Source organism: Salvelinus alpinus, chromosome 10, assembly GCF_045679555.1.
Source record: "Salvelinus alpinus chromosome 10, SLU_Salpinus.1, whole genome shotgun sequence".
Taxonomy (NCBI): Eukaryota; Metazoa; Chordata; class Actinopteri; order Salmoniformes; family Salmonidae; genus Salvelinus; species Salvelinus alpinus.
Window position 1 is genome coordinate 4,271,551 of NC_092095.1, and position 72,089 is coordinate 4,343,639.

Below are 72,089 nucleotides of genomic sequence, written 5' to 3' on the forward strand. Positions count from 1 at the left end.
AGACAGTAGAACCATTTATATTCAGCCTATGAGACCCCTCAGACAGTAGAACCATTTCTATTCAGCCTATGAGACCTCTCAGACAGTAGAACCATTTGTATTCAGCCTATGAGACCCCTCAGACAGTAGAACCATTTATATTCAGCCTATGAGACCCCTCAGACAGGAGAACCATTTTTATTCAGCCTATGAGACCCCTCAGACAGGAGAACCATTTATATTCAGCCTATGAGACCCCTCAGACAGGACAAACATTTATATTCAGCCTATGAGACCCCTCAGACAGGAGAACCATTTATATTCAGCCTATGAGACCTCTCAGACAGTAGAACCATTTATATTCAGCCTATGAGACCCCTCAGACAGTAGAAAGGGTGTAGAAGAGCATCAATGGGACTTTCATACTGTATCAAAGATCTCTTATTTGGTGTGAAGGCATCCCATTAACTAATTCCCTCAAATTCAAATTGGGACCTCAAAGCCAGTTCCACTTCTCAGGGACTGATTTAGACCTGGGACACCAGGTGGGTGATTCCCCTCTGAACAGGGACTGATTCAGACCTGGGACACCAGGTGGGTGATTCCCCTCTGAACAGGGACTGATTTAGACCTGGGACACCAGGTGGGTGATTCCCCTCTAATCAGGGACTGATTTAGACCTGGGACACCAGGTGGGTGATTCCCCTCTAATCAGGGACTGATTTAGACCTGGGACACCAGGTGGGTGATTCCCCTCTAATCAGGGACTGATTTAGACCTGGGACACCAGGTGGGTGATTCCCCTCTAATCAGGGACTGATTTAGACCTGGGACACCAGGTGGGTAGAACAAAAAACCAGCAGGCTCCATACCTCGAGTTGGATACACCTGGTCTAGTGGGTATTTATGTCTACATGATCCATAAAACAGTAAATATATACTGAGTGAGCCAGTCAATTCATATATCACATGTTAGAGAGCCTTATACATCCTTAATAAAAAGGGTTTAGCAGCAGAGATCAGAACAGCAGGAAAACGATCTAAAAGGCTTTAGAACCTAGAGGAGGACATGTTGCATCTGGACACATAAGAACATAGAAGAGAATAGAAGAGTCGGCAGCATCTGAGAGGATTAGGATGTTGGTGCAGTCTCGGTAATATTCGGTGGTCCTCGACTATAAAGAGCTCGTGATGGACCAGTGACTCATATCACGACCACGGTGTGATGGAGCCGCGGCCAGTAGAAGCACCGGGATAGGTTAGGGCTGAACCGGGAGAGGCGCGAGGTTAGGGCTGAACTGTTAACGACACGAGAGGCGTGACTGGAGGTTCGGGTCATTGTTTGTACAAAATTCTTACAGCCTGTATATGGAACCAAAGCCTGTGCCTGGGGCTATCGGACAAACCATACGATTCTAGTTATTGGACATGAATTACGCGCAAAATACGCATTTGGTTACCTAACGTTATTAGCCTACCACCCATTCTTTCGAATTCGTTATGTACACAAACCAAATGTAATTTATAACAACACTCACAATTACTTATTGATTTACAGCCCCGTTCTGTGTCCACAAATGCTCATAAAATCTTAGTACCCGAGTTATATTATATTACTCATCGTTACTGTTAAAATGAACGTCGTCGAGCCTACTATCAGAATGTTATTTACTCAACAAAATCAAGCCAAAGCATATCGTATTTGTCATACACGTACACATTTCTGATCATAAATTCACTAGAGTCAGTGCATTTAGACTAGAGTAGGATAGGTCAGGCTACTTACCGTGGAGATGGCGCAGCGGACCACCAATATAAATTTCAAATAAATTGAAGCATCCATCCTGTCATTTGAATGGTGACACGTTTGAATGTCGTTAATGTTTTACAAACTCCTGGACACAAACCAAACTCCTGGACGTTTCTAACTCGTTTCCAACAAACAATTTGAAATAAAAGTTTTCTTTATGCAGAGTTCGCCCCAGCGAAGCGGCTTGACAGACGGGCTGTGGAACACAACTTCTCCTGGGTGGTACACAACTACCGCTCGGTGGTGACGGTGCACCTTGCGCACTGAAGCGCTTCGTCCGGCACGTCGCAATAGGTGAATGTAATGGTTTATATCTATACACTAGATGACACATAGGGGGCGCTGTGTTGAAGCCGCCGCACTTCCATATTGGTACCAGAACTGTAAACATATTTAGAAAGCTATAGAAATACATGTATTAATGTCTACATTCGTTTTTGCCACGTTTATTATATTACAGACATCTTAATGCATACTTTGAAATTATATTTGTGAGCTAAACATAAATATTTCAACATATCAAAAGATTTTCCTTAAAGTATATATTTTTTTAGATTGCTAATATTACTGTCCCCACCACAACAAAACAGTACTCAAAAACATTAAAATTTGTCCTTGGAAAGATCAATTGAAATACTGTACACCATTCATGTAGGACTGTTCCTACTGGGGAGTGCCAATATGGCTTCATAGCCTTTCAATGGCCAATACATACAGTTGAAGTCGGAAGTTTACATACACTTAGGTTGGAGTCATTAAAACCCGTTTTTTAACCACTCCACACATTTCTTGTTAACAAACTATAGTTTTTGCAAGTCGGTTAGGATATCTACTTTGTACATGACACAAGTAATTTTTCCAACAATAGTTTACAGACAGATTATTTCACTTATCATTCAATGTATCACAATTCCAGTGGGTAAGAAGTTTACATACACTAAGTTGACTGTGCCTTTAAACAGCTTGGAAAATTCCAGAAAATGATGTCATGGCTTTAGAAGCTTCTGATAGGCTAATTTACATAATTTCAATCAATTGGAGGTGTACCTGTGGATGTATTTCAAGGCCTACCTTCAAAGTCAGTGCCTCTTTGCTTGACATCATGGGAAAATCAAAAGAAATCAGCCAAGACCTCAGAAAAAAATTGTAGACCTCCACAAGTCTGGTTCATTTTTGGGAGCAATTTCCAAACGCCTGAAGGTACCACGTTCATCTGTACAAACAATAGTACGCAAGTATAAACACCATGGGACCACGCAGCCGTCATACTGCTCAGGAAGGAGACGCTTCTGTCTCCTAGAGATGAACTTACTTTGGTTCGAAAAGTGCAAATCAATCCCAGAAAAACAGCAAAGGACCTTGTGAAGATGCTGGAGGAAACGGGTACAAAAGTATATATATCCACAGTAAAATGAGTCCTATATTGACATAACCTGAAAGGCCGCTCAGCAAGGAAGAAGCCACTGCTCCAAAACCGCCACAAAAAAGCCAGACTACGGTTTGCAACTGCACATGGGGACAAAGATCGTACTTTTTGGGGAAATGTCCTCTGGTCTGATGAAACAAAAATAGAACTGTTTGGCCATAATGACCATCATTATGTTTGGAGGAAAAAGGGGGAGGCTTGCAAGCCGAAGAACACCATCCCAACCGTGAAACTCGGGAGTGGCAGCATCATGTTGTGGGGGTGCATTGCTGCAGGAGGGACTGGTGCCCTTCACAAAATAGATGGCAACATGAGGTAGGAAAATTATGTGGATATATTGAAGCAACATCTTAAGACATCAGTCAGGAAGTTAAAGCTTGGTTGCAAATGGGTCTAACAAATGGACAATGAACCCAGGCATACTTCCAAAGTTGTGGCAAAATGGCTTTAGGACAACAAAGTCAAGGTATCGGAGTGGCCATCACAAAGCCCTGACCTCAATCCTATAGACAATTCTGGGGGAAAAAATGAAAAAGCATGTGTGAGCAAGGAGGCCTACAAACCTGACTCAGTTACACCAGCTCTGTCAGGAGAAATGTGCCAAAATGTACCCAACTTATTGTGGTAAGCTTGTGGAAGGCTACCAAAAACGTTTGACCCAAGTTAATCAATTTAAAGGCAATGCTACCAAATACTAATTGAGTGTATGTAAAAGTCAGACTTCAACTGTAGCAATCCAGCGTTTATATACACTATTGATTTAACGCCCCATACACACTGTGAGGTATTTCCTTATGGTTCCCTGACAGGTTTTATTTGTCCCGCAAAGTTTTCTAAGCAAAAAAAATTTAATAGTTCATTGAATATCATTAGATATAAAAACTGTAAACACACCAGGAAATCCGATTTTTAATTTACAAATGTAAGCAAGGTCAAACATTAAATCTGTTTGGGCCTCTTGTGGTCAATTTGCAGTCTACAAATTATTTGAAATGTTCCAGCCCCCCGACCATCCGTTCAAGAAGAACGGGGGGGGGGGGGGGGTCTCTCGTCCATGGGGGAGGGTTGTCTATCTGTTAGTATGTCAGTAGTGTATCTGCCAGTAGTGTTAGTATTTCAGTAGTGTTATTATGTCAGTAGTGTTATTATGTCAGTAGTGCCAGTATGTCAGTAGTATGTCAGTAGTGTTATTATGTCAGTAGTGTATATGTCAGTATGTCAGTAGCGTATCTGTCAGTAGTGTTATTATGTCAGCAGTGTATCTGTCAGTAGTGGTATTATGTCAGTAGTGTTAGTATGTCAGTTGTGTTAGTGTGTCAGTAGTGTATCTGTCAGTAGTGTTATTATGTCAGCAGTGTATCTGTCAGTATGTCAGTAGTGTTAGTATGTCAGTAGTATGTCAGTAGTGTTATTATGTCAGTAGTGTTATTATGTCAGTATGTCAGTAGCGTATCTGTCAGTAGTGTTATTATGTCGGCAGTGTATCTGTCAGTAGTGTTAGTCTGTCAGTAGTGTTAGTCTGTCAGTAGTGCCAGTATGTCAGTAGCGTCAGTATGTTAGTATGTCAGTGGTGTATCTGTCAGTAGTGTTAATATGTCAGTTGAGTCAGTATGTCAGTAGTGTATCTGTTAGTAGTGTTAGTCCATCAGTAGTGTCAGTATGTCAGTAGTGTATCTGTCAGTAGTGTTAGTATGTCAGTAGTGTATCTGTCAGTATGTCAGTAGTGTATCTGTCAGTATGTCAGTAGTGTATCAGTCAGTAGTGTCAGTATGTCAACAGAGTGTCTGTCAGTAGTGTTAGTATGTCAGTAGTGTTATTGTGTCAGTATGTCAGTAGTGTATCTGTCAGTATGTCAGTAGTGTATCAGTCAGTATGTCAGTAGTGTATCAGTCAGTATGTCAGTAGTGTAATCAGTCAGTAGTGTTAGTATGTCAGTAGTGTTAGTATGTCAGTAGTGTTAGTATGTCAGTAGTGTTATTTTGTCAGCAGTGTATCTGTCAGTAGTGTTATTATGTCAGTAGAGTTAGTATGTCAGTAGTGTTAGTATGTCAGTAGTGTTAGTCTGTCAGTAGTGTCAGTAGTGTTAATCTGTCAGTTGTGTCAGTATGTCAGCAGTGTATCTGTCAGTAGTGTCAGTATGTCAGCAGTGTATCTGTCAGTATGTCAGTAGTGTCAGTATGTCAGTAGTGTATCTGTCAGTAGTGTCAGTATGTCAGCAGTGTATCTGTCAGAATGTCAGCAGTGTATCAGTCCGTAGTGTCAGTATGTCAGTAGTGTATCTGTCAGTATGTCAGTAGTGTATCAGTCAGTAGTGTCAGTATGTCAGCAGAGTGTCTGTCAGTAGTGTTAGTATGTCAGTAGTGTTAGTATGTCAGTAGTGTTATTTTGTCAGCAGTGTATCTGTCAGTAGTGTATCTGTCAGTAGTGGTATTATGTCAGCAATGTATCTGCCAGTAGTGTTAGTCTGTCAGTAGTGTATCTGTCAGTAGTGTTATTATGTCAGTAGAGTATATGTCAGTAGTGTTAGTATGTCAGTAGTGTTAGTCTGTCAGTAGTGTATCTGTCAGTAGTGGTATTATGTCAGTATTGTATCTGCCAGTAGTGTTAGTATGTCAGTATTGTATCAGTCAGTATGTCAGTAGTGTTAGTATGTCAGTAGTGTTAGTATGTCAGTAGTGTTAGTATGTCAGCAGTGTATATGTCAGTAGTGTTAGCATGTCAGTAGTGTTAGCATGTCAGTAGTGTCAGTATGTCAGTAGTGTATCTGCCAGTAGTGTTAGCATGTCAGTAGTGTATCTGTCAGTAGTGTCAGTATGTCAGTAGTGTATCTGTACGTATGCCAGTAGTGTATCTGTCAGTAGTGTTATTATGTCAGTCGTGTTATTATGTCAGTAGTGGCATTATGTCAGTAGTGTTATTATGTCAGTAGTGTTAGCATGTCAGTCGTGTATCTGTCAGTAGTGTATCTGTCAGTCGTGTATCTGTCAGTAGTGTTAGTATGTCAGTAGTGTATCTGTCAGTAGTGTCAGTATGTCAGTAGTGTCAGTATGTCAGTAGTGTATCAGTCAGTATGTCAGTAGTGTAATCAGTCAGTAGTGTTAGTATGTCAGTAGTGTTAGTATGTCAGTAGTGTTAGTATGTCAGTAGTGTTATTTTGTCAGCAGTGTATCTGTCAGTAGTGTTATTATGTCAGTAGAGTTAGTATGTCAGTAGTGTTAGTATGTCAGTAGTGTTAGTCTGTCAGTAGTGTCAGTAGTGTTAATCTGTCAGTTGTGTCAGTATGTCAGCAGTGTATCTGTCAGTAGTGTCAGTATGTCAGCAGTGTATCTGTCAGTATGTCAGTAGTGTCAGTATGTCAGTAGTGTATCTGTCAGTAGTGTCAGTATGTCAGCAGTGTATCTGTCAGAATGTCAGCAGTGTATCAGTCCGTAGTGTCAGTATGTCAGTAGTGTATCTGTCAGTATGTCAGTAGTGTATCAGTCAGTAGTGTCAGTATGTCAGCAGAGTGTCTGTCAGTAGTGTTAGTATGTCAGTAGTGTTAGTATGTCAGTAGTGTTATTTTGTCAGCAGTGTATCTGTCAGTAGTGTATCTGTCAGTAGTGGTATTATGTCAGCAATGTATCTGCCAGTAGTGTTAGTCTGTCAGTAGTGTATCTGTCAGTAGTGTTATTATGTCAGTAGAGTATATGTCAGTAGTGTTAGTATGTCAGTAGTGTTAGTCTGTCAGTAGTGTATCTGTCAGTAGTGGTATTATGTCAGTATTGTATCTGCCAGTAGTGTTAGTATGTCAGTATTGTATCAGTCAGTATGTCAGTAGTGTTAGTATGTCAGTAGTGTTAGTATGTCAGTAGTGTTAGTATGTCAGCAGTGTATATGTCAGTAGTGTTAGCATGTCAGTAGTGTTAGCATGTCAGTAGTGTCAGTATGTCAGTAGTGTATCTGCCAGTAGTGTTAGCATGTCAGTAGTGTATCTGTCAGTAGTGTCAGTATGTCAGTAGTGTATCTGTACGTATGCCAGTAGTGTATCTGTCAGTAGTGTTATTATGTCAGTCGTGTTATTATGTCAGTAGTGGCATTATGTCAGTAGTGTTATTATGTCAGTAGTGTTAGCATGTCAGTCTGTCAGTAGTGTTAGTATGTCAGTATGTCAGTAGTGTATCTGTCAGTAGTGTTATTATGTCAGTCGTGTTATTATGTCAGTAGCGTTATTATGTCAGTAGTGTTATGTCAGTAGTGTCAGAATGTCAGTCGTGTATCTGTCAGTAGTGTATCTGTCAGTCGTGTATCTGTCAGTAGTGTTAGTATGTCAGTAGTGTATCTGTCAGTAGTGTCAGTATGTCAGTAGTGTCAGTATGTCAGTAGTGTCAGTATGTCAGTAGTGTCAGTATGTCAGTAGTGTTATTATGTCAGTAGTGTTAGTATGTCAGTAGTGTCAGTATGTCAGTAGTGTATCTGTCAGTAGTGTTATGTCAGTAGTGTTATTATGTCAGTAGTGTCAGTATGTCAGTAGTCTGTATCGGGATGTACTCCTTGGGAAACAAGATGATTAATATCTAGTCAGATATTAACCATGGGGTCATTACATTAATATTACAACATTGCATAACTAAGGGGATATTCAACTAAGACATTAGTGTTACAGTACCTTGCAGAAGTATTCAGACTCCTTGGATATCTTCAAATTGTATTGCCCTGCAAAGTGGGATTAAAATGTTTACCATCTACACAAAATACTCAAATACTCAAATTGGAAGGAAAAAAACATTTACATACAGAACCAGTCAAGAGTTTGGACACACCTACTCATTCAAGGGTTTTTCTTTATTTTTACTATTTTCTAGATCGTAAAATAATTGTGAAGACATCAAAATTGTTAAATAACACATTGGCATCATATAGTAACCAAAAATGTGTTAAAACAAATCCCAAAATATTTTATATTTGAGATTCTTCCAAGTAGGCACCCTTTGCCTTGATGACATTCTCTCAACCAGTTTCATGAGGTAGTCAACTGGAAAGCATTTCAATTAACAGGTGTGCCTTGTTAAAAGTTCATTTTGGGACTTTCCTTCTTAATGTGTTTGAGCCAATCAGTTGTGTTGTGACAAGGTAGGGGGAGTATACAGAAGATAGGGCTTGATGGTCTTTTACCAAATAGGGCTTTGATGGAAACCATCTGCCAGTAGTGTATCTATGATGAACCTGGCTCTCATGAGGACCGCCACAGGAAAAGGAAGACCCAGAGTTACCTCTGCTGCAGAGGACAAGTTCATTAGAGTTACCAGCCTCAGAAATTGAAGCCCAAATAAATGCTTCACAGAGTTCAAGTAACAGACACATCTCAACATCAACTGTTCAGAGGAGAATGCGTAAATCAGGCCTTCATGGTTGAATTTCTGCAAATAAACCACTGCTAAAGGACACCAATTGTCACACCCTGATCTGTTTCACCTGTCCTTGTGCTTGTCTCCACCCTCCTCCAGGTGTTGTCCATCTTCCTCATTATCCCCAGTGTATTTATACCTGTGTTCTCTGTTTGTCTGTTGCCAGTTCACCTTGTCATGTCTTTCGAGCGTGTTTTCCCGTCTCCCTGCTTTCTCAAGGTATGTTTCCTAGTTTTCCCGGTTCTGACCATTCTTCCTGCCCTGACTCTGAGCCTGCCTGCCGTTCTGTACCTGCCTGACTCTGACCCGTTTACGGACCTCTGCCTGCCTTTGACCTGTCTTTTGCCTGCCCCCTGTTTGGGTCAATACACATCTGTGACTCTAGCTGTCTGCATCTGGGTCTTATCCTGAGTTCTGATACCAATAAGAAGAGACTTGCTTGGGCCAAGAAACACAAGCAATGGGCATTAGACCGGTGGAAATCTGTCCAAATTTGAGATTTTTGGTTACAACCGCCGTGTCTTTGTGAGACGCTGAGTAGGTGAATGTATTATCTCTGCATGTGTATTTTCCACCGTGAAGCATGGAGAAGGAGGTGAGATGCTGTGTGGGTGCTTTGCTGGTGACATTGTGATTTATTTAGAATTCAAGGCACACTTAACCAGCATGGCTACCACAGCATTCTGCAGCGATATGCCCTCCCATCTGGTTTGCGCTCAGTGGAACTATCATTTGTTTTTCAACAGGACAATGACCCAACACACCTCCAGGCTTTGTAAGGGCTATTTGACCAAGAAGGAGAGTGACGGAGTGCTGCATCAGATGACCTGGTCTCCACAATCACCCAACCTCAACCAAATTGAGATGGTTTGGGATGAGTTGGAACGCAGAGTGAAGGAAAAGCAGCCAACAAGTGCTCAGCCTATGTGGGAACTCCTTCAAGACTGTTGGCAAAGCATTCCAGGTGAAGCTGGTTGAGAGAATGCCAAGAGTGTGCAAAGCTGTCAAAGGCAAAGGGTGGCTACGTTGAAGAATCTAAAATATAAAACATTGATTTAAGACTTTTTTTTGGTTACTACATGATTCCATGTGTAATTTCACAATTTTGACGTCTTCACCATTTTTCTACAATGTAGAAAATAGTCATAAAAAGAAACCCTTGAATGAGTAGGTGTGTCCAAACTTTTGACTGGTTCTGTATATAATTTAAATATAGTTGTTGCATAAGTAGTCAGCCTCTTTGTATAGGCAAGCCTAAATTAGTTCAACAGTAAAATGTGGCTTAACAAATCACATGAGTTACACGGACTCTCTTTGTGAAATAATAGGGGTTGACATTTTTTTAATGACCTACCCTTCCTCTGTCCCCCATACATTCAACATCTGTAAGGTCCCTCAGTATAGTAGTTAATGGTGTACCCTTCCTCTGTCCCTCATACATTCAACATCTGTAAGGTCCCTCAGTCAGGTATTGAATTTTAAGCACAGAGCTTTTTGAAAACCTCAAAGAAGGGTTGTTATTGGTAGATGGGTAACAATAACAAATCAGAGATGAAATCTATTTAAGCATGCTCAACTTATTAATAATATATTATACTGTAATGTATTAAAATACCCAAACACATCAAAGATAGTCTTCCTAAATGAAACTGCTCAGGGATGTTACCATGAGGCCATTGGTGATTTTTGAAACAACTACAGAGTTCAAAGGTTGTGATAGGAGAAAACTGAGGATGGATCAACAACATAGTAGTGACTCCACAATAATCACCTAAACAAGAGTGAAAAGAAGAATACAAATATACAGAATAAACATATTGTATGCAACAAGGCATTAAAGTAAATACTGCAAAATAAACTTTGCAAAGGAGTCCACTTTTTGGCCTAAATGCAAAGCCTTTACAAGGCCATATATACAATGAAGTTGCTTACCAGTGAATATTCCTGAGTGGCCAAATTACAGTTTTGACTTAAATCTGCTTGAAAATCTATGGCAAGACTTGGAAATTGCTGTCTAGCCACGATCCCCAACATCTTGACAGAGCTTGAAGTATTTTAAAAAGAATAAATGGGCAAATATTGTACATTCCAGGTGTGGAAAGCTCATGGAGATTTACCCAGAAAGACTCAACTGTAATCGATGCCAAAGGTGTTTCTAACGTATTGACTCAGGGAGATGAATAATTATATTTGAGTTATTTCGTTTTTAATAAATCTTTAAACAATGTTTGAATTTTTCTTCCACTGACACAGTATTTTGTGTAGATTGCTGCCAATTTTAATCCCACTTTGTAACACAATAAAGTGTGAAGAAATCCAAGGCTAAGGGCTCTCAACACTTTTGCAAGACACTGTATCTCTGTACATGTGACATTAATGAGACAACACACCCAGGCCTGCCGCCTCAACATGGACATGAGCCATTGGACTCCAGTGTAATGGAGAATAACCATGGTCTGATCTCAGTGGTGTTAGGCTGCCCCCTGCTGGTACAATACAAACACTACAGCCTGCCAATGCCAAGACAACAAATAGACAGTTGTAAACTGTATTTAAAGATGCACTGATCAGAGTACAGACACATTGATCAGATATAATATTGATCAGAGTACAGACACATTGATCAGATATAATATTGATCAGAGTACAGACACATTGATCAGATATATTATTGATCAGAGTACAGACACATTGATCAGATATATTATTTATCAGAGTTAGGGCTGTGGAGGTCATGACATTTTGTCAAGCAAATAACGGCTGGTCTCATGGTAATTGACCGTAAATGAACATAAACACATTAAGCATCTACTGGCGTCCACACATTCACCTGATGCAGACCGTTGGAGTGTCTAGTGGCGTCCCCACATTCACCTGATGCAGACCGTTGGAGCGTGTAGTGGCGTCCCCACATTCACCTGATGCAGACCGTTGGAGTGTCTAGTGGCGTCCCCACATTCACCTGATGCAGACCGTTGGAGCGTGTAGTGGCGTCCCCACATTCACCTGATGCAGACCGTTGGAGTGTCTAGTGGCGTCCCCACATTCACCTGATGCAGACCGTTGGAGCGTGTAGTGGCGTCCCCACATTCACCTGATGCAGACCGTTGGAGTGTCTAGTGGCGTCCCCACATTCACCTGATGCAGACCGTTGGAGCGTGTAGTGGCGTCCACACATTCACCTGATGCAGACCGTTGGAACATCTAGTGGCGTCCCCACATTCACCTGATGCAGACCGTTGGAGCGTGTAGTGGCGTCCACACATTCACCTGATGCAGACCGTTGGAACATCTAGTGGCGTCCCCACATTCACCTGATGCAGACCGTTGGAGCGTGTAGTGGCGTCCACACATTCACCTGATGCAGACCGTTGGAGCGTGTAGTGGCGTCCACACATTCACCTGATGCAGACCGTTGGAACATCTAGTGGCGTCCACACATTCACCTGATGCAGACCGTTGGAGTGTCTAGTGGCGTCCACACATTCACCTGATGCAGACCGTTGGAACGTCTAGTGGCGTCCACACATTCACCTGATGCAGACCGTTGGAACATCTAGTGGCGTCCACACATTCACCTGATGCAGACCGTTGGAACATCTAGTGGCGTCCCCACATTCACCTGATGCAGACCGTTGGAGCATCTAGTGGCGTCCCCACATTCACCTGATGCAGACCGTTGGAACATCTAGTGGCGTCCACACATTCACCTGATGCAGACCGTTGGAACATCTAGTGGCGTCCACACATTCACCTGATGCAGACCGTTGGCGCGTCTAGTGGCGTCCACACATTCACCTGATGCAGACCGTTGGAGCGTCTAGTGGCGTCCACACATTCACCTGATGCAGACCGTTGGAACGCCTAGTGGCGTCCACACATTCACCTGATGCAGACCGTTGGAACATCTAGTGGCGTCCACACATTCACCTGATGCAGACCGTTGGAGCGTGTAGTGGCGTCCACACATTCACCTGATGCAGACCGTTGGAGCATCTAGTGGCGTCCACACATTCACCTGATGCAGACCGTTGGAGCGTCTAGTGGCGTCCACACATTCACCTGATGCAGACCGTTGGAGCGTCTAGTGGCGTCCACACATTCACCTGATGCAGACCGTTGGAACGTCTAGTGGCGTCCACACATTCACCTGATGCAGACCGTTGGAGCGTCTAGTGGCGTCCACACATTCACCTGATGCAGACCGTTGGAGCGTCTAGTGGCGTCCACACATTCACCTGATGCAGACCGTTGGAGCGTCTAGTGGCGTCCACACATTCACCTGATGCAGACCGTTGGAACGTCTAGTGGCGTCCACACATTCACCTGATGCAGACCGTTGGAGCGTCTAGTGGCGTCCACACATTCACCTGATGCAGACCGTTGGAGTGTCTAGTGGCGTCCACACATTCACCTGATGCAGACCGTTGGAGTGTCTAGTGGCGTCCACACATTCACCTGATGCAGACCGTTGGAACATCTAGTGGCGTCCCCACATTCACCTGATGCAGACCGTTGGAACATCTAGTGGCGTCCACACATTCACCTGATGCAGACCGTTGGAACGTCTAGTGGCGTCCACACATTCACCTGATGCAGACCGTTGGAACATCTAGTGGCGTCCACACATTCACCTGATGCAGACCGTTGGAACGTCTAGTGGCGTCCACACATTCACCTGATGCAGACCGTTGGAACATCTAGTGGCGTCCACACATTCACCTGATGCAGACCGTTGGAACGTCTAGTGGCGTCCACACATTCACCTGATGCAGACCGTTGGAACATCTAGTGGCGTCCCGACATTCACCTGATGCAGACCGTTGGAGTGTCTAGTGGCGTCCACACATTCACCTGATGCAGACCGTTGGAACGTCTAGTGGCGTCCACACATTCACCTGATGCAGACCGTTGGAACATCTAGTGGCGTCCACACATTCACCTGATGCAGACCGTTGGAGTGTCTAGTGGCGTCCACACATTCACCTGATGCAGACCGTTGGAGCGTGTAGTGGCGTCCACACATTCACCTGATGCAGACCGTTGGAACATCTAGTGGCGTCCACACATTCACCTGATGCAGACCGTTGGAGCATCTAGTGGCGTCCACACATTCACCTGATGCAGACCGTTGGAGTGTCTAGTGGCGTCCACACATTCACCTGATGCAGACCGTTGGAACATCTAGTGGCGTCCACACATTCACCTGATGCAGACCGTTGGAGCATCTAGTGGCGTCCACACATTCACCTGATGCAGACCGTTGGAGCGTCTAGTGGCGTCCACACATTCACCTGATGCAGACCGTTGGAACATCTAGTGGCGTCCACACATTCACCTGATGCAGACCGTTGGAGCATCTAGTGGCGTCCACACATTCACCTGATGCAGACCGTTGGAACATCTAGTGGCGTCCACACATTCACCTGATGCAGACCGTTGGAGCGTCTAGTGGCGTCCACACATTCACCTGATGCAGACCGTTGGAGTGTCTAGTGGCGTCCACACATTCACCTGATGCAGACCGTTGGAACCTCTAGTGGCGTCCCCACATTCACCTGATGCAGACCGTTGGAGTGTCTAGTGGCGTCCACACATTCACCTGATGCAGACCGTTGGAACATCTAGTGGCGTCCACACATTCACCTGATGCAGACCGTTGGAGCATCTAGTGGCGTCCACACATTCACCTGATGCAGACTGTTGGAGTGTCTAGTGGCGTCCACACATTCACCTGATGCAGACCGTTGGAGCATCTAGTGGCGTCCACACATTCACCTGATGCAGACCGTTGGAGCGTCTAGTGGCGTCCACACATTCACCTGATGCAGACCGTTGGAGTGTCTAGTGGCGTCCACACATTCACCTGATGCAGACCGTTGGAACATCTAGTGGCGTCCCCACATTCACCTGATGCAGACCGTTGGAGTGTCTAGTGGCGTCCACACATTCACCTGATGCAGACCGTTGGAACATCTAGTGGCGTCCACACATTCACCTGATGCAGACCGTTGGAGCATCTAGTGGCGTCCACACATTCACCTGATGCAGACTGTTGGAGTGTCTAGTGGCGTCCACACATTCACCTGATGCAGACCGTTGGAACGTCTAGTGGCGTCCCCACATTCACCTGATGCAGACCGTTGGAACATCTAGTGGCGTCCACACATTCACCTGATGCAGACCGTTGGAGCGTCTAGTGGCGTCCACACATTCACCTGATGCAGACCGTTGGAACATCTAGTGGCGTCCACACATTCACCTGATGCAGACCGTTGGAGCGTCTAGTGGCTTCTAGACATGCTCACACCCCCATCTCCATCAACTACATCACCCTGCCCAGACCCACCTGCTCACACCCCCATCACCTACATCACCCTGCCCAGACCCACCTGCTCACACCTCAATCAACTACATCACCCTACCCAGACCCACCTGCTCACACCCCCATCACCTACATCACCCTGCCCAGACCCACCTGTTTACACCCCCATCAACTACATCACCCTGCCCAGACCCACCTGTTTACACCCCCATCAACTACATCACCCTGTCCAGACCCACCTGCTCACACCCCCATCAACTACATCACCCTGCCCAGACCCACCTGCTCACACCCCCATCAACTACATCACCCTGCCCAGACCCACCTGCTCACACCCCCATCACCTACATCACCCTGCCCAGACCCACCTGTTTACACCCCCATCAACTACATCACCCTGCCCAGACCCACCTGTTTACACCCCCATCAACTACATCACCCTGCCCAGACCCACCTGCTCACACCCCCATCAACTACATCACCCTGCCCAGACCCACCTGTTTACACCCCCATCTACTACATCACCCTGTCCAGACCCACCTGCTGACACCCCCATCAACTACATCACCCTGCCCAGACCCACCTGTTTACACCCCCATCAACTACATCACCCTGCCCAGACCCACCTGTTTACACCCCCATCAACTACATCACCCTGCCCAGACCCACCTGTTTACATCTCCATCAACTACATCACCCTGCCCAGACCCACCTGTTTACACCTCCATCTACTACATCACCCTGCCCAGACCCACCTGTTTACACCCCCATCAACTACATCACCCTGCCCAGACCCACCTGTTTACACCCCCATCAACTACATCACCCTGCCCAGACCCACCTGTTTACATCTCCATCAACTACATCACCCTGCCCCACCTGTTTACACCTCCATCTACTACATCACCCTGCCCAGACCCACCTGTTTACACCCCCATCTACTACATCACCCTGTCCAGACCCACCTGCTGACACCCCCATCAACTACATCACCCTGTCCAGACCCACCTGTTTACACCCCCATCAACTACATCACCCTGCCCAGACCCACCTGTTTACACCCCCATCAACTACATCACCCTGTCCAGACCCACCTGTTTACACCCCCATCAACTACATCACCCTGTCCAGACCCACCTGTTTACACCCCCATCAACTACATCACCCTGCCCAGACCCACCTGCTCACACCCCCATCTCCATCAACTACATCACCCTGCCCAGACCCACCTGCTCACACCCCCATCTCCATCAACTACATCACCCTACCCAGACCCACCTGCTCACACCTCCATCAACTATATCACCCTACCCAGACCCACCTGCTCACACCTCCATCTACAGCGCCCGCATCACTCTCCGCCACATGGCCTCAAACTGCACCATTTTGTTTCTCTCCGTCGCCCACACGCACTTTCAACATTAGGATAATAAAGCATTTAAAGGATGACATTGGTTGATTTTAATACTTCTGACAGCACATTTATAATACCACCCATAACTTCTGGACTTTTTAACATTCACAGAAGGCACGGATTATTACAACCTAATGAAAAATGAACCTGTTAATCTAATTTAAACCTATGGGTTTAAACTAATGACTAAATGATTATATTGAAGATAGAAGCCGCCTCTTAATGAGCTCCGAGAGCCTAGCCATTACCCAACAAAATATAAATGTATTTAGCCTAATTGTTTTCATGACTACAGACAGTAGGCTATTATTCCTTCAATAGAAATATACATTTCTACAATGTAAATCCAAGTACTCTAAGGTTTTACATTTCTACCTCAATATCCAGAACCCCAAGTCCAGAACAGACTATGGGAGGTGCACAGTACTACATAGAGCCATGACTACATGGAACTCTATTCCACATCAGGTAACTGATGAAAGCAGTAGAATTTGATTTTAAAAAACTGATTAAAAAAACACCATATGGAACAGCGGGGACTGTGAAGCAACACAAACATAGGCACACACACGATAACATACATACACATGGATTTAGTACTGTAGATATGTGGTAGTGGTGGAGTAGGGGCGTGAGGGCCCACAGTGTGTTGTGAAATCTGTGAATGTATTGTAATGTTTTCAAATGGTATAAACTGCCTTAATTTTGCTGGACCCCGGGAAGAGTAGCTGCTGCTTTGACAGGAACTATTGAGGATCCCTAACAAATACAAATCATACAAAAAATATCACAGACCAGATTTCCCCTAACGAAAAATGCATCATCCCCAACAAATATATTAATTAATTATTAATTATTATAATTAATTAAAAGCATTATAATTGTATAAAAGCCCCTTAGATATTAATTTAGAATCCTCTGATGGCGCCGGAAGAAATGGCAGTTTTACGAGCACCTAACCAATTGTGCTATTATGAGTTTTTTTTGCAACTTATTTTGTACATAATGTTTCTGTATTTTACGGCAAAAAAGAGCTTCTGGACATCAGGACAGCGATCACACACCTCGGATTAGACTAAGATTTTTTCTTCAACAAGCAGGAAGCACAGGATGTACTTCAGACACCCGACAAAGCCAAAATCCCCGTCACTGGCATGGGGAAAGAGACGCAGGTATAGAGGACACAGGACGGGGCGCCTCGTAAGGATCCGCCGACGGCGAGAGGGACATCTGACCATCAATATTACTTGCCAACGTACAAACAAAAACTGTAATATCCTATGTTTCACCGAATCGTGGATGAATGACGACATGTAAAACATTTAGCTAGCGGGATACGCTGCACCGGCTAGAGAACAGCACACTCTGGTAAGAAGGGGTGGGGGGGTCTGTGTATATTTGTAAACAACAGCTGGTTCACGAAATCTAAGGAAGTGTCTAGATGTTGCTCGCCTGAAGTAGAGTATCTCATGATAAGCTGTAGACCACACTATTTGCCAAGAGAGTTTATGTATCTATTTTTTTCGTGGCTGTTTATTTACCACCACAGACGGACACTGGCACTAAGACCGCACTGAGTCAGCTGTATAAGGAAATAGAGCAAACAGGAAACCGCTCACCCAGAGGCGGCGCTCCTAGCGGCCAGGGACTTTAATGCGCGTATGGCCCAGTACATCACTGGGGCCAAGCTTCCTGACATCCAGGACCTATTGACTAGGCGGTGTCAGAGGAAGGCCCACATTTTTCCAGCTACCCTAGTCATAGACTGTTCTCTCTGCTACCGCACGGCAAGCGGTACCGGAGCGCCAAGTCTAGGACCAAAAGGCTCCTTAACAGCTTCTACCCCCAAGCCATGAGACTGCTGAACAATTAATCCACCCGGACTATTTACAATGACTGACCCCCCCTTTGTTTTTACACTGCTGCTACTCAATGTTCATTATCCATGCAGCCACTTTACAAATTACCTCGACTAATCGACACATTGACTCGCTACCGGTACTTCCTGTATATAGCCTCAGTTATGTATTTTTATTTATTTTTAATTCATTTATTTCACTTTAGTGTATTTAGTAAATATTTTCTTAACTCTTTCTTGAACTGCATTGTTTAAGGGCTTGCAAGTCAGCATTTCACGGTAAGGTTGTACCTGTTGTATTCGGTGCATGTGACAAATTATTTAAATAAAATAATATTATTTAATTATTATTATTATTATATTAAATCATTTATTTGATTTGACTTTGAAGAATATAAAATATATTTTGATTTGTTTAACACTTTATTTTGTTACTACATGATTCCATATGTGTTGTCAGTGTGTTTTGTTTATATTACATTTTTGACAGCCAGTAGATGCCATGTTTAAATTGGAGAAGGCAACGCATTGAAGTTGATTATGTTGTGCAATGGAAGTTGTTTTCTGTTGGTGGTGAGCAAACTTCAACAAAAATCTAGGATATATTTGTTGTCTTAAGGGGGAAGATGATACACGCTTTGGACTTTCCATTTATGTTTTGAGGTTGCGACTTTAGCAAGTATAACTCATCACCTCGGTAGTCAGTATGTGTTACACCTGTGCCCCACCTAAGTTTGGTGTGGGTTTTTCTTTTGTTTCCCTCTTCTTGGACAAATTTAGAGGACACTCATGGTGGGTGTCTTTTAGGTCCCAGTTGTTGTTGCTGCTAGCCAACTGTCAGTGGACACTCCCATAGTGTCTTTCAGTGGACACTCCCATAGTGTCTTTCAGTGGACACTCCCATAGTGTCTTTCAGTGGACACCCCCGTAGTGTCTTTCAGCGGACACCCCCGTAGTGTCTTTCAGCGGACACCCCCGTAGTGTCTTTCAGTGGACACCCCCGTAGTGTCTTTCAGTGGACACTCCCGTAGTGTCTTTCAGCGGACACCCCCGTAGTGTCTTTCAGTGGACACTCCCATAGTGTCTTTCAGAACCCCTAAAACCCCACCTGTTTTGTTTTGGTTGTTGTCAGTGACCCTTTATAAGTTCCCCCTTTTGTTTGTGGCATGTAGATGTTCTTGCTGGGGAACGGTCCGCTAATACAGAACTATTAAAAGGCCAAGTGCACTACTTTTGTGAATTTTTTTAGTTCAAAATAAATAAAAAACATTTTTGGTTAGGGATTTTTTCCTGAACAGTAACGATCCCAATATAATTTTAAAATGTACACCCCTTATCTTTGGTGGTTAATGTGGTCTGTTCCAATTGAACTCACGTCTGAATCCCAAATGGCACTAAAGACCTATAGGCCCTGGTCAAATGGACTAAATGTAGTGCACTATATATGGAATATGGTGCCAATTGGAATGCAGTATTCTCTATTACACACAAGGTAAACGTGTTCTTCTGTTAGCTACATACTGGATGAATGAGGTAAACGTGTTCTTCTGTTAGCTACATACTGGATGAATGAGGTAAACGTGTTCTTCTGTTAGCTACATACTGGATGAATGAGGTAAACGTGTTCTTCTGTTAGCTACATGCTGGATGAATGAGGTAAACATGTTCTTCTGTTAGCTACATGCTGGATGAATGAGGTAAACGTGTTCTTCTGTTAGCTACATACTGGATGAATGAGGTAAACGTGTTCTTCTGTTAGCTACATACTGGATGAATGAGGTAAACGTGTTCTTCTGTTAGCTACATACTGGATGAATGAGGTAAACGTGTTCTTCTGTTCGCTACATGCTGGATGAATGAGGTAAACGTGTTCTTCTATACATGCTGGATGAATGAGGTAAACGTGTTCTTCTATACATACTGGATGAATGAGGTAAACGTGTTCTTCTGTTAGCTACATGCTTGATGAATGAGGTAAACGTGTTCTTCTGTTAGCTACATACTGGATGAATGACGTGAAAGGTGTTCTGCTGTTAGCTACATGCACCAATTTGTAAGTCGCTCTGGATAAGAGCGTCTGCTAAATGACTTAAATGTACATACTGGATGAATGAGGTAAACGTGTTCTTCTGTTACCTACATGCTGGATGTTGTTCATAGCAAAGCACTGCAGAGTTTATAAATAAGACAGACGGATTTGAACATCGTTTGAAATGTCATTATACTTTAGAACGTTTATGGCAACAACCAACATAATTAATTTGGTCAATTTGATTCAGATTACTGCACCTTTCAGACAGTGGTTTATTTTACCTTAGAAAATACAAACCACACAATAGGTAAACCATGTGTTAATACAGGTATCTCTAGTCAATGTTGATTATGAAAGACACACCCGACACTTTGAAAAGGAAGGCCTGAATGTTACCCCTTGTAGACTGAAACGTTAACACGCTCTTTCCCCCACTTCAAATCGACAATTTAAGGAAAATGACTCCTTGACATTAAAGCAGCCATCAATACACAGAACAAAACTCAAAATTATACAAAATTAATTCAACATATTGGTCATATCAGTTACAGCAGCTTAACCCTGGGGGGGGGGGGGGGGGGGTCTTCCTGCAACCCCCACATTTTCCCTCAACAAGATCAGTTCAGTAGTTAACACTAAACAAGTCAACCGTAGCGCAAACTCACTGGTCTTGGATCTAAAACTATTGTACATTCTATTACCAGGTGCTTGAGGAACACATATCTACACATCGATCACCAAGATTTGTGGGCTCTGTGTGAATTTCAGTAGAGCGGGTATGAATCTTCAATTCACAATTTGTATTCAAACGGTCTCTCAATCATAGAAAAAGTGGTAAATAGTTTATTCCACTCATGTCTTTTCAGCTCAAATTTTGCTGAAAATAATCACATTTCTTATTTACCAGATTACTACAAGCTGTAAAAATATGAATAGGGCCCTTAGACTAGAAATGAGAAATATCGCAGACTGGAAGGCGCCCAAATCACATCTATATATTTCTTTATTTAACTTGGCAAGTCAGTTAAGAACAAGTTCTTATTTACAATGACAGCCTACCCTGGCCAAACCCTCACGACTCTGGGCCAATTGCGCGCCGCACTATGGGTCTCCCAATCACGGCCGGTTGTAATACAGCCTGGAATCGAACCAGGGTCTGTAGTGACGCCTCTAGCTGCGCCACTCGGGAGCCCCAAAAGCATCAAATCGATCTAATCTATCGTTTTAGGACTACGAAACGCAACATACACTGTCACTACATCATTACGGTGTTACAAAATCTATTTTAACTACGCAATATAAAAGTTTCTGTATTCATTTTAACGTATGATTTCCATATGTTTTAGATATAAGAAAAACAATTAAACTACTACCACATTGTTACCAAGCAACATAGTATTACCAACAGCCTTCTTAGATACATTATATTGCTAATAATATAATACCTTACTTAGCCCTGTAAACTATAAAACCATGATCTAAAAAAGATATATTAACTCCTCAATACTGACCCCCGTGAAGAGGAATAACACCTGGTGTTGTAAAACTAGAGGGATATGTCAAGCTTCCTGCATAAACAACAGAAAATACTTTGGTGAGACATTTTGATTCGTCAATTCTACAGACGCAAAAATATACCTTGTGTACAAGAGAAAGAAAGCAACAAAGCAAATTGAAAGCACAGTTCATTTCCTATTCTCGTGAGACGAGCTGCATTTAGACCCTCTGGAGAATCAGACAGTTGATTATCACTCACTGAGCTACAGCAGTGGTCTGATTGGACAGTGAGTGTTCTTTACGTCACTGATGATGTAATCTCAATTACCTCGTCAAATGTAGACCTACTGTCTGACTGGCTATAGTCTAACATCACAAGTATGCCCTTTAATAGCCAGACAGTATTACAAATTCATATCATTCAAGTAATTTGCTCAAAACATTCTAAAAGCCGATTTGAGGACCATCCAACATCCCCCCCGTGGTTAGGACCTCCACTAACTCCTCAAACCTGCCTGGGACGCAACGTAAACGGAGTGCAAATAAACATGGAAATAAAGCAACAAATTATCCTTATACAAACAAAACAATGTTATATCCCACTGGACATGATAGGAGACGTCTGTCTGGGTGGGTCCTCCTCCTGCCCTACCACCTACTGTGGTGGTGCTACGCACTAAATGGTCACCCCTCCCTCAGACCCCGCAGTCATTGGTTCTGTCTGGGTTGGATCCTCTTCCTCCCCTACCGGCCTGGACGTAGCTTACTGTGGTGGTGCTACGCTCTAAATGGTCCCCCCTCCCTCAGACCCCGCAGTCATTGGTTCTGTCGTGTAGTTTCCTGTTGAGGGTGAGGAGGGTGACGAGGACAGCCACAGCCAGGTGGAACAGCAGCTGCCAGACATTCCTCAGACCAAACAGGAAGCAGTTACAGACCACAACCACACTCAGCAGTACCAGGGACTTGACCCTCTTCAGAGAAGAGTGGAACAGGTACAGGTGACACTGACCAACACAGCACAGGAACGCCAGCAGGAACGCCACCACGTTCCAGATTCCTTCATAATCATCCTGTAGCAAACAGGACATAAGAACCATAGAACACAGTGTTCACATTGACAGACAGTGGGTCTTTATGAGTCCACTACAACATTAGCAGAATATAAGGACTACAACATTAGCAGAGTATAAGGACTACAACATTAGCAGAATATAAGGACTACAACATTAGCAGAATATAAGGACTACAACATTAGCAGAATATAAGGACTACAACATTAGCAGAGTATAAGGACTACAACATTAGCAGAATATAAGGACTACAACATTAGCAGAGTATAAGGACTACAACATTAGCAGAATATAAGGACTACAACATTAGCAGAGTATAAGGACTACAACATTAGCAGAATATAAGGACTACAACATTAGCAGAGTATAAGGACTACAACATTAGCAGAATATAAGGACTACAACATTAGCAGAATATAAGGACTACAACATTAGCAGAGTATAAGGACGACAACATTAGCAGAGTATAAGGACTACAACATTAGCAGAGTATAAGGACTACAACATTAGCAGAATATAAGGACTACAACATTAGCAGAGTATAAGGACGACAACATTAGCAGAATATAAGGACTACAACATTAGCAGAATATAAGGACTACAACATTAGCAGAGTATAAGGACTACAACATTAGCAGAATATAAGGACTACAACATTAACAGAGTATAAGGACGACAACATTAGCAGAGTATAAGGACTACAACATTAGCAGAGTATAAGGACTACAACATTAGCAGAATATAAGGACTACAACATTAGCAGAGTATAAGGACTACAACATTAGCAGAGTATAAGGACTACAACATTAGCAGAATATAAGGACTACAACATTAGCAGAGTATAAGGACGACAACATTAGCAGAGTATAAGGACTACAACATTAGCAGAGTATAAGGACTACAACATTAGCAGAATATAAGGACTACAACATTAGCAGAGTATAAGGACTACAACATTAGCAGAGTATAAGGACTACAACATTAGCAGAGTATAAGGACTACAACATTAGCAGAGTATAAGGACTACAACATTAGCAGAATATAAGGACTACAACATTAGCAGAATATAAGGACTACAACATTAGCAGAGTATAAGGACTACAACATTAGCAGAATATAAGGACTACAACATTAGCAGAATATAAGGACTACAACATTAGCAGAATATAAGGACTACAACATTAGCAGAGTATAAGGACTACAACATTAGCAGAGTATAAGGACTACAACATTAGCAGAGTATAAGGACTACAACATTAGCAGAATATAAGGACTACAACATTAGCAGAATATAAGGACTACAACATTAGCAGAGTATAAGGACTACAACATTAGCAGAGTATAAGGACTACAACATTAGCAGAGTATAAGGACTACAACATTAGCAGAATATAAGGACTACAACATTAGCAGAATATAAGGACTACAACATTAGCAGAATATAAGGACGACAACATTAGCAGAGTATAAGGACGACAACATTAGCAGAATATAAGGACGACAACATTAGCAGAGTATAAGGACTACAACATTAGCAGAATATAAGGACTACAACATTAGCAGAATATAAGGACTACAACATTAGCAGAGTATAAGGACTACAACATTAGCAGAGTATAAGGACTACAACATTAGCAGAATATAAGGACTACAACATTAGCAGAGTATAAGGACTACAACATTAGCAGAGTATAAGGACTACAACATTAGCAGAATATAAGGACTACAACATTAGCAGAATATAAGGACTACAACATTAGCAGAGTATAAGGACTACAACATTAGCAGAATATAAGGACTACAACATTAGCAGAATATAAGGACTACAACATTAGCAGAATATAAAACATTATCAGCCAAGTTGAATTAGACATCGCTAAATAGAAGAGAGGACCAGGAAGGTGTCTTCTATATGTTTAATAGAACAGAGTACCTGGAAGGTGTACTCTATGAGGTGAACTCCCCTGATGAGGTTCAGAGAAGAACACATGATGTTGAGGACCAGTGAGAGGATTCCTGGGGCGGTCACTGGCGCCAACCTCTGGTTCTGACCTGTAGGACGGATCCAACACAACACAGTGCAACGCTTAACTGAAGTAACACAGTGCAACGTTTAACTGAAGTACCACAGTGCAGCGTTGAGCTCTGAGGCAAAGGGCCTCCTCCTCGGATTCTTACCGGATTCAGAAAGTTGTTCCGCATGGCCATTGGCTGACCCGTTGGTAAGCTCCACCTCCTCCAGGGTGAGGATCTGCAAAGGGCGTGTTTTCAGATCCTCCTGTACCTCGGTCAGAGTGACCTCCAGCGCTGGACCACCCCTCTGGTTATACTGCTGCTGCAGCCAGGCTATGCTGTTGTCTAATAGAATAGAATATGAACCATTCTGGTTATACTGCTGCTGCAGCCAGGCTATGCTGTTGTCTAATAGAATAGAATATGAACCATTCTGGTTATACTGCTGCTGCAGCCAGGCTATGCTGTTGTCTAATAGAATATGAACCATTCTGGTTATACTGCTGCTGCAGCCAGGCTATGCTGTTGTCTAATAGAATATGAACCATTCTGGTTATACTGCTGCTGCAGCCAGGCTATGCTGTTGTCTAATAGAATAGAATATGAACCATTCTGGTTATTCTGCTGCTGCAGCCAGGCTATGCTGTTGTCTAATAGAATATGAACCATTCTGGTTATACTGCTGCTGCAGCCAGGCTATGCTGTTGTCTAATAGAATATGAACCATTCTGGTTATACTGCTGCTGCAGCCAGGCTATGCTGTTGTCTAATAGAATAGAATGTGAACCATTCTGGTTATACTGCTGCTGCAGCCAGGCTATGCTGTTGACTAATAGAATAGAATGTGAACCATTCTGGTTATACTGCTGCTGCAGCCAGGCTATGCTGTTGTCTAATAGAATATGAACCATTCTGGTTATACTGCTGCTGCAGCCAGGCTATGCTGTTGTCTAATAGAATATGAACCATTCTGGTTATACTGCTGCTGCAGCCAGGCTATGCTGTTGTCTAATAGAATATGAACCATTCTGGTTATTCTGCTGCTGCAGCCAGGCTATGCTGTTGTCTAATAGAATATGAACCATTCTGGTTATACTGCTGCTGCAGCCAGGCTATGCTGTTGTCTAATAGAATATGAACCATTCTGGTTATACTGCTGCTGCAGCCAGGCTATGCTGTTGTCTAATAGAATATGAACCATTCTGGTTATACAGCTGCTGCAGCCAGGCTATGCTGTTGTCTAATAGAATATGAACCATTCTGGTTATTCTGCTGCTGCAGCCAGGCTATGCTGTTGTCTAATAGAATATGAACCATTCTGGTTATACTGCTGCTGCAGCCAGGCTATGCTGTTGTCTAATAGAATATGAACCATTCTGGTTATTCTGCTGCTGCAGCCAGGCTATGCTGTTGTCTAATAGAATATGAACCATTCTGGTTATTCTGCTGCTGCAGCCAGGCTATGCTGTTGTCTAATAGAATATGAACCATTCTGGTTATACTGCTGCTGCAGCCAGGCTATGCTGTTGTCTAATAGAATATGAACCATTCTGGTTATACTGCTGCTGCAGCCAGGCTATGCTGTTGTCTAATAGAATAGAATATGAACCATTCTGGTTATACTGCTGCTGCAGCCAGGCTATGCTGTTGTCTAATAGAATATGAACCATTCTGGTTATACTGCTGCTGCAGCCAGGCTATGCTGTTGTCTAATAGAATAGAATATGAACCATTCTGGTTATACTGCTGCTGCAGCCAGGCTATGCTGTTGTCTAATAGAATATGAACCATTCTGGTTATTCTGCTGCTGCAGCCAGGCTATGCTGTTGTCTAATAGAATATGAACCATTCTGGTTATTCTGCTGCTGCAGCCAGGCTATGCTGTTGTCTAATAGAATAGAATGTGAACCATTCTGGTTATTCTGCTGCTGCAGCCAGGCTATGCTGTTGTCTAATAGAATATGAACCATTCTGGTTATACTGCTGCTGCAGCCAGGCTATGCTGTTGTCTAATAGAATATGAACCATTCTGGTTATTCTGCTGCTGCAGCCAGGCTATGCTGTTGTCTAATAGAATAGAATGTGAACCATTCTGGTTATTCTGCTGCTGCAGCCAGGCTATGCTGTTGTCTAATAGAATATGAACCATTCTGGTTATTCTGCTGCTGCAGCCAGGCTATGCTGTTGTCTAATAGAATATGAACCATTCTGGTTATTCTGCTGCTGCAGCCAGGCTATGCTGTTGTCTAATAGAATATGAACCATTCTGGTTATTCTGCTGCTGCAGCCAGGCTATGCTGTTGTCTAATAGAATATGAACCATTCTGGTTATTCTGCTGCTGCAGCCAGGCTATGCTGTTGTCTAATAGAATATGAACCATTCTGGTTATTCTGCTGCTGCAGCCAGGCTATGCTGTTGTCTAATAGAATATGAACCATTCTGGTTATTCTGCTGCTGCAGCCAGGCTATGCTGTTGTCTAATAGAATAGAATGTGAACCATTCTGGTTATTCTGCTGCTGCAGCCAGGCTATGCTGTTGTCTAATAGAATATGAACCATTCTGGTTATACTGCTGCTGCAGCCAGGCTATGCTGTTGTCTAATAGAATATGAACCATTCTGGTTATTCTGCTGCTGCAGCCAGGCTATGCTGTTGTCTAATAGAATATGAACCATTCTGGTTATTCTGCTGCTGCAGCCAGGCTATGCTGTTGTCTAATAGAATATGAACCATTCTGGTTATTCTGCTGCTGCAGCCAGGCTATGCTGTTGTCTAATAGAATAGAATATGAACCATTCTGGTTATACTGCTGCTGCAGCCAGGCTATGCTGTTGTCTAATAGAATATGAACCATTCTGGTTATTCTGCTGCTGCAGCCAGGCTATGCTGTTGTCTAATAGAATATGAACCATTCTGGTTATTCTGCTGCTGCAGCCAGGCTATGCTGTTGTCTAATAGAATAGAATGTGAACCATTCTGGTTATTCTGCTGCTGCAGCCAGGCTATGCTGTTGTCTAATAGAATATGAACCATTCTGGTTATACTGCTGCTGCAGCCAGGCTATGCTGTTGTCTAATAGAATATGAACCATTCTGGTTATTCTGCTGCTGCAGCCAGGCTATGCTGTTGTCTAATAGAATAGAATGTGAACCATTCTGGTTATTCTGCTGCTGCAGCCAGGCTATGCTGTTGTCTAATAGAATATGAACCATTCTGGTTATTCTGCTGCTGCAGCCAGGCTATGCTGTTGTCTAATAGAATATGAACCATTCTGGTTATTCTGCTGCTGCAGCCAGGCTATGCTGTTGTCTAATAGAATATGAACCATTCTGGTTATTCTGCTGCTGCAGCCAGGCTATGCTGTTGTCTAATAGAATATGAACCATTCTGGTTATTCTGCTGCTGCAGCCAGGCTATGCTGTTGTCTAATAGAATATGAACCATTCTGGTTATTCTGCTGCTGCAGCCAGGCTATGCTGTTGTCTAATAGAATATGAACCATTCTGGTTATACTGCTGCTGCAGCCAGGCTATGCTGTTGTCTAATAGAATAGAATATGAACCATTCTGGTTATTCTGCTGCTGCAGCCAGGCTATGCTGTTGTCTAATAGAATATGAACCATTCTGGTTATACTGCTGCTGCAGCCAGGCTATGCTGTTGTCTAATAGAATATGAACCATTCTGGTTATTCTGCTGCTGCAGCCAGGCTATGCTGTTGTCTAATAGAATAGAATGTGAACCATTCTGGTTATTCTGCTGCTGCAGCCAGGCTATGCTGTTGTCTAATAGAATATGAACCATTCTGGTTATTCTGCTGCTGCAGCCAGGCTATGCTGTTGTCTAATAGAATATGAACCATTCTGGTTATTCTGCTGCTGCAGCCAGGCTATGCTGTTGTCTAATAGAATATGAACCATTCTGGTTATACTGCTGCTGCAGCCAGGCTATGCTGTTGTCTAATAGAATATGAACCATTCTGGTTATTCTGCTGCTGCAGCCAGGCTATGCTGTTGTCTAATAGAATATGAACCATTCTGGTTATACTGCTGCTGCAGCCAGGCTATGCTGTTGTCTAATAGAATATGAACCATTCTGGTTATTCTGCTGCTGCAGCCAGGCTATGCTGTTGTCTAATAGAATGTGAACCATTCTGGTTATTCTGCTGCTGCAGCCAGGCTATGCTGTTGTCTAATAGAATAGAATATGAACCATTCTGGTTATTCTGCTGCTGCAGCCAGGCTATGCTGTTGTCTAATAGAATAGAATATGAACCATTCTGGTTATACAGCTGCTGCAGCCAGGCTATGCTGTTGTCTAATAGAATAGAATATGAACCATTCTGGTTATTCTGCTGCTGCAGCCAGGCTATGCTGTTGTCTAATAGAATATGAACCATTCTGGTTATACTGCTGCTGCAGCCAGGCTATGCTGTTGTCTAATAGAATAGAATATGAACCATTCTGGTTATTCTGCTGCTGCAGCCAGGCTATGCTGTTGTCTAATAGAATATGAACCATTCTGGTTATACTGCTGCTGCAGCCAGGCTATGCTGTTGTCTAATAGAATATGAACCATTCTGGTTATTCTGCTGCTGCAGCCAGGCTATGCTGTTGTCTAATAGAATATGAACCATTCTGGTTATACTGCTGCTGCAGCCAGGCTATGCTGTTGTCTAATAGAATAGAATATGAACCATTCTGGTTATACAGCTGCTGCAGCCAGGCTATGCTGTTGTCTAATAGAATATGAACCATTCTGGTTATTCTGCTGCTGCAGCCAGGCTATGCTGTTGTCTAATAGAATATGAACCATTCTGGTTATTCTGCTGCTGCAGCCAGGCTATGCTGTTGTCTAATAGAATAGAATATGAACCATTCTGGTTATACTGCTGCTGCAGCCAGGCTATGCTGTTGTCTAATAGAATAGAATATGAACCATTCTGGTTATACAGCTGCTGCAGCCAGGCTATGCTGTTGTCTAATAGAATATGAACCATTCTGGTTATACAGCTGCTGCAGCCAGGCTATGCTGTTGTCTAATAGAATATGAACCATTCTGGTTATTCTGCTGCTGCAGCCAGGCTATGCTGTTGTCTAATAGAATATGAACCATTCTGGTTATACTGCTGCTGCAGCCAGGCTATGCTGTTGTCTAATAGAATATGAACCATTCTGGTTATTCTGCTGCTGCAGCCAGGCTATGCTGTTGTCTAATAGAATATGAACCATTCTGGTTATTCTGCTGCTGCAGCCAGGCTATGCTGTTGTCTAATAGAATATGAACCATTCTGGTTATTCTGCTGCTGCAGCCAGGCTATGCTGTTGTCTAATAGAATAGAATATGAACCATTCTGGTTATACTGCTGCTGCAGCCAGGCTATGCTGTTGTCTAATAGAATATGAACCATTCTGGTTATACTGCTGCTGCAGCCAGGCTATGCTGTTGTCTAATAGAATATGAACCATTCTGGTTATACTGCTGCTGCAGCCAGGCTATGCTGTTGTCTAATAGAATATGAACCATTCTGGTTATACTGCTGCTGCAGCCAGGCTATGCTGTTGTCTAATAGAATATGAACCATTCTGGTTATTCTGCTGCTGCAGCCAGGCTATGCTGTTGTCTAATCGAATATGAACCATTCTGGTTATACTGCTGCTGCAGCCAGGCTATGCTGTTGTCTAATAGAATATGAACCATTCTGGTTATTCTGCTGCTGCAGCCAGGCTATGCTGTTGTCTAATAGAATATGAACCATTCTGGTTATTCTGCTGCTGCAGCCAGGCTATGCTGTTGTCTAATAGAATGTGAACCATTCTGGTTATTCTGCTGCTGCAGCCAGGCTATGCTGTTGTCTAATAGAATAGAATATGAACCATTCTGGTTATTCTGCTGCTGCAGCCAGGCTATGCTGTTGTCTAATAGAATAGAATATGAACCATTCTGGTTATACAGCTGCTGCAGCCAGGCTATGCTGTTGTCTAATAGAATAGAATATGAACCATTCTGGTTATTCTGCTGCTGCAGCCAGGCTATGCTGTTGTCTAATAGAATATGAACCATTCTGGTTATACTGCTGCTGCAGCCAGGCTATGCTGTTGTCTAATAGAATAGAATATGAACCATTCTGGTTATTCTGCTGCTGCAGCCAGGCTATGCTGTTGTCTAATAGAATATGAACCATTCTGGTTATACTGCTGCTGCAGCCAGGCTATGCTGTTGTCTAATAGAATATGAACCATTCTGGTTATTCTGCTGCTGCAGCCAGGCTATGCTGTTGTCTAATAGAATATGAACCATTCTGGTTATACTGCTGCTGCAGCCAGGCTATGCTGTTGTCTAATAGAATAGAATATGAACCATTCTGGTTATACAGCTGCTGCAGCCAGGCTATGCTGTTGTCTAATAGAATATGAACCATTCTGGTTATTCTGCTGCTGCAGCCAGGCTATGCTGTTGTCTAATAGAATAGAATATGAACCATTCTGGTTATACTGCTGCTGCAGCCAGGCTATGCTGTTGTCTAATAGAATAGAATATGAACCATTCTGGTTATACAGCTGCTGCAGCCAGGCTATGCTGTTGTCTAATAGAATATGAACCATTCTGGTTATACAGCTGCTGCAGCCAGGCTATGCTGTTGTCTAATAGAATATGAACCATTCTGGTTATTCTGCTGCTGCAGCCAGGCTATGCTGTTGTCTAATAGAATATGAACCATTCTGGTTATACTGCTGCTGCAGCCAGGCTATGCTGTTGTCTAATAGAATATGAACCATTCTGGTTATTCTGCTGCTGCAGCCAGGCTATGCTGTTGTCTAATAGAATATGAACCATTCTGGTTATTCTGCTGCTGCAGCCAGGCTATGCTGTTGTCTAATAGAATATGAACCATTCTGGTTATTCTGCTGCTGCAGCCAGGCTATGCTGTTGTCTAATAGAATAGAATATGAACCATTCTGGTTATACTGCTGCTGCAGCCAGGCTATGCTGTTGTCTAATAGAATATGAACCATTCTGGTTATACTGCTGCTGCAGCCAGGCTATGCTGTTGTCTAATAGAATATGAACCATTCTGGTTATACTGCTGCTGCAGCCAGGCTATGCTGTTGTCTAATAGAATATGAACCATTCTGGTTATACTGCTGCTGCAGCCAGGCTATGCTGTTGTCTAATAGAATATGAACCATTCTGGTTATACTGCTGCTGCAGCCAGGCTATGCTGTTGTCTAATAGAATATGAACCATTCTGGTTATACAGCTGCTGCAGCCAGGCTATGCTGTTGTCTAATAGAATAGAATGTGAACCATTCTGGTTATTCTGCTGCTGCAGCCAGGCTATGCTGTTGTCTAATAGAATATGAACCATTCTGGTTATTCTGCTGCTGCAGCCAGGCTATGCTGTTGTCTAATAGAATAGAATATGAACCATTCTGGTTATACTGCTGCTGCAGCCAGGCTATGCTGTTGTCTAATAGAATATGAACCATTCTGGTTATTCTGCTGCTGCAGCCAGGCTATGCTGTTGTCTAATAGAATATGAACCATTCTGGTTATACTGCTGCTGCAGCCAGGCTATGCTGTTGTCTAATAGAATATGAACCATTCTGGTTATTCTGCTGCTGCAGCCAGGCTATGCTGTTGTCTAATAGAATATGAACCATTCTGGTTATACTGCTGCTGCAGCCAGGCTATGCTGTTGTCTAATAGAATATGAACCATTCTGGTTATTCTGCTGCTGCAGCAATGATATTGTATGTTGTTTCTAAGTATCTGGACTCCTGCCTACATGACTGCCTCATGGCAGATGACCTCTGTTGAATACATTAATGTTGCTGGACTGTAGCACCAAGACTCTAACCACTAGACTACCTGCTGGACTGTAGCACCAAGACTAACCACTAGACTACCTGCTGGACTGTAGCACCAAGACTCTAACCACTAGACTACCTGCTGGACTGTAGCACCAAGACTCTAACCACTAGACTACCTGCTGGACTGTAGCACCAAGACTCTAACTGATCAAACAGCTCCGTTGGTCAGGTGTGGTGCCTAGTTGGAACAACATCCTGCAGTAGCCGCGGCACAGGAACAGGGTTGTCTACCCCTGCTCTAGGGTCCTGCACCACTACAGGAACAGGGTTGTCTACCCCTGCTCTAGGGTCCTGCACCACTACAGGAACAGGGTTGTCTACCCCTGCTCTAGGGTCCTGCACCACTACAGGAACAGGGTTGTCTACCCCTGCTCTAGGGTCCTGCACCACTACAGGAACAGGGTTGTCTACCCCTGCTCTAGGGTCCTGCACCACTCCAGGAACAGGGTTGTCTACCCCTGCTCTAGGGTCCTGCACCACTCCAGGAACAGGGTTGTCTACCCCTCCACACTTCTCAACCCTCCACCACCCCCCTCCCTCCCTCTTCTACACACCGAACTCCAGGAAGGGGTACGGCCTGGCTGCCAGGGCAACCTTGGCGTTGTCCATATGAGCTGTGAACTCCCAGCGCAGGTCCTCTAGAAAACAGAAGGCCATGGCCGCAGGGAGGCTGGCGTCACATACGCTCATGTAGGATACGCCCTCACTGGAGAGGAAACTAGAGGGAGGAGGATGAGAGAGGAGGATGAGAGAGGAGGAGAAGAGAGGGGGAGGAGAGTGGGATGAGGAAGAAAGGAGGAGAGTGTGGGGGGTATTAAACAGCCGGTCACAGCTTGCCCACAGTGTACAGCAGGACAGTCTGAATCCTTTCAAAATGTGGAGACTGGTTTCTGATCTGTTCAACCAATTCTGTTTAACGTCTAATCTTCCCTGTGCCACTTTCTCTGTCCAATGTCCTTACTCTATGTTGAGGTGCCTTCAGAAAGTATTCACACCCCTAGACTTAACACATTTTGTGTTACAACCTGAATTTAAAATGAATTACATTGAGATTGTGTGTAGGCCAGTGACAACACACACCATAATGTCAACGTGGAATTATGTTTTTAGAAATGACTGAAGTCCAACACATCACTGAGTTCCACTCTTGATATTTTCAAGCATGTGGCTGCATTGTGCTGTTATTCACCTTTCAGCTGGACAATAACCTAAAATACAAAGCCAAACCTACACTGGAGTAGTTGAATGTTCCTGAGTGGTTTAGTTACAGTTTTGACTGAAATCGGCTTCAAAATCTAAGGCAAGACTAGGGGCCTCCCGGGTGGCGCAGTGGTCTAAGGGCACTGCATCGCAGTGCTAGCTGCGCCACCAGAGTCTCTGGGTTCGCGCCCAGGCTTTGGTTGGGTTGAGGGTTTGGCCAGTAGGGATATCCTTGTCTCATCGCGCTCCAGCGACTCCTGTGGCGGGCCGGGCGCAGTTCGCGCTAACCAAGGGGGCCAGGTGCACGGTGTTTCCTCCGACACATTGGTGCGGCTGGCTTCCGGGTTGGAGGCGCGCTGTGTTAAGAAGCAGTGCGGCTTGGTTGGGTTGTGCTTCGGAGGACGCGTGGCTTTTGACCTTCGTCTCTCCCGAGCCCGTACGGGAGTTGTAGCGATGTGACAAGATAGTAACTACTAGCGATTGGATACCACGAAAATTGGGGAGAAAAGGGGATAAAAAAAATAAAAAACTATGGCAAGACTGAAAATGGCTGTCAAGCAATGATCATCCACCAACTTCACAGAGCTTGAAAAATGTTAAGAATAATGTGAAAATACTGTACAAATCTAGGTGTGGCTTACCCATAAATACAGCTTTAAATCACTGCCAAAGGTGATTCTAACATGTATTGACTCATACAGAAATCACATTTACTTAAGTATTCACACCCCTGCGTCAATACTTTGTAGAATCACCTTTCGTAGCAATTACAGCCGTGAGTCTTTCTGGGTGAGTCTAAGACATTTCCACACATGGCTTGTGCAACATTTACTTATTAACCTTTTAAAGATTCTTCAAGCTCTGTCAAACGGTTTGTTGATCATGTCTAGACATCTATTTTCAGGTCTTGATGGTACTCAGTAATGTGTTGCATTGGATTTGCCAGATTTTTTGCAGTATTACTTTAGTGCCTTGTTGCAAACAGGATGCATGTTTTTGAATATTTGTTATTCTGTATAGGCTTCCTTCTTTCAATTAGGTTACTATTGTGGAGTAACTACAATGTTGATCCATCCTCCATTTTATCCCATCACAACCATTAAACTCTAACTGTTTTAAAGTCACCATTGTCCTCATTGTGAAATCCCTGAGCGGTTTCCTTTCTCATCGGCAACTGAGTTAGGAAGGATACCTGTATCTATGTAGTGACTGGGTGTATCGATACACCATCCAAAGTGTAATTAATAACTTCACCGTGCTCAAAGGGATATTAAATGTCTGTTTTTTTTTACCCATCTCCCAATAGTTGCCCTTATTTGCAGGGCATTGGAAAACCTCCCTGGTCTTTGTGGTTGAATCTGTGTTTGAAATTCACTGCTCGACTGAGGGACTTTACAGATAATTGTATGTGTGGAGTACAGAGATGAGGTAGTCATTCAAAAGTCATGTTAAACACTATTATTGCACCCAGAGTGAGTCCATGCAACTAATTAAGCACATGTTACTCCTGAACTTATTGAGGCTTGCCATAACAATGGGGTTCAATACTTTTTCATTCAAGACATTTCAGATTTTAATGAATTGCCCCCCCAAAAATGTAAAAACATAGTTCCACTGACATGATGGGGTATTGTGTGAAGGCCAGTGACCAAAACATCTCAATATAAATCATTTTAGATTCAGGCTGTAACAACATGTTAAAGAGGTGTGAATGCTTTCTGAGGTGTGTGTGTCCTTACTATCTACACACATATATATCTATACACACACACACCTTACTATCTATACACATATATATCTATATACACCTTACTATCTATACACATATATATCTATACACACACACCTTACTATCTATACACATATATATCTATACACACACACCTTACTATCTATACACATATATATCTATATACACCTTACTATCTATACACATATATATCTATATACACCTTACTATCTATACACATATATATCTATATACACCTTACTATCTATATACATATATACACACACACACCTTACTATCTATATACATATATATCTATACACACACACCTTACTATCTATACACATATATATCTATATACATACACCTTACTATCTATACACACCTTACTATCTATACACATATATCTATATACACCTTACTATCTATACACATATATATCTATATACACCTTACTATCTATACACATATATATCTATACACACACCTACCTTACTATCTATACACATATATATCTATACACACACCTACCTTACTATCTATACACATATATATCTATACACACACACCTTACTATCTATACACATATATATCTATATATACACCTTACTATCTACACACATATATATCTATATACACACACACACCTTACTATCTATACACATATATATCTATATACACACCTTACTATATACACATATATATCTATATACACACCTTACTATATACACACACCTTACTATATACACACACCTTACTATCTATATACACACCTTACTATCTATATACACACCTTACTATCTATATACACACCTTACTATCTATATACACACACCTTACTATCTATATACACACCTTACTATCTACACACACCTTACTATCTATACACACACACCTTACTATCTATATACACATATATCTATATACATACACCTTACTATCTATACACATATATCTATATACACCTTACTATCTATACACATATATCTATATACACCTTACTATCTATACACATATATATCTATATACACCTTACTATCTATACACATATATATCTATACACACACCTACCTTACTATCTATACACATATATATCTATACACACACCTACCTTACTATCTATACACATATATATCTATACACACACACCTTACTATCTATACACATATATATCTATATATACACCTTACTATCTACACACATATATATCTATATACACACACACACCTTACTATCTATACACATATATATCTATATACACACCTTACTATATACACATATATATCTATATACACACCTTACTATATACACACACCTTACTATCTATATACACACACCTTACTATCTATATACACACCTTACTATCTATATACACACCTTACTATCTATATACACACCTTACTATCTATATACACACCTTACTATCTATATACACACACCTTACTATCTATATACACACCTTACTATCTATACACACACACCTTACTATCTATATACACACACACCTTACTATCTATATACACACACACCTTACTATCTATATACACACACACCTTACTATCTATATACACACACACCTTACTATCTATATACACACCTTACTATCTATATACACACCTTACTATCTATATACACACCTTACTATCTATATACACACCTTACTATCTATATACACACCTTACTATCTATATACACACCTTACTATCTATATACACACCTTACTATCTACACACCTTACTATCTATATACACACACCTTACTATCTATATACACACACCTTACTATCTATATACACACACCTTACTATCTATATACACACACCTTACTATCTATATACACACACCTTACTATATATATACACACACACCTTACTATATATATACACATACCTTACTATCTATACACATATATATCTATACACACACCTTACTATATACACACACACCTTACTATCTATATACATATATATCTATATACACACACACACCTTACTATATACACACACCTTACTATCTATATACATATATATCTATATACACACACACACACCTTACTATCTACACACACACACACACCTTACTATCTACACACACACCTTACTATCTACACACACACCTTACTATCTACACACACACACACACACACCTTACTATCTACACACACACACACCTTACTATCTACACACACACACCTTACTATCTACACACACACCTTACTATCTATATACACACACCTTACTATCTACACACACCTTACTATCTATATACACACACACACACCTTACTATATACACACACCTTACTATATATATACACACACACCTTACTATATACACACACCTTACTATCTATATACACACACACACCTTACTATCTATATACATATATATCTATATACACACACACCTTACTATCTATAGACATACAGTGGGGAGAACAAGTATTTGATACACTGCCGATTTTGCAGGTTTTCCTACTTACAAAGCATGTAGAGGTCTGTAATTTTTATCATAGGTACACTTCAACTGTGAGAGACGGAATCTAAAACAAAAATCCAGAAAATCACATTGTATGATTTTTAAATAATTAATTTGCATTTTATTGCATGACATAAGTATTTGATCACCTACCAACCAGTAAGAATTCCGGCTCTCACAGACCTGTTAGTTTTTCTTTAAGAAGCCCTCCTGTTCTCCACTCATTACCTGTATTAACTGCACCTGTTTGAACTCGTTACCTTTATAAAAGACACCTGTCCACACACTCAATCAAACAGATTCCAACCTCTCCACAATGGCCAAGACCAGAGAGCTGTGTAAGGACATCAGGGATAAAATTGTAGACCTGCACAAGGCTGGGATGGGCTACAGGACAATAGGCAAGCAGCTTGGTGAGAAGGAAACAACTGTTGGCGCAATTATTAGAAAATGGAAGAAGTTCAAGATGACGGTCAATCACCCTCGGTCTGGGGCTCCATGCAAGATTTCACCTCGTGGGGCATCAATGATCATGAGGAAGGTGAGGGATCAGCCCAGAACTACACGGCAGGACCTGGTCAATGACCTGAAGAGAGCTGGGACCACAGTCTCAAAGAAAACCATTAGTAACACACTACGCCGTCATGGATTAAAATCCTGCAGCGCACGCAAGGTCCCCCTGCTTAAGCCAGTGCATGTCCAGGCCTTTCTGAAGTTTGCCAATGACCATCTGGATGATCCAGAGGAGGAATGGGAGAAGGTCATGTGGTCTGATGAGACAAAAATAGAGCTTTTTGGTCTAACTCCACTCGCCGTGTTTGGAGGAAGAAGAAGTATGAGTACAACCCCAAGAACACCATCCCAACCGTGAAGCATGGAGGTGGAAACATCATTCTTTGGGGATGCTTTTCTGCAAAGGGGACAGGACGACTGCACCGTATTGAGGGGAGGATGGATGGGGCCATGTATCGCGAGATCTTGGCCAACAACCTCCTTCCCTCAGTAAGAGCATTGAAGATGGGTCGTGGCTGGGTCTTCCAGCATGACAACGACACGAAACACACAGCCATGGCAACTAAGGAGTGGCTCCGTAAGAAGCATCTCAAGGTCCTGGAGTGGCCTAGCCAGTCTCCAGACCTGAACCCAATAGAAAATCTTTGGAGGGAGCTGAAAGTCCGTATTGCCCAGCGACAGCCCCGAAACCTGAAGGATCTGGAGAAGATCTGTAGGGAGGAGTGGGCCAAAATCCCTGCTGCAGTGTGTGCAAACCTAGTCAAGAACTACAGGAAACGTATGATCTCTGTAATTGCAAACAAAGGTTTCTGTACCAAATATTAAGTTCTGCTTTTCTGATGTATCAAATACTTATGTCATGCAATAAAATGCAAATTAATTACTTAAAAATCATACAATGTGATTTTCTGGATTTTTGTTTTAGATTCCGTCTCTCATAGTTGAAGTGTACCTATGATAAAAATTACAGACCTCTACATGCTTTGTAAGTAGGAAAACCTGCAAAATCGGCAGTGTATCAAATACTTGTTCTCCCCACTGTATATATCTATATACACACACACACCTTACTATCTATACACATATATATCTATATACACACACACCTTACTATCTATACACATATATATCTATATATACACACACACTTTACTATCTATACACATATATGTATATATATATATATACACACACACACCTTACTATCTATACACATATATATCTATATATACACACCTTACTATCTACACATATATATATCTATATACACACACACCTTACTATCTATACACATATATATACACACACACACCTTACTATCTATATATACACACACACACCTTACTATCTATACACATATATATCTATACACACACCTTACTATCTATATATACACACACACACCTTACTATCTATATATACACACACCTTACTATCTATACACATATATATCTATATATACACACACCTTACTATCTATACACATATATATCTATACACACACACACCTTACTATCTATACACATATATCTATACACACACACACCTTACTATCTATACACATATATCTATACACACACACACCTTACTATCTATATATACACACACACACCTTACTATTTATACACATATATATCTATACACACACACACCTTACTATCTATACACATATCTATACACACACACACCTTACTATCTATACACATATCTATATACACACACACCTTACTATCTATATACACACACACCTTACTATCTATATACACACACACCTTACTATCTATATACACACACACCTTACTATCTATATACACACACACCTTACTATCTATATAGACACACCTTACTATCTATATATACACACCTTACTATCTATATACACACACACCTTACTATCTATATACACACACACCTTACTATCTATCTATACACACGTATGTATGTATGTATAGATATATATATCTATGTATATATATGTATATATATATGTATATATATATATAGATATGTATATATATATATATGTATAGATATATATATATATATATATATATATATGTATATATATGTATAGATATATATGTATATATATGTATAGATATATATATCTATGTATATATATGTATATATATATGTATATATATATGTATATATCTATATATATCTATATATATATACATATCTATACATATATATACATATATATATATATATATATATATATATCTATACATATATATATATATATACATATCTATATATATATACATATATATATACATATATATATACATATATATACATAGATATATATATCTATACATACATACATACATACATACATACATATATATATACACATACATATATATATATATATATATATATATATATGTACATCACATACATACATACATACATACATACATACATACATACATACATACATACATACATACACCCCCCCTCAGGTATAGCATATACTATTGAAAATGTATATCTTACTATATATTGAGGTCATGGCCCTTGACCGCCCCTCTGTCGGGGAACAGGCTCAGGGCCTTGGAGATGGTCCGTATCTGCTGCTTCCTCTCCTGCAGCTCTGGGTTGTGTTGGAAGTCAGTGGAGGCTGAGAGAGGCAGACCATCCCTGACCCGCACCACCAGGGCAAACAGGATCAGAGACATGGTCCACACAGGCCACTGGGTTCACATAGCCTGCAACGACAACACAGGAAACATTTAACACAGCGCAATACAAAATACAGAGGACAGGACATGACAGGAGACTCAGAGACTCAATTACAACCGAGTCACATCTGGTATGAAGTCAGTACCGCAGTCAGGGGTGTATTCATTAGGAACCAAACAAGCAAACGGAACTAAAAATGGGGGGACTTACGGAAAAATTTGAACGGTTTATGTTTGTACTAACGCTCAGTAGTAGTAGGCTAACAGTTAGCGGCTAACAGTTAGCTAGCCAGTTGTCAGTCACTAGGTGGTGCATCAGCTCAGTAGTAGTAGGCTAACAGTTAGCTGCTAACAGTTAGCTGGATACCGCCCAACCCTGAAACACGTGCACGAGCTTGGCAGGTGTGCATGTGTTTTCATTGTGTGCATGCTTCACATCACAGAAACCTGAACGTTCTATCAGCACTTTGGAAGGTAGACAAAATTATACTGAACCTTTGACATGTGAACTTTCATGTGCCTTAAAAACAAACTTGTATGCCGTCTGTAAATATGAATAAAATGGTTAAATTACAAGCGTAGTTGGTTTAGCCACGGAAAAAGTCAGGAACCTTACGGCTAGCTATGATTGGCTGAGATAATGGATGGGCTGGACATACAGGTATGATAGCTAAGGAGATGGAGAAAATTCTGGCGTTTAATTAAGCGGCGGGAGTCGGAAAGAGAACACAAAAGGCTGTTGTAGAAAACACCCGTCTCCGGATTACATCTTCAAACTAAGGGCAACCGTGGCATTCGTGACAGAGAGGGAGAAGCGTTCATCCATGTAGACAGGTAAGAGAATCTAGCTAGCTACATTTTCAGATATGATGTTTCTAATTTGGTCAGAAAGTAGTTTTCATTGCAAGTTAAAGCATAGTGTTAGGTAGCTAGCTAGCTAACGTTAGCTGGCATCTCACGGCATGTCCAGCCCATCCATTATCTCAGCCAATCATGGCTAGCGGTAAAGTTCCTGCCTTTTTCCGTGGCTAAACCAACTACGCTTGTAATTTAACTAGCTAACGTTACGTGTATGATCCGTGTAGTAATATTATTTGTATCTCAGAGCCATTTGTATTGCTAGTTATAGCCTAACGTTATCTAGCTAGCTATCATTGAACAAAGTTTTTTAGCTCTAGCTACCTGTAGAATCATGGAGGGTAGTAATGTTATGAGTTGGCATTATGGTTCATTGTTTAGCTAGCTAGCTGGGTACATTTAATTTTGTACCCCTTTTTCTCCCAAATGTCATGATATCCAATTGACCCATCGCTGCAACTCTCCTACAGACTCGGGAGAGGCGTCCTCCGAAACATGACTCTGCCAAGCCGCACTGCTTCTTGACACACTGCTCCAGACCTGCCAACCCTGTTCAACTTTTTAGAGTAGTTGGGGTTCTTTCACCCCCCCCGCACGCTCCTGCGCTGTTTGTGAGTGACCGCAATTATAGAATAGTAACAAACAAATCCATTACATGTACAGTGTAAAATGGAGATAATTATCTATAATGTTTTTCTTAGCACGTGCCCCCAAGTTTAGTCTCCATAGTTGAGGAACGCGTGTCACCTCTCAAACAGGGCCAATCACTAGGGCCAGCTCACAAGTCTTGTCTTTTTAGACACGGTTCCTAATCAACACTAAAAGCAAAATCATTTTGAAGACATAAAAACGAAAACAACGATCACGTCAACACAGACCGCAAAATGGCTACACAAAGCTTAAGTGTATCTAACCGCTGTTCGGTAGGGTACCGCAAAGGGAATCTAACCGCTGTTCGGTAGGGTACCGCAAAGGGAATCTAACCGCTGTTCGGTAGGGTACCGCAAAGGGAATCTAACCGCTGTTCGGTAGGGTACCGCAAAGGGAATCTAACCGCTGTTCGGTAGGGTACCGCAAAGAGAATCTAACCGCTGTTCGGTAGGCTACCGCAAAGGGAATCTAACCGCTGTTCAGTAGGGTACCGCAAAGAGAATCTAACCGCTGTTCGGTAGGGTACCGCAAAGGGAATCTGAACTCTGTTCGGTAGGGTACCGCAAAGGGAATCTGAACTCTGTTCGGTAGGGTACCGCAAAGGGAATCTGAACTCTGTTCGGTAGGGTACCGCAAAGGGAATCTGAACTCTGTTCGGTAGGGGACCGCAAAGGGAATCTAACCGCTGTTCAGTAGGGTACCGTAAAGGGAATCTGACAGCTGTTCAGTAGAACACAAGGGAATCTAACCGCTGTTCGGTAGGGGACCGCAAAGGGAATCTAACCGCTGTTCGGTAGGGGACCGCAAAGGGAATCTAACCGCTGTTCGGTAGGGTACCGCAAAGGGAATCTAACCGCTGTTCGGTAGGGTACCGCAAAGGGAATCCGACCGCTGTTCGGTAGACTACCGCAAAGGGAATCTAACCACTGTTCGGTAGGCTACCGCAAAGGTAATCTGACCGCTGTTCGGTAGGCTACCGCAAAGGGAATCTGACTGCTGTTCGGTAGACTACCGCAAAGGGAATCTAACCACTGTTCGGTAGGGTACCGCAAAGGGAATCTGACCGCTGTTCGGTAGGGTACCGCAAAGGGAATCTGACCGCTGTTCGGTAGGGTACCGCAAAGGGAATCTGACCGCTGTTCGGTAGGCTACGGCAAAGGGAATCTAACCGCTGTTCGGTAGGGGACCGGAAAGGGAATCTAACCGCTGTTCGGTAGGGGACCGCAAAGGGAATCTAACCACTGTTCGGTAGGGTACGGCAAAGGGAATCTAACCACTGTTCGGTAGGGTACCGCAAAGGGAATCTGACCAATGTTCGGTAGGCTACCGCAAAAGGGAATCTGACCAATGTTCGGTAGGCTACCGCAAAGGGAATCTAACCGCTGTTCGGTAGGGGACCGCAAAGGGAATCTAACCGCTGTTCGGTAGGGTACCGCAAAGGGATTCTAACCGCTATTCGGTAGGGTACCGCAAAGGGAATTAACCGCTGTTCGGTAGGCTACCGCAAAGGGAATCTAACCGCTATTCGGTAGAAGAGTCCGGTGTTTCAGCCGATGTAAAAGGGAACCTGACCGCTGTTCGGTAGGGTACCGCAAAGGGAACCTGACCGCTGTTCGGTAGAAGAGTCCGGTGTTCCAGCCTAGGTAAAGGTGTTCCAGCCTAGGTAAAGGTGTTCCAGCCTAGGTAAAGGTGTTCCAGCCCAGGTAAAGGTGTTCCAGCCCAGGTAAAGGTGTTCCAGTCTAGGTAAAGGTGTTCCAGTCTAGGTAAAGGTGTACCAGCCTAGGTAAAGGTGTTCCAGCCTAGGTAAAGGTGTTCCAGCCTAGGTAAAGGTGTTCCAGCCTAGGTAAAGGTGTTCCAGCCTAGGTAAAGGTGTTCCAGTCTAGGTAAAGGTGTTCCAGTCTAGGTAAAGGTGTTCCAGTCTAGGTAAAAGTGTTCCAGTCTAGGTAAAGGTGTTCCAGTCTAGGTAAAGGTGTTCCAGTCTAGGTAAAGGTGTTCCAGTCTAGGTAAAGGTGTACCAGCCTAGGTAAAGGTGTTCCAGCCTAGGTAAAGGTGTTCCAGTCTAGGTAAAAGTGTTCCAGTCTAGGTAAAAGTGTTCCAGTCTAGGTAAAAGTGTTCCAGTCTAGGTAAAAGTGTTCCAGTCTAGGTAAAAGTGTTCCAGTCTAGGTAAAGGTGTTCCAGTCTAGGTAAGGTAAAGGTGTACCAGTCTAGGTAAAAGGGGCCCAATGTATTTCTTTGCAGCACATACATCATTTCAAATTTTCGAAATTGATAAAATCTCAAATCTAGTGTAAAGGCAATTTAGAAGCATTGCTTCTATAGCTATACCGGACACTCATTCATTCTTCATCGCTCAGTCTTCTAAACTCCCGACTCCATTTAATGCCAAGATGTTTATATTTATTTTTGATTATACTTTTGTACTGCTTTTTGTGACGTGGATGTTCAAAAGTGTTCATTGTTCATTCAGTATTGTTGTAATTGTCATTATTACAAAAAATAATAATACATATTTAAAAAACTATTTAAAAAAAATTATACGTTTGTTTTTAAATAAATAAAATAAAATAAAATTTCTAAAAAAAATAATTAAAGCGTCCGATTAATCAGTATCGGCTTTTTTTGGTCATCCAATAATCAGTATCGGTGTTGAAAAATCATAAATCGGTCGACCTCTACCACCGACATGTCAATAGACAATGTATAAACCAGCCTTTCCTAATACATTTAGAAATCTATATTATTAAATTATTGCACGCGCCAACGAGCGTCTGCGTTGCCAGTGACTAAAATAGAAGTCAGTTCTATTTGTGACGCAGATGCGCTGCAAGTCCTGCCTCTCCCATCTCCTCATTGGTTTATAGAAGCAGATACCCACGTGTCATCTCCTCATTGGTTACACCCACATGGGTGACTCAAAGACAAACTAGGTCGGTGGCGGTAATTGCACCTAATTTATGAAAGTTGCCAATCACAATATAAAGTCAAGAGAAGAAAAAGCCTGGAAGGAAGAGAGATGACTAGAAACTATTCGGATGAACGTTTTATGTGTGGATTAATTGGCGGAGTAGAGGACCTTGTGCATTTCAGGTAAAATAACAACTCAATGTTTATATCCCAGGACAAATTAGCTAGCAACAGCAAGCTAGCTAAATAGGACAAATTAGCTAGCAAGTGCAAACTAACTAGCGAAATTGCCATAAATGTTTCATGCTTTTCGACCTGTCCCCAAATTAATATAATTGGTTCAGAGTTTGTTTTGATATTAACCTGCGTGTCGTGATCGTGTTTGGTGTGGGCAGGACAAAATACATTTATGCACGATGGCGCACAAGCGCAGTCGGTTTGGGTTCCGTGTAAGTTATAAGAGGGTGTAAACGATGCTGAATGAGTGTAGACTAGGGCTGACCCCAATTAGTCAACTAGTTGATTGTTTGGTCGTTAGGCTGTTGGTCGACCGAGACGGTTTTAGTCGAGCAGTAAAGATATATACACAGTGCATTCAGGAAGTATTCAGACCCCTTAACATTTTCCACTTTGTTCAGCTACAGCTCAGATCCACAATGCACTGCTCGCTCCAGAATGCGCTCTCCCACCAATTTATGCACATTCATTATTATTTCATTACTTCATTGTGCAAATTGTTTTCTTTTAATTGTTATTTATATCAATTCCCCATTACATATCACTAGTACATTTACTAGTTAATACATAGGGAGTGCCTGTATGAAAAATACGTTTCAAATTTTAGAGCAATAGATTGGTCGCATGAACAGATGACTTTCGGTAGACCAAGATCTATTTTTTTGTAGGGGACAGCCCTAGTGTGGACAAAGAGCTCTCCAATAGGTTTCCCAAAACATTCATGGGCCATTTTCTCAAAAGTGAGGTAAAGCTGATAAACTTTCAAAGCATAATTACTTTCCCATTGTTCATCAATTGCAGTGTGATACCATTTTCTAGTCTCTATTTTTATCCAATGTAAAAAACACCACTCAAATGTTGCTACATAAGACTGAAACGAGGAGATCCGTCACATCTTATCTGCAAAAAGACCTACCGCACGGACAACCGTTAAAGTAAGTTAAAATATAATTGTATTCAACATTCTGGCTTGTAGAGGCAGTCAGAGGAAACTTTCCTGATCCAAACGCTCATTTATGCCCGACGTTGAATCCTGTACAATTCAACGTCGGGTCTCCAGGCTAAGGTTCGCCCTACCTGTAGCCATCCACGGGATGGCTACACTAGTTAGATGGCTGAATGCACGTTTCATTGCCACAACAAGTGAAATGAGTCTAAAAGTAGCAATGTGTTCAGCAGCAAGCCTGACTTTCAGTCACAGTGATTGACTTTAGATGCACGAGTCTCCATAATTATCTTAGGAATGCATATCACACAAATAAGCGCACTGTGGCGAACATAAACATTGGTTGTTGCAAACGTGGCTGGCTAATAACGTTAGCAGCTAGCTACTATGTTTACCTTACCTTAACATTCTTCGGTACATTTTGTTTATCTCAAATGGTTGGGATACAACATGTGAATGAAAGTAGACACTTTAGTTATGTTTTGACAATTACTGTACATGTAATTTAAGGTAGACTGTTGTCCAATACTTTGAAAGACCCACTAGCTTTCTTAATATTTTGCTAAGCATTATGGGAAAAAATGAAAACAAATCTCTTTCCGGGTTCCGCGATTTTTTTTTTTAAAGAAACAGTAGCTCAATAAACTTTCCGGTTAGGGTTGGGCCTTCCCAGAGTTTCTCCAAACTCCGTCCTGTGCCCCCGCCCTAGCAGTACACAGCTGATTCAAATTACCAACTCATCATCATGCTTTGATTATTTCAATCAGCTGTGTAGTGCTACCGTTTCTACCGATCTGCGTGCCAGTTATGATTCATTCCAATAATAACGTTTTCGTTTCTCAAAGTCATTGTCACGTTGTTAATCATAAAAATCAGAAGTAAAAAATTATAAAATTCGAAAAGTAAAAATGTAACTATGGCAAGAGCACTAGCCTCTGACATATGGACACATTGATACACTGTGAAACGAGTGTAAAAGTCTGAGATGCAGCAGTAGGCCTCTAACTTCCATCCTCAACTAGGTAAAATGCATAGGCCTAAAGCCGACAAATACAAACATTAGAAAATATCATGATAAATTATGGTTCTTTCAATCACAAGCTCTCTACTTGTAGGTGAAAATTCATGACTATGGTTGATTTTCCAGTATCCAGACTGTTCTCCCTGAAGTATTGAGACAGAAAACATAGGGTTAATTAATAGACTTGTGTAAGCAGAATAATGGCTGAGCTCAGGTGAATGGACAGAGCTGAATAAACAAAGAGTTAACGCTGGACATATAAAAACAGAATGTAAGCAGAATCCACGGGAGTGTACAGACTGGGTCAACATGGAGTTAATCACTAGACATATAAAAACAGAACGTAAGTAGAACATGTGTACCTTAATTAATTAACATAGGCACCACAAGCCATGGATCTGTAGTATGGACATATGTTTGTACTAATCACGTATTATTAGGAAAGTATATATGTAAGAAATGTATGATTTTTTGTATTAACACTATGGCGCATCTGCTCAGATGTGGGCGTTAACAAGCAAGAATTGGGACAAGAAGATAATGGTGGCGAGTGACCATGTGTGTTATCTGAAGGTGGAAACCTATAGAGGCCAAGGGGTGTTACTCCTCTACATAGAGGGGAGTGACCATGTGTGTTATCTGAAGGTGGAAACCTATAGAGGCCAAGGGGTGTTACTCATCTACATAGAGGGGAGTGACCATGTGTGTTATCTGAAGGTGGAAACCTATAGAGGCCAAGGGGTGTTACTCATCTACATAGAGGGGAGTGACCATGTGTGTTATCTGAAGGTGGAAACCTATAAAGGCCAAGGGGTGTTACTCCTCTACATAGAGGGGAGTGACCATGTGTGTTATCTGAAGGTGGAAACCTATAAAGGCCAAGGGGTGTTACTCCTCTACATAGAGGGGAGTGACCATGTGTGTTATCTGAAGGTGGAAACCTATAAAGCCTGAGGTCTGTAACAATACAATTCAGTTGTTCCATGGAATTGCTCGGCTTCTGTTACTGTTGTATTATAGTCTTTTTGAATTTACAAGTTCCGGTATCTGAGAAATATTTGATTCAATATTTCCACAACATACTCCACCTGTCTGCCTCCCTTTCTGTCTTGACTTGAGCTATTGCTAGTGAAGTACAACATTGTAACATTACATCCCAAATTGCGGGCTTCCCAAACACACTGATGACTTGAAACAATCCACAGCAAAACATTTTAAAAGAAGCAAATGATCCTCTGTGGCTGAGTCATGCTCCCTGGTGAAGTATTTTATTTAGATAGGAGCAATGACATTATTTTTGGAGAAGCATCTATTTACTTTAGGGCAATCCAGCATCCTAACTGTGCACCTGCCAACTTTACTTTCCAATTCACCAGAGATTTTTATGTATATTTTATTTAACCTTTAACTAGGCAAGTCAGTTTAAGAACACATTCTTATTTACAATGACAGCCTAGGAACAGTGGGTTAACTGCCTTGTTCAGGGGCAGAACGACATATTTTTACCTTGTCAGCTCGGGGATTCGATCTAGCAACTTTTCGTTTACTGGCCCAACACTCTAACCACTAGGCTACCTGCCACCCCACAATGACGAGATGCTCATGTCTCCACTCTAACAATGGGAGTCTTTGTCTCAATGGCGGGAAGGCAGACGAAATCCCGGAAATCGGTCCGAGCTGTTTGGCCTATAAACTATTATGACCCCTATATTGACAGATGAGACTCTCACTAACAAGATGGTTCAGAAGACTCGTATGACATCGGTACAGCCAACTTCTGTCTGTAGTTTCTGAACCTTTTGGGCCACACACTAATATGGCCCCTCTGTGCAAAGGTGAGACTCTCACTAACATGTACGTTTCGGTTGTTCTTCTCTAGGACAGGCCTTACAAGACTCATGTTCCCAGTACCAGTTAAAACTCTAAATGTAAGTATATATGGAGACTGTTTATTGGCAAACATGTGGGTTTAAATACATGTAAAAAATATGAGAGATACTTCAGAACAAACTTCCTTTTGATATTTTTTGGGGACTTTCTGTTGTTCCGTGTATTGAATCTGTTGTTCCGTGTATTGAATCTGTTGTTCCGTGTATTGAATCTGTTGTTCCGTGTATTGAATCTGTTGTTCCATGTATTGAATCTGTTGTTCCATGTATTGAATCTGTTGTTCCGTGTATTGAATCTGTTCTTCCATGTATTGAATCTGTTGTTCCGTGTATTGAATCTGTTGTTCCGTGTATTGAATCTGTTGTTCCGTGTATTGAATCTGTTGTTCCGTGTATTGAATCTGTTGTTCCGTGTATTGAATCTGTTGTTCCGTGTATTGAATCTGTTGTTCCGTGTATTGAATCTGTTGTTCCGTGTATTGAATCTGTTGTTCCGTGTATTGAATCTGTTGTTCCGTGTATTGAATCTGTTGTTCAATGCATTTGTATGGGCTAATAGCAGTAAGGCCCAAAATAAATGTATCAAATCATTTTTTTTATATATATTTTTTTATACTTCAATAGGTTTTAAAATTCAAAAATCAAATAGCTAATGATCCTTGGTATGACCTTCTTAAAACAATTCCTCATAGGTTAGTAAAACTCCCCCTCCCCGGCTAAGACAGGGCTTAGACTCTGATGGTTTAAACATGTGCATGTTTCTCTCTTCTGACAAAAAAATAACTGATTTAAGGGGTGTGTGGCAGATTTCAAAACTATTCTGCGGTAGGATACACATGAGTATCCTCGATGAACTTGTGCTTCCTCACCAAAGGAGGCCATCTAGGAGGATACTCTTCCGTTAGCCTACTAACGAATTGACAGATTCCTCAACCACTTATCGGTTTCCAGATCATGGAAGAGAGAGGACAGAGGATGGCCTTTTGCCCAAAGACAAAACCCCATGGTGAGGAGAGGAAGTCCAGTGTCCGGCAGTGGGAGAGTATGGCACGAGAGGGAACTGGGACGACATTATGCACATTTTCTCATTGATTAAACATTCGATCTCAATACAGTTTTCTGTTCCCAAAACAAGAATCTGTTATGAACAGAGTGGATAAGTAGAATCTGTTATGAACAGAGTAGATAAGTAGAATATGTTATGAACAGATTGGATAAGTAGAATCTGTTATGAACAGAGTGGATAAGTAGAATCTGTTATGAACAGAGTGGATAAGTAGAATCTGTTATGAACAGAGTGGATAAGTAGAATCTGTTATGAACAGATTGGATAAGTAGAATCTGTTATGAACAGATTGGATAAGTAGAATCTGTTATGAACAGAGTGGATAAGTAGAATCTGTTATGAACAGAGTGGATAAGTAGAATCTGTTATGAACAGAGTGGATAAGTAGAATCTGTTATGAACAGATTGGATAAGTAGAATCTGTTATGAACAGAGTGGATAAGTAGAATCTGTTATGAACAGGTTGGATAAGTAGAATCTGTTATGAACAGATTGGATAAGTAGAATCTGTTATGAACAGAGTGGATAAGTAGAATCTGTTATGAACAGAGTGGATAAGTAGAATCTGTTATGAACAGAGTGGATAAGTAGAATCTGTTATGAACAGAGTGGATAAGTAGAATATGTTATGAACAGATTGGATAAGTAGAATCTGTTATGAACAGATTGGATAAGTAGAATCTGTTATGAACAGGTTGGATAAGTAGAATCTGTTATGAACAGATTGGATAAGTAGAATCTGTTATGAACAGAGTGGATAAGTAGAATCTGTTATGAACAGAGTGGATAAGTAGAATCTGTTATGAACAGAGTAGATAAGTAGAATCTGTTATGAACAGAGTGGATAAGTAGAATCTGTTATGAACAGAGTGGATAAGTAGAATCTGTTATGAACAGAGTGGATAAGTAGAATCTGTTATGAACAGAGTGGATAAGTAGAATCTGTTATGAACAGAGTGGATAAGTAGAATCTGTTATGAACAGAGTGGATAAGTAGAATCTGTTATGAACAGAGTGGATAAGTAGAATCTGTTATGAACAGAGTGGATAAGTAGAATCTGTTATGAACAGAGTGGATAAGTAGAATCTGTTATGAACAGAGTGGATAAGTAGAATCTGTTATGAACAGAGTGGATAAGTAGAATCTGTTATGAACAGAGTGGATAAGTAGAATCTGTTATGAACAGAGTGGATAAGTAGAATCTGTTATGAACAGAGTGGATAAGTAGAATCTGTTATGAACAGAGTGGATAAGTAGAATCTGTTATGAACAGAGTGGATAAGTAGAATCTGTTATGAACAGAGTGGATAAGTAGAATCTGTTATGAACAGAGTGGATAAGTAGAATCTGTTATGAACAGAGTGGATAAGTAGAATCTGTTATGAACAGAGTGGATAAGTAGAATCTGTTATGAACAGAGTGGATAAGTAGAATCTGTTATGAACAGATTGGATAAGTAGAATCTGTTATGAACAGAGTGGATAAGTAGAATCTGTTATGAACAGAGTGGATAAGTAGAATATGTTATGAACAGATTGGATAAGTAGAATCTGTTATGAACAGAGTGGATAAGTAGAATCTGTTATGAACAGAGTGGATAAGTAGAATCTGTTATGAACAGAGTGGATAAGTAGAATCTGTTATGAACAGAGTGGATAAGTAGAATCTGTTATGAACAGAGTGGATAAGTAGAATCTGTTATGAACAGAGTGGATAAGTAGACGTTTTGCCCTTTTTAGACTTTAGCCTTTGCCAAAGTTTCCAAAAATGGCATTGTTTAAAAGGAGGGCGAATTGAGTTATAGCACACGTGCACTTCACAGAGTAAGCATTCTCTAACGGAAATATGCAAATACATGCTCCAACAAGCCGAGGATCTTGCTAGTTCGTGCTCGGCTCTGCCCACCTCCATGCTTGTTTTGCCCACTATGCTTAATTTGCTCCTATTGGAAACAGGCTCTGGTGAAGCTGGAATCAGTTTTGGGCTTATACAGTCATATTATACAGTCATATTATACAGTCATATTATACAGTCTTTTGCTTTGCAATAGTGGAAGCAGAAGCACTGTTTGATTGAGTGAAGTTGGTGAGGATGAAGACATGAAGAAGAGGAAAGGACCTACAAGCAGTTTCTTGTTGGACTGAGATTCATTAACAATTCTGCATGATTTTTGTGAGATCCATTTGATGTTACGAAGATGGTGGAGGATGCATTGGGGAAGGTGGAGTCGGTCCAAATTTCGATTCCGGTCTCGAGAGACATATCGGTCTCGTGTCGAATGCATGCATACTCGGTCTTCACTCGGTCTCAGACATTGAGGACTCATAATTAGTAGCTTCTTCTTCGCCAGGCCAAACATACACACTACCGGTCAAAAGTATATATACACACACTCCTTTCTTGAAACAATAATATCTTAACAGTGGGGCAGCAGCATAGCCTATTGGTTAGAGCATTGGACCAGTAACCGAAAGGTTGCAAGATCGAATCCCCCGAGCTGACAAGGTACAAATATGTCGTTCTCCCCCTGAACAAGGCAGTTAACCCACTGTTCCTAGACCGTCATTGAAAATAAGAATTTGTTCTTAACTGACTTGCCTAGTTAAATAAAGGTAAATAAAATACAGTGCCAGTCAAAAGTTTGGGCACGCCTACTCATTCAAGGGTTTTTCTTTATTTTAACTATTTTCTACATTGTAGAATAATAGTGAAGAGATCAAAACTATGAAATAACACATATGGAATCATGTAGTAACCAAAAAAAGTGTTAAATTATATTTTAGATTCTTCGATGTAGCCATCCTTTGCCTTGATGACAGCTTTGCACACTCTTGGCATTCTCTCAACCTGCTTCACCTGGAATGCTTTTGCAACCATCTTGAAGGAGTTCCCACATATGCTGAGCACTTGTTGAATGCTTTTCCATCACTCTGCGGTCCAACTCATCCCAAACCATCTCAATTGGGTTGAGGTCGGGTGATTGTGGAGGCTAGGTCATCTGATGCAGCACTCCAGCACTCTCCTTCTTGGTCAAGTAGCCCTTATACAGCCTGGAAGCGTCTTGAGTCATTGTCCTGTTGAAAAACAAATGATAGTCCCACTAAGCACAAAACAGATGGGATGGCGTATCGCTGCAGAATGCTGTGGTAGCAATGCTGGTTAAGTGTACCTTGAATTCTAAATAAATCACAGACAGTGTCACCAGCAAACCACCATCACACCTCCACCTCCATCCTTTATGGTGGGAACCACACATGCAGAGATCATCCGTTCACCTACTCTGCGGCTCGCAAAGACACGGAGGTTGGACCCAAAAATCTCTATTCAGGACTCATCAGACCAAAGGACAGATTTCCACCGGTCTATGTCCATTGCTTGTGTTTCTTGGCCCAAGCAAGTCTCTTCTTATTGGTATCAGAACTCAGGATAAGACCCAGATGCAGACAGCTAGAGTCACAGATGTGTATTGACCCAAACAGGGGGCAGGCAAAAGACAGGTCAAAGGCAGGCAGAGGTCCGTAATCCAGGGCAGAGTCAATAAGGTACAGAACAGCAGGCAGGCTGGGTGTCAGGACAGGCAGAGGTTCGTAAACGGGTCAGAGTCAGGTGTAGAGGTCTTAGATGACAGGAAGGCTCAGTGATGTACTGGTCCGTACACACTACCTTCTGTAGTGGCTTACGGTCAGATGCCGAGCAGTTGCCATACCAGGCGGTAATGCAACCGGGTCCGGATGCTCTCGATGGTGCAGCTGTAGAACTTTTTGAGGATCTAGGGACCCATGCCATGTGAACCATGATAGTTCCTTAGTTATGTGGACACTGAGGAACTTGAAGCTTTCAACATGTTCCACAACAGCCCCATTAATTTATTTTATTTGATCTTTATTTAACTAGGCAAGTCAGTTAAGAACAAATTCTTATTTACAATGACGGCCTACCAAAAAGGCAAAAGGCCTCCTGTGGGGACAGGGGCTGGGATTAAAAATAAATAAATATAGGACAAAACACACATTGTAACAAGAGAGACACCACAACAAATCAAATCAAATCAAGTTTATTTTATATAGCCCTTCGTACATCAGCTAATATCTCTAAGTGCTGTACAGAAACCCAGCCTAAAACCCCAAACAGCAAGCAATGCAGGTGTAGAAGCACGGTGGCTAGGAAAAACTCCCTAGAAAGGCCAAAACCTAGGAAGAAACCTAGAGAGGAACCAGGCTATGAGGGGTAGCCAGTCCTCTTCTGGCTGTGCCGGGTGGACATTATAACAGAACATGGCCAAGATGTTCAAAATGTTCATAAATGACAAGCATGGTCAAATAATAATCAGGAATAAATGTCAGTTGGCTTTTCATAGCCGATCATTAAGAGTTGAAAACAGCAGGTCTGGGACAGGTAGGGGTTCCATAACCGCAGGCAGAACAGTTGAAACTGGAACAGCAGCAAGGCCAGGTGGACTGGGGACAGCAAGGAGTCATCATGCCCGGTAGTCCTGACGTATGGTCCTAGGGCTCAGGTCCTCCGAGAGAGAGAAAGAAAGAGAGAAGGAGAGAATTAGAGAGAGCATACTTAAATTCACACAGGACACTGGATAAGACAGGAGAAGTACTCCAGATATAACCAACTGACCCTAGCCCCCCGACACAAACTACTGCAGCATAAATACTGGAGGCTGAGACAGGAGGGGTCAGGAGACACTGTGGCCCCATCCGTTGATACCCCCGGACAGGGCCAAACAGGAAGGATATAACCCCACCCACTTTGCCAAAGCACAGCCCCCGCACCACTAGAGGGATATCTTCAACCACCAACTTACAATCCTGAGACAAGGCCGAGTATAGCCCACAAAGATCTCCACCACAGCACAACCCAAGGGGGGGTTTCATAAAGAGAGACCTAAGACAACAACACAGCATGGTAGCAACACATCATGGTATAAACATTATTAGGTACAGACAACAGTACAAAGGGAAAGAAGGTAGAGACAACAATACATCACACAAAGCAGCCACAACTGTCAGTAAGAGTGTCATTGATGGAGTCTGACTGAAGAGATTGAGATAAAACTGTCCAGTTTGAGTGTTTGTTGCAGCTCGTTCCAGTCGCTAGCTGCAGTGAACTGAGATGAGGAGCGACCCAGGGATGTGTGTGCTTTGGGGACCTTTAACAGAATGTGGCTGGCAGAACGGGTGTTGTATGTGGAGGATGAGGGCTGCAGTAGATATCTCAGATAGTGGGGAGTGAGACCTAAGAGGGTTTTATAAATAAGCATCAAACAGTGGGTCTTGCGACGGGTATACAGAGATGACCAGTTTACAGAGTATAGAGTGTATATGGAGCATTGGTGGCAAATCTGATGGCCGAATGGTAAAGAACATCTAGCCGCTCTAGAGCACCCTTAACTGCCGATCTATAAATTTTGTCTCCGTAATCTAGCATGGGTAGATGGTCATCTGAATCAGGGTTAGTTTGGCAGCTTGGGTGAAAGAGGAGCGATTACAATAGAGGAAACCAAGTCTAGATTTAACTTTAGCCTGCAGCTTTGGATGGGGGCGTGCTCGGCCCTCCGTTTCCTGTAGTCCACGATCAGCTCCTTTGTCTTGCTGACGTTGAGGGAGAGGTTGTTGTCCTGGCACCACACTGCCAGGTCTCTGACCTCCCATTAGGCTGTTTGATCGTCGTCAGTGTTCAGGTCTACCACCGTCATGTCGTCTGATGTCGTCTTAATGGAGGGTGTTGGAGTCTCCAAATGCATTTTGTCGACAGAGATCATCTAGTCCCTAGAGAGAAACTGAGGACAGAGATCATCTAGTCCCTAGAGAGAAACTGAGGACGGAGATCATCTAGTCCCTAGAGAGAAACTGAGGACGGAGATCATCTAGTCCCTAGAGAGAAACTGAGGACAGAGATAATCTAGTCCCTAGAGAGAAACTGAGGACAGAGATAATCTAGTCCCTAGAGAGAAACTGAGGACAGAGATAATCTAGTCCCTAGAGAGAAACTGAGGACAGAGATAATCTAGTCCCTAAAGAGAAACTGAGTACAGAGATCATCTAGTCCCTAGAGAGAAACTGAGGACAGAGATAATCTAGTCCCTAGAGAGAAACTGAGGACGGAGATAAAAGTAACATAATATACTAATTTGAGTATAATGAAGCCTGTTTGTCTAATAATGACATTACCTTCCGTATCCCTATAGATCAAATCAAATGTTATTTGTCACATGCGCCAAATACAACAGGTGTAGACCTCACAGTGAAATGTTGAATACAACAGGTGTAGTAGACCTTACAGTGAAATGCCGAATACAACAGGTGTAGTAGACCTCACAGTGAAATGTTGAATACAACAGGTGTAGTAGACCTTACAGTGAAATGCTGAATACAACAGGTGTAGAGACCTCACAGTGAAATGCTGAATACAACAGGTGTAGAGACCTCACAGTGAAATGCTGAATACAACAGGTGTAGTAGACCTCACAATGAAATGTTGAATACAACAGGTGTAGTAGACCTTACAGTGAAATGCCGAATACAACAGGTGTAGTAGACCTCACAGTGAAATGTTGAATACAACAGGTGTAGTAGACCTCACAGTGAAATGCTGAATACAACAGGTGTAGTAGACCTTACAGTGAAATGCTGAATACAACAGGTATAGTAGACCTTACAGTGAAATGCTGAATACAACAGGTGTAGTAGACCTCACAGTGAAATGTTGAATACAACAGGTGTAGTAGACCTCACAGTGAAATGCTGAATACAACAGGTGTAGTAGACCTTACAGTGAAATGCTGAATACAACAGGTATAGTAGACCTTACAGTGAAATGCTGAATACAACAGGTGTAGTAGACCTCACAGTGAAATGTTGAATACAACAGGTGTAGTAGACCTCACAGTGAAATGCTGAATACAACAGGTGTAGTAGACCTCACAGTGAAATGTTGAATACAACAGGTCTAGTAGACCTTACAGTGAAATGCTGAATACAACAGGTGTAGTAGACCTCACAGTGAAATGCCGAATACAACAGGTGTAGTAGACCTTATAGTGAAATGCTGAATACAACAGGTTTAGTAGACCTCACAGTGAAATGTTGAATACAACAGGTGTAGTAGACCTCACAGTGAAATGCTGAATACAACAGGTGTAGTAGACCTCACAGTGAAATGCTGAATACAACAGGTGTAGTAGACCTCACAGTGAAATGCTGAATACAACAGGTGTAGTAGACCTCACAGTGAAATGCTGAATACAACAGGTGTAGTAGACCTCACAGTGAAATGCCGAATACAACAGGTGTAGTAGACCTCACAGTGAAATGCTGAATACAACAGGTGTAGTAGACCTTACAGTGAAATGCCGAATACAACAGGTGTAGTAGACCTCACAGTGAAATGCTGAATACAACAGGTGTAGTAGACCTCACAGTGAAATGTTGAATACAACAGGTGTAGTAGACCTTACAGTGAAATGCTGAATACAACAGGTGTAGTAGACCTCACAGTGAAACGCTGAATACAACAGGTGTAGTAGACCTCACAGTGAAATGCTGAATACAACAGGTGTAGTAGACCTCACAGTGAAATGCTGAATACAACAGGTGTAGTAGACCTCACAGTGAAATGCTGAATACAACAGGTGTAGTAGACCTCACAGTGAAATGCTGAATACAACAGGTGTAGTAGACCTCACAGTGAAATGCTGAATACAACAGGTGTAGTAGACCTCACAGTGAAATGCTGAATACAACAGGTGTAGTAGACCTCACAGTGAAATGCTGAATACAACAGGTGTAGTAGACCTGACAGTGAAATGCTGAATACAACAGGTGTAGTAGACCTTATAGTGAAATCCTTACTTACAAGCCCTTAACCAACAGTGAAGTTTTAAGAAAATAAAAAATAAAAATAGGAGATAAGAATAACACATTATTCAAGAGCAGCAGTAAATAACAATAGCGGGGCTATATACAGGGGGCACCGATGTCGAGGTAAATGTCGACAATGTTTAGATACCTTGTAACTGGAGATTCCTTGAAAACGATTGCCTACAGTTACCGTCTAGGGCACGGCACGGTTGGGTTGATCATCAGGAGTGTGACCAGGGACATGTGGGACATCACGGGGGAATTCATGCCTGTCTCAACTAAGGACGACTGGAACACCATCACTGTTGCCTTTGAAGAACAGTGGAACTTTCCTCATCGTCTTGGATCAGTGGAGGGCAAGCGTGTGGTCCTGCAAGCCTGGAGACCCCTGCCCCATGTCTTCACTGGAGACGAGACCTTTCCTCTCCGGAGAAATTTAAAAACAGGGTCTTTAAATACCGCCTCTCCCGAGACAGGCTGACCATCGAGTGCAACTTCGGCATTCCCAGTGGCAGATTTACCGCCCAGTCATTGGGGTCCACCCTGCTAACGCTTAGGCTTGTGTAAAGGCTACCTGGACGGACACGAGGACCAGGAGGGGACCTGCAGCTCTCCACCATGTGCCAGAGGAGAGGTTTGCTGTTCTGCAGAATATTGCAAGGATGGGGGGCCAACAAGATGGGGGCCAACAGGATGAGGGGCCAACAGGATGGGGGGCCAACAGGATGGGGGCCAACAGGATGGGGGGCCAACAGGATGGGGGCCAACAGGATGGGGGGCCAACAGGATGGGGGCCAACAGGATGGGGGGCCAACAGGATGGGGGGCCAACAGGATGGGGGCCAACAGGATGGGGGCCAACAGGATGGGGGCCAACAGGATGGGGGGGCCAACAGGATGGGGGGCCAACAGGATGGGGACCAACAGGATGGGGGACCAACAGGATGGGGGGCCAACAGGATGAGGGGCCAACAGGATGGGGGGCCAACAGGATGGGGGGCCAACAGGATGAGGGGCCAACAGGATAGGGGGGCCAACAGGATAGGGGGGCCAACAGGATGGGGGGCCAACAGGATGGGGGGCCAACAGGATGAGGGGCCAACAGGATGGGGGGCCAACAGCGCATGATGTCTGCACAAAAACAAAACAGGCTCTTTTAAGAGTCACCCATATTCCCACAACCCACACCCTACAACCCACACCCTACAACCCACACCCTACAACCCACACCCTACAACCCACACCTACAACCCACACCCTACAACCCACACCCTACAACCCACACCCACAACCCACACCCCACAACCCACACCCCACAACCCACACCCTACAACCCACACCCTACAACCCACACCCTACAACCCACACCCTACAACCCACACCCACAACCCACACCCTACAACCCACACCCCACAACCCACACCCTACAACCCACACCCTACAACCCACACTCTACAACCCACAACCCACACCCTACAACCCACACCCACAACCCACACCCTACTACCCACACCCTACAACCCACACCCTACAACCCACACCCACAACCCACACCCTACAACCCACAACCCACACCCTACAACCCACACCTACAACCCACACCCTACAACCCACACCCCACAACCCACACCCTACAACCCACACCCTACAACCCACACCCACAACCCACACCCTACAACACACACCTACAACCCATACCTACAACCCACACCTACAACCCACACCCTACAACCCACACCCTACAACCCACACCCTACAACCCACACCTACAACCCACACCCTACAACCCACACCCTACAACCCACACCCTACAACCCACACCTACAACCCACACCCTACAACCCACACCTACAACCCACACCCTACAACCCACACCCTACAACCCACACCTACAACCCACACCTACAACCCACACCTACAACCCACACCCTACAACCCACACCTACAACCCACACCCTACAACCCACACCCCACAACCCACACCCTACAACCCACACCCTACAACCCACACCCACAACCCACACCCTACAACACACACCTACAACCCACACCTACAACCCACACCTACAACCCACACCCTACAACCCACACCCTACAACCCACACCCTACAACCCACACCTACAACCCACACCCTACAACCCACACCTACAACCCACACCTACAACCCACACCCTACAACCCACACCTACAACCCACACCTACAACCCACACCTACAACCCACACCTACAACCCACACCCTACAACCCACACCCTACAACCCACACCTACAACCCACACCTACAACCCACACCCTACAACCCACACCTACAACCCACACCTACAACCCACACCTACAACCCACACCTACAACCCACACCTACAACCCACACCCTACAACCCACACCCTACAACCCACACCCTACAACCCACACCTACAACCCACACCCTACAACCCACACCCTACAACCCACACCCTACAACCCACACCTACAACCCACACCCTACAACCCACACCCTACAACCCACACCTACAACCCACACCTACAACCCACACCCTACAACCCACACCTACAACCCACACCTACAACCCACACCTACAACCCACACCTACAACCCACACCTACAACCCACACCTACAACCCACACCTACAACCCACACCTACAACCCACACCTACAACCCACACCTACAACCCACACCCTACAACCCACACCCTACAACCCACACTCTACAACCCACAACCCACACCTACAACCCACACCCCACAACCCACACCTACAACCCACACCTACAACCCACACCTACAACCCACACCTACAACCCACACCTACAACCCACACCTACAACCCACACCTACAACCCACACCCTACAACCCACACCCTACAACCCACACTCTACAACCCACAACCCACACCTACAACCCACACCCCACAACCCACACCTACAACCCACACCTACAACCCACACCTACAACCCACACCTACAACCCACACCTACAACCCACACCTACAACCCACACCTACAACCCACACCCTACAACCCACACCCTACAACCCACACCCTACAACCCACACCGACACAATATTTATTCAATCTGACTGATGGATTGTGTTGTGCATTAAGCAGGCTCAGGTGTATAATTGTGGCTCCTTCCACCTTCAAATAATAGACAAAAGGGCCGACCATGGAGAATAGTAAGACACTCCATTATTTATATCTATATAACTACGCTATGTTGTTTGTCCTCGCGTTCGTGTGAATGGGCATGTTTTTCAGTACTCTGCAGCCACTTAGTGTGAACACCAGGTGAGGCCACAGACATGCACACAGATTCCTGTTGAACACTGTCTCTTTAACTACCTTATTGTCTCAATAACATTCTCCCTCCCCCTCTCTAAATCCTCTAGGTTATATCAGCTGTGTTGGTGGACCCCTCCCCTTCTCCCCCTTCTGGATTGCCTGACCCATAGAGGGTACAGCATGATCAGAGTTGAGAGGTCACTTGGTCGGGTATTCTTCTTCTTCCTGTGTCTTTCTGGCAGACTAGACGGTTTGTTGCATATTGTTACATTATACATTTATTCGGGAAAAAAGGAAATTGCACCACCCTTTAACCCTATATACACAGAGGACAAAACATTAAGAACACCTGCTCTTTCCATGACTTAGACTGACCTGGTCAATCCGGGTGAAAGCTATGATCCCTTATTGATGTCGCTTGTTAAAACCACTTCAATCAGTGTAGATGGAGACAGGTTAAAGAAGGATTTTTAAGCCTTGAGACAATTGAGCCATGGATTGTGTCTGTGTTCCATTCATGGGCACGATGAAATATTGAAGTGCCTTTGAACGAGGTATGGTAGTAGGTTCCAGGCGTGCTGGTTTGTGTCAAGGACTGCAAAACTGCTGGCTTTTTCCATACTCAACAGTTTCCTGTGTGTATCAAGAATGGTCCACCACCCAAAGGACATCCAACCAACATGACACAACTGTGGGAAGCATTGGAGTCAACATGGACCAGCGTCTCTGTGGAGTCAACATGGGCCAGCATCCCTGTGGAGTCAACATGGGCCAGCATCCCTGTGGAGTCAACATGGGCCAGCATCCCTGTGGAGTCAACATGGACCAGCATCCCTGTGGAGTCAACATGGACCAGCATCCCTGTGGAACGCGTTCGACACCTTGTAGAGTCCATGACCAGCGAATTGAGGCTGTTCTGAGGGCTGATCCATTTTAGCCTTATTCTAAAATTGATTTTTTTTTAACTTAGTAATCTACACACAATAAATACCCATAATGACACATAATGACAAAACAGTTTTTAAGAATGTTTGGAAGTTTATTAAAAAAATACCTTATTTACATAAGCATTCAGACCCTTTGCTTTGTGATTCAAAATTGAGCTCAGGTGCATCCTGTTTCCAATGATCATCCTTGAGATGTTTCTACAACTTGATTGGAGTCCACCTGTGGTAAATTCAATTGATTGGACATGATTTGGAAAACCACACACCTGCCTATATAAGGTCCAACAGTTGACAGTGCATGTCAGAGCAAAAACAAAGCCATGAGGTCGAAGGAATTATCCGTCGAGCTCCGAGACAGCATTGTGTCGAGGGACAGATCTGGGAAATGGTAGCAAAAAAATGTCTGCAGCATTGAAGGTCCCCAAGAACACAGTTACCTCCATCATTCTTAAATTAAATAAGTTTGGAACTACTAAGACTCTTCCTAGAGCTGGGGAGAAGGACCTTGGTCAGGGAGGTGACCAAAAACCAGATGGTCGCTCTGACAGGGCTCCAGAGATCATCTGTGGAGATGGGAGAACCTTCCAGAAGGACAACCATCTCTGCAGCACTCCACCAACCAGGCCTTTATGTTGGAGTGGCTAGACGGAACCCACTCGTCAGTAAAAGGCACAGGACAACCCTCTTGGCATTTGCTAAAAGGCACCTAAAGACTCTCAGACCATGAGAAACAATATCGTCTGGTCTGATGAAACCAAGATTGAACTCTTTGGCCTGAAGGCCAAGCGTCACGTCTGGAGGAAACCTGGCACCATCCCTACGGTGCAGCATTGTGGTGGCAGCATCTTGCTGTGGGGATGTTTTTCAGTGGAATGGACTGGGAGACTAGTCAGGATCGAGGGCAAGATGAACGGAGCAAAGTACAGCGAGATACTTGATGAAAACCTGCTCCAGAGCGCTCAGGACCTCAGACTGGGCAAAGGTTCACCTTCCAACAGGACAATGATCCTAAGCACACAGCCAAGACAACGCAGGCGTGGCTTTGAGACTAGTCTTTTAATGTCCTTGAGTAGCCCAGTCAGAGCCCAGACTTGAACCTGATCGAACATCTCTGGAGAGACCTAGAAATAGCTGTGCAGCGACGCTCCCCATCCAACCTGACAGAGCTTGAGAGGATCTGCAAAGAAGAATGGGAGAAACTCCCCAAATACATGTATGCCAAGCTTGTAGCGTCATACCCAAGAAGACTTGAGGCTGTAATCACTGCCAAAGGTACTTCAACAAAGTATTGAGTAAAGAGTCTGAATATTTATTTCAATGTGACGTTTCAGTTTTTTATGTCATAAATTTGCAAAAAATTTAAACGTTTTGCTTTCTCATTATGGTGTAGTGTGTGTAGATTGAGGATTTGAAAAATATATATATTTTAGAATAAGGCTGTAACGTAACAAAATGTGGAAATAGTGAAGGAGTCTGAATACTTTCCAAATGCACTCTATGTATATAATGTTAGATGTTTTATATTTTGTTAAGTGCCTTAATGTGTTTGGACCCCAGGAATGGGGATCCCTAATAATTACAAATACTGGGCTGCACAACCCTCTGTAACACCTCCCGGTTGGATGCCGAGCAGTTGCAATACCAGCCGGTGATCCAACCGGTCAGGATGCTCTCGATGGTGCAGCTGTAGTACTTTTTGAGGATCTGAGGACCCATGCCAAATCTTTTCAGTCTCCTGAGAGGAAATAGGCGTTGTCGTGCCCTCTTCACGACTGTCTTGGTGTATTTGGACCATGGTAGTTTGTTGGTGATGTGGACACCAAGGAACTTGAACTTGAAGCTCTCAACCTGCTCCACTACAGCTCCGTCGATGAGAATGGGGGCGTGCTCGGTCCTCCTTTTCCTGTAGTCCACAATCATCTTCTTAGTCTTGGTTACGTTGAGGGAGAGGTTGTTATTCTGGCACCACACTTCCAGGTCTCTGTTCTCCTTCCTATAGGCTGTCTCATCATTGTCAGTGATGAGGCCTACCACTGTTGTGTTGTCAGCATGACGGTGGTGTTGAAGTCATGTGCGGCCACACAGACGTGGGCGAACAGGGTGTACAGGAGGGGCCTAAGCACGCACCCCTGAGGGGCCCCCGTATTGAGGGTCAGCGCGGTGGATGTGTTGTTGCCTACCCTTACCACCTGGGAGCGGCCCGTCAGGAAGTCTAGGATCCAGTTGCAGAGGGAGGTGTTTAGTCCCAGGGTCCTTAGCTCAGTGATGAGCGCTAAGCTGTAGTCAATGAACAGCGTTCTCACATAGGTGTTCCTGTTGTCCAGCTGGGAAAGGGCAGTGTGGAGTGCAATAGAGATTGCGTCATCTGTGGATCTGTTGGGTCAGTATGCGAATTGGAGTGGGTTTGGGGTGTCTGGGATGATAGTATTGATGTGAGCCATGACCAGCCTTTCAAAGCATTTCATGGCTACAGATGTGAATGCTACGGGTCAGTAGTCATTTAGACTGGTTACCTTGGCGTTCGTGGGCACCGGGACTATGGTGGTCTGCTTGAAACATGGAGATATTAGAGATTGGGTCAGGGAGAGGTTGAAAAAGACACTTGCCAGTTGGTCAGCGTATGCTGTGAGTGCGCGTCCTGGTAATCTGAAAATGACACCCTGGGGCCCCTCCTGGGTGCATGTTTAGATTTTTGCCCTAGCACTACACAGCTGATTCAAATAAAGAAACTCATCATCAAGCAAAAACCAAAATGTTCATCCAACGGGGGCCTCGGGAAACACTGTATTAGCAGACCCCTGTATCACCTCTTTAAGCTGCATGGCTGGGCTCTATATATTAGCAGACCCCTGTATCACCTCTTTAAGCTGCATGGCTGGGCTCTATATATTAGCAGACCCCTGTATCACCTCTTTAAGCTGCATGGCTGGGCTCTATATATTAGCAGACCCCTGTATCACCTCTTTAAGCTGCATGGCTGGGCTCTATATATTAGCAGACCCCTGTATCACCTCTTTAAGCTGCATGGCTGGGCTCTATATATTAGCAGACCCCTGTATCACCTCTTTAAGCTGCATGGCTGGGCTCTATATATTAGCAGACCCCTGTATCACCTCTTTAAGCTGCATGGCTGGGCTCTATATATTAGCAGACCCCTGTATCACCTCTTTAAGCTGCATGGCTGGGCTCTATATATTAGCAGACCCCTGTATCACCTCTTTAAGCTGCATGGCTGGGCTCTATATATTAGCAGACCCCTGTATCACCTCTTTAAGCTGCATGGCTGGGCTCTATATATTAGCAGACCCTGTATCACCTCTTTAAGCTGCATGGCTGGGCTCTATATATTAGCAGACCCCTGTATCACCTCTTTAAGCTGCATGGCTGGGCTCTATATATTAGCAGACCCCTGTATCACCTCTTTAAGCTGCATGGCTGGGCTCTATATATTAGCAGACCCCTGTATCACCTCTTTAAGCTGCATGGCTGGGCTCTATATATTAGCAGACCCCTGTATCACCTCTTTAAGCTGCATGGCTGGGCTCTATATATTAGCAGACCCCTGTATCACCTCTTTAAGCTGCATGGCTGGGCTCTATATATTAGCAGACCCCTGTATCACCTCTTTAAGCTGCATGGCTGGGCTCTATATATTAGCAGACCCCTGTATCACCTCTTTAAGCTGCATGGCTGGGCTCTATATATTAGCAGACCCCTGTATCACCTCTTTAAGCTGCATGGCTGGGCTCTATATATTAGCAGACCCCTGTATCACCTCTTTAAGCTGCATGGCTGGGCTCTATATATTAGCAGACCCCTGTATCACCTCTTTAAGCTGCATGGCTGGGCTCTATATATTAGCAGACCCCTGTATCACCTCTTTAAGCTGCATGGCTGGGCTCTATATATTAGCAGACCCCTGTATCACCTCTTTAAGCTGCATGGCTGGGCTCTATATATTAGCAGACCCCTGTATCACCTCTTTAAGCTGCATGGCTGGGCTCTATATTATGCAGTTAAAGCTGCAATATCTAACTTTTTGGGCGAACTGACCAAATTCACATAGAAATGTGAGTTATAGATCTGTCATTCTCATTGAAAACAAGTCTAAGAAGTGGTAAATATGTTCTATGTGCTATTTCTATGCTTCTCATTCTTAAGTTTGGTTTTTGCCTCTTTTACTTTCAGTTTTGTGAACCATCTTCAAAAAGCTGAAAATACAATATTTTGGGTTGTTGAAAATATATTTCAATGATTCTCTGTGGTTTAGATGGTATAATGATTCTCTGTGGTTTAGATTGTATAATGTATGCAAAATGTATGCACTCTACTGTAAGTCGCTCTGGATAAGAGCGTCTGCTCTTGGCCAGTAGGGATATCCTTGTCTCAGTATGTAAAAATGTAATCAAATGTATGCACTCTACTGTAAGTCGCTCTGGATAAGAGCGTCTGCTAAATGACTAAAATGTAAATGTAAATAATGATTCTCTGTGGATTAGATGGTATAATGATTCTCTGTGGTTTAGATGGTATAATGATTCTCTGTGGTTTAGATGGTATAATGATTCTCTGTGGTTTAGATGGTATAATGATTCTCTGTGGTTTAGACGGTATAATGATTCTCTGTGGTTTAGATTGTATAATGATTCTCTGTGGTTTAGATGGTACAATGATTATCTGTGGTTTAGATGGTATAATGATTCTCTGTGGTTTAGACGGTATAATGATTCTCTGTGGTTTAGATGGTACAATGATTCTCTGTGGTTTAGATGGTACAATGATTTTCTGTGGTTTAGATGGTACAATGATTCTCTGTGGTTTAGATTGTATAGTCTGCTTGTTTTGTCACAAACTGACATCAGGAGATCTATTAGAATATTAGCAACCAGGAAATGGTGGGGCGGTTTCTGTATAGTGCACCTTTAAAAGACTGTCTGGTTGTGTCCTTGGCTGACTTCAAGGGCCTCATTGATACACTGAATACCTTCAGGGGTCTCACTGATACACTGAATACCTTCAGGGGCCTCACTGATACACTGAATACCTTCAGGGGCCTCATTGATACACTGAATACCTTCAGGGGTCTCACTGATACACTGAATACCTTCAGGGCTGATACACTGAATACCTTCAGGGGTCTCACTGATACACTGAATACCTTCAGGGCTGATACACTGAATACCTTCAGGGGCCTCACTGATACACTGAATACCTTCAGGGGTCTCACTGATACACTGAATACCTTCAGGGGTCTCACTGATACACTGAATACCTTCAGGGGCCTCACTGATACACTGAATACCTTCAGGGGTCTCACTGATACACTGAATACCTTCAGGGGCCTCACTGATACACTGAATACCTTCAGGGGCCTCACTGATACACTGAATACCTTCAGGGGTCTCACTGATACACTGAATACCTTCAGGGGCCTCACTGATACACTGAATACCTTCAGGGCTGATACACTGAATACCTTCAGGGGCCTCACTGATACACTGAATACCTTCAGGGCTGATACACTGAATACCTTCAGGGGCCTCACTGATACACTGAATACCTTCAGGGCTGATACACTGAATACCTTCAGGGCTGATAGACTGAATACCTTCAGGGGCCTCACTGATACACTGAATACCTTCAGGGCTGATACACTGAATACCTTCAGGGGTCTCACTGATACATTGAATGCCTTCAGGGGGTCTTGGCTGCTTTCAGGGGTCTCACTGATGACTGGCAACCTGAGATGCAATTTATCAGGTTCAATGGTTTCTTTGTTCTCTCGCTGTGTCTCTGTCTCTCTCTCGCTCTCTCTGTCTCTCTCTCTCTCTGTCTGTCTCTGTCTCTGTGTCTGTCTCTGTCTCTGTCTCTCTGTCTGTCTCTATCTCTGTCTCTGTCTCTCTCTCAACAAGCAGTTCTTTATCACAGTTGTTGCTCAGTCATAAGTCAATAAAAACTGTGAAAGTAAAACAAATCTCTACCACCCTATTCCACAGGATGTTCCACTCTGTATGGAAGCAGTGCTGTACTGTAGGCTACAGTAAACTAGCAACATTACAACATTTGACCAGTTTATAATTCAACCGTGTCAGTCTGCATTATGCCATTCCCGCCTCAGAAGCGCACCTTTTGAAGACACGGGCTTATGTTTTTCTGCTGATTAGTGGTCTGCATTGACAGACCCGTAATTTACTAACCACACATTTAAAACCCAGAAGAAGAAAAAAAATCGGTAGGTTTGAATGTGTGTTTAATACAGTGCCGTGTCCCTTTAAAACTTCTGACAAAAAGCCCATATGATCCCTGAGCTCCAATCACCAATTCCTTCTGCAAAAGCAGCCTCTGCATTTTTGTCTGTCTGAATGCTAGGAAGGCGAAAAAAGATTGAGGAGAAGAAGAAACTGAAGAAATGTGAAAATCCAACGAACATTTTCATGGCCAACGGAAGTCGATGCATAAGGAGTTATATTGGGACTCCTTTTTGCCTCGAAACCTCGGATCAAAATGGTACAGTAGAGCGCTGCGTTTGTATAATTTTTTTGGTCCCTTCTTGATCTCTTCCACATTTGAGCTACTTAGCTAGGCTGATAACTTGCCTTACACTAGTTCTGTCCCACAATGTTTGTTGCATCATTTGTCATTTATGCTACTTCTTGCATTTACTTCTTCGTGGTAAAGTTTGCAACTTGCATGGAACTCAAGTTGACATTTGGAGCTGTTACAATAATGTAATGGCTACGATAGCTACATTGTTGCATAGAAAGAGTTAAATTCTTTAATATCGGGATGTCTCGGCAAGGATCAGATCGTGACGGGTGAATATTTACATACGGGGAGAGTGAAACTAACGGGCCACTATGGAAAAAAAAAAACATCTGTCTGTATTAAAACACGTTTACTTCATCATTTATATTACATACACCAGCAGCCTACAGTAAACAATACAGCAACAATGTAGCTAAACGCGCTGTCAGTAGGTTATGACATGGTAACATTGTGGTCTCTGTAAGTTGCCGGTGATTCTCGTCTGAACTTCAATACAAGACAGCTGCGTACTGGCTGTCCCTGATAAATTAGCATAAAGCTTAATGTTACAGCCTTGAGACACTGCCCACCCCAAACCCCATCCTTCTCCTCCTCTCGCCACGGTCACAAATATCACAGATTTGCTTAAAATGCAAGATCACTGATTCTGCCAGCCAGGTCACGGTGATCCAAGTCAGTATTCGACGTCCTTCCGTGTCGGAGAGATGTTGGGAGATGACGTAGAAACCGGACACTAGGGGCAACAGTGAACGCTTTAACCTTCTAATAGGATTTGGTTTTGCTAGTGTGTTGTGGTTTGGGATTGCAGATGATAAAAAGTTGTTTTAGAGATTTTTTTTTTTAAACCTAGCCCAAACCTTAACCCTTACCTTACCTTAATTCGTAGCTAATGCCTAACCTTAAGATGTCGGTATTAATGCAATACTTAACCCTAACGTTAAACATTCTGATTTAATCATTTAACCTTAAACAATTCAACATTTTGATTTTAGCAACAACTTCAAAAATGTGATGTTTGCAAAACATGGATGAACGTCTAATTCTAACGCAAGACTGTGAGCGCTAGTTGGATTCTGCCAGGCCCTGAAATTCTTTCCTTTCTGAGATCAAATAGTCGATATTTCATACAGTTGTTTTGCAATAGTTTGTTCGCACCAGTGCATATTTTATATGTTGGAGTAGTATGCTGAAGTTGGTCATCATTGAAGTTTTAAATGACTATATTCTAATGTCTGAGGGGTCAGATAGAGATAAATATGTCTCATAATAATATCGTAATTAACCTAATTGAAATATGTATATACTAGTCAAACCATAAGTCACATAAGAAGCAACCCTATGTTGCTTTTATTACCCTTGATTTCAGCTGAAGACCCTGAGAGAATGTGATAAGAGGGAGAGGCAGGGTGAGAGAGAGCAGAGAGGGATAGGCAGGGTGAGAGAGAGAGAGGGAGAGGCAGGGTGAGAGAGAGAGAGCAGAGAGGGATAGGCAGGGTGAGAGAGAGCAGAGAGGGATAGGCAGGGTGAGAGAGAGCAGAGAGGGATAGGCAGGGTGAGAGAGAGCAGAGAGGGATAGGCAGGGTGAGAGAGAGCAGAGAGGGATAGGCAGGGTGAGAGAGAGCAGAGAGGGATAGGCAGGGTGAGAGAGAGAGAGCAGAGAGGGATAGGCATGGTGAGAGAGCAGAGAGGGAGAGGCAGGGTGAGAGAGCAGAGAGGGATAGGCAGGGTGAGAGAGCAGAGAGGGAGAGGCAGGGTGAGAGAGCAGAGAGGGAGAGGCAGGGTGAGAGAGCAGAGAGGGAGAGGCAGGGTGAGAGAGCAGAGAGGGAGAGGCAGGGTGAGAGAGAGCAGAGAGGGATAGGCAGGGTGAGAGAGAGCAGAGAGGGATAGGCAGGGTGAGAGATCAGAGAGGGAGAGGCAGGGTGAGAGAGAGCAGAGAGGGATAGGCAGGGTGAGAGAGCAGAGAGGGATAGGCAGGGTGAGAGAGAGCAGAGAGGGATAGGCAGGGTGAGAGAGAGCAGAGAGGGATAGGCAGGGTGAGAGAGAGCAGAGAGGGATAGGCAGGGTGAGAGAGAGAGAGCAGAGAGGGATAGGCAGGGTGAGAGAGAGCAGAGAGGGATAGGCAGGGTGAGAGAGGGATAGGCAGGGTGAGAGAGAGAGAGAGCAGAGAGGGATAGGCAGGGTGAGAGAGAGCAGAGTCAGAGAGGGCTAGGCAGGGTGAGAGAGAGCAGAGAGGGATAGGCAGGGTGAGAGAGAGCAGAGAGGGAGAGGCAGGGTGAGAGAGAGCAGAGAGGGATAGGCAGGGTGAGAGAGCAGAGATGGATAGGCAGGGTGAGAGAGAGAGAGCAGAGTGAGAGAGAGAGAGAGAGAGAGCAGAGAGGGAGAGGCAGGGTGAGAGGGTTGGCAGGGTGAGAGAGTGAGAGGCAGTGAGAGAGCGAGAGGCAAGGGAGAGCGAGGGGGGGAAAGGGGGAGAGAAAGGAAAGAGAGGCAGGGAGAGCGAGATAAACAGGGAGAGAGAGAAAGAGAGATTAACACAGAGATAGAGAGAGCTGTGCTCGTGCAGACAGACCAGGGTAGATGGACTGC

The 72,089-nt window shown here is 43.1% G+C and overlaps 3 protein-coding genes across 3 annotated transcripts in view; 2 read left to right on the plus strand and 1 right to left on the minus strand.

The window, feature by feature from the left end:
• Window positions 1–20,400: 20,400 nt before the first annotated feature.
• Window positions 20,401–47,469, minus strand: sec22c (SEC22 homolog C, vesicle trafficking protein). Its single transcript, XM_071327902.1, has 6 exons — window positions 47,286–47,469; window positions 41,105–41,316; window positions 33,236–33,399; window positions 24,974–25,153; window positions 24,729–24,847; window positions 20,401–22,795 (listed from the first exon to the last, which is right to left on the minus strand). The coding sequence occupies exons 2-6, from the start codon at window positions 41,284–41,286 to the stop codon at window positions 22,529–22,531; spliced, it is 912 nt and encodes a 303-aa protein (XP_071184003.1). The 5' UTR covers window positions 41,287–41,316; window positions 47,286–47,469; the 3' UTR covers window positions 20,401–22,528.
• An 11,926-nt stretch (window positions 47,470–59,395) lies between these two features.
• Window positions 59,396–61,815, plus strand: LOC139531412 (uncharacterized). Its single transcript, XM_071327861.1, has 2 exons — window positions 59,396–59,747; window positions 59,894–61,815. Exons 1-2 carry the CDS (start codon window positions 59,396–59,398, stop codon window positions 61,813–61,815), a joined length of 2,274 nt encoding a protein of 757 aa, XP_071183962.1.
• A 7,477-nt stretch (window positions 61,816–69,292) lies between these two features.
• The window catches only part of zbtb47b (zinc finger and BTB domain containing 47b), a 95,002-nt gene continuing 92,205 nt past the window's right edge, over window positions 69,293–72,089 (plus strand). The window contains 1 exon segment of the mRNA XM_071327929.1: window positions 69,293–69,467. Within this exon segment, the coding sequence (XP_071184030.1) occupies window positions 69,465–69,467 (3 nt within the window). The 5' untranslated portion in view covers window positions 69,293–69,464.

Excerpts from the sequence above, each read along its gene's own strand:
- LOC139531412 (XM_071327861.1), top strand. The coding sequence starts at position 59,396 with ATGGGGGGCCAACAAGATGGGGGCCAACAGGATGAGGGGCCAACAGGA. Across the intron at positions 59,748-59,893 it reads GGGGGCCAACAGGATGAGGG|AGTCACCCATATTCCCACAA; the intron begins GCCAACAGGATA and ends GGCTCTTTTAAG.
- sec22c (XM_071327902.1), bottom strand. The coding sequence starts at position 41,286 with ATGTCTCTGATCCTGTTTGCCCTGGTGGTGCGGGTCAGGGATGGTCTG. Across the intron at positions 33,400-41,104 it reads GGCCATGACCTCAATATATA|TTTCCTCTCCAGTGAGGGCG; the intron begins GTAAGATATACA and ends TCCTCCCTCTAG. Across the intron at positions 25,154-33,235 it reads GTACCCCTTCCTGGAGTTCG|ACAACAGCATAGCCTGGCTG; the intron begins GTGTGTAGAAGA and ends CTATTCTATTAG.